The sequence below is a fragment of the Alosa pseudoharengus genome, unplaced genomic scaffold, assembly GCF_046254945.1.
Source record: "Alosa pseudoharengus isolate Yale_2024_CS ecotype anadromous, Long Island Sound unplaced genomic scaffold, YU_APseudo_1.1 YU_APseudo_1.1_scf_21, whole genome shotgun sequence".
In the NCBI taxonomy this organism is placed as follows: domain Eukaryota; kingdom Metazoa; phylum Chordata; class Actinopteri; order Clupeiformes; family Clupeidae; genus Alosa; species Alosa pseudoharengus.
Window position 1 is genome coordinate 26,477,624 of NW_027468674.1, and position 72,089 is coordinate 26,549,712.

Genomic DNA, 72,089 nt, shown 5'->3' on the forward strand with positions numbered 1-72,089 from the left:
TCAGGAAAAGAATATAAAGATATCCAACAATTTGAAAATGCTGGTCAGTAGTGTACAAAGTCTGATAAAGAAGCGGAGAATTAGTGGCTTGGTTACTGGTCAGACAGATTGACAAAGATTTCAGCCTCACATGCCAAGAGACTTGGCCATGATGCAAGGAAAACCCCTCAAGCTACTTCAGCTGAATCACAGGCTTTACTGCAAGAAAGTGATGTGACTGTTTAAAGATCCACAATAAGGAGAACACTTGAACAAAAATGGACTGGGTAACCAGAAAAAAAGACATTACTGCACCAATGTCAATGCCCCCCCCCCCTTACACTCCTGTCTGTCCTGTTCTTTCTTTGTCTGTCCTGTTCTTTCTATTGTCCTGTCTTATATGTTGTGTTATGTCTTATATGTCACTATGCCTGCAAAATTGCCCCTCGGGGATAAATAAAGTTTTTTTAATTGAATTGAATTGAATAGAAAAGCACGCTTAAAATACGCCAAACAGCCCCTAGACAAGTCTCAGAACTTGAACAAAGTCATTTGGAGTGATGAGACCAACATTGAACTTTATGGTCACACCCATAAACGCTTGGAGAGAAGTCAACAAGGCCTATCACGAAAAGTGCATCCTCCCTACTGCATTAAGGTGGATCTCTGGTGTTTTGGGTGTCTGTGACCTATAAAGGCACAGGGCACTTGGTCAAAATTGATGACAAAATGAATGCAGTGATACAATGCGTATATGCCTTACGACATATGCTATTGACATGATGCAAGCATCCTATGCTTGTGAAACTCTCACCGCAGGGTTTTCAACATTGATTGTTAAAGTGTCACCTTTTAATCTCATATAAGGCCTTTTCACACAGAGATCCCGCTAAATTTGCGTGAAGAGGAGACGTCTTTTTGCCGTCTTATTGTGTCTGAAAGCTAGGTGAAAATTTGCCGGCCTGCGGATCTGTTCACATGATGCGGCATTTTGGGGAGCCAGAAGGCAGGATCAGCTATAGTAAATTAAATAGTGACGTGCAACAGGGGGCGTGTAGAGTGAGAGTCGTAGGCCTTATTATGCGTGCGTGGGGCTTCATATAGGCTACAGCAGGTGTGTGATTTCAAAAACCATGGCGGGAGAACCGACTGCACTTTGGTTAGCTTGCATTTGCTTTGCTGTTGCTGTTAGAATGTTAGATTCTTGCGATAGATGTCTTCAGACAATAAAAAGTAATTTGGAAGGGAAATTTAAGAGAAGAGTTGCCCTTGCGTTCGCTGTGATTTCCCTTTGAAAATCAGAGGTTCACAGGCTACTGTGGCCTTGGTCAGTGGCGCCGCCAGCCGTAATCCTGTACGCACTGTGCGTACAATTTATTCATAAATCATATATTACAACAATAAAAAGTAGCTTGTGTATTGTCTTAATTGAAACATGCTTCGCCCACAAATGATAGCCTAGGGCAAAGAGAATGGACATCTCAACATAAGGATACATTAGAAGATGATGGTTGGTGTAAACTTTGTCACACTACGTGATAAGCAGTTCTGGCGCTTAAAAACGCAACGTTCCATTCAGTCATAAATCATTTAAGCGTAGGGCTAGTGCACGTCATGAAAAGAAAACAGCAGCTTAATATTTTTCAGGTGTTTAACAGTAGGCCTAGGCGCACTGTTAGCAGTTATGCCGAAGGCAGTGAGATTATTAGGCATTGCATCCTGTCACTCTGTTTGGAACATCGAACGATCTATACTCGCATTAACTGAATCTTATCAACCCGAACGGTTGATAAGATTCAGTTAATGCGAGTATAGATCGTCTCAAAGTTTGGGACAACCAAACAGCAGTGTAGGCAAAGCAAATCCTAATTCTTGGGTTACCATAGCTGTCTTTTCTCTAGGCCTGGGCCTATCGAAAATCGCGACGTAAGCACATTGGTTTCTTTTTTCTTTTCTTTCTTGTTCGCGTGTTGGGTAGTGAAGCGATAACGCATTTAAAGCATAGGCTACATCGTGTGAGCCAGAGCCGATATGGCCAGAGCTGCTGCTCTGTATAGGTATTCTGTCCCACCCAAATTTGCTGAACTACTTGCGAAGTAACCTATTATCACAGACATCACATGTATCACACGAAAGAGCTTTTTCTCAGCTTTTAAACGATGTTATGGTTAGTTGTTGTGGTAAACGGTTCGCGAGAAAAGTACTTTAATTTAATCATATTTTTTGCGCCCGTCTCCCTACCCATTCATCTTGGTGGAATACTTCGCGAACTTTACCTCAACACATGACAAACCAAATATCAGAATAAACAGCAGACCTTACCGAACACAAAGGTGTAAAGCATGTCCCTGTACAGTTAGCCATTCCAGAGTAATCCGGTTTTAAATTTGCAGCAATGTCTTTATGCATGTCTCCAACTTTGCGGTTCCTAATGTGTTTAAATTGTTCAATAGGTCTACATGATTTTATAACAGGCCAAATACAAAACAAATGTTACAAATATCGCCTAGATATCTGTAAGCATTACAATCAGAGGATATACATATAGGGCAGACAGACGCTCATGAGTTCATGCTTTGTTTTTTCGCTGGATTTTAGGATAGCCTATTATGGCAACTGATTGCATTCCAAGCTACAGTCAACTCTAGCAGGCATTGAATGACTGGAGATGTCGTGTGTACCATATGAATAGACTGTTTTTATGGAATTGTTATGAATTATGAAAACTGTAATATTTGCAAGGACTGGTGTATTTGACATGTGTGTTTGAGGCATTTACTTGAAACGAACAATGTGCATGCCTGTGGGACAATGGCTGGGGTGATTGTGTAATGGACAGAGATTGTGGACACCTGTGGGAAATGGGAAGCTGTCAGGCATTGGTTAATTAACCGATTGCTTCCACCTGAGCAATGGGGATATTAGGTGAACGTGTGTGAGGTGAGAAAAAAACCCACGGAAGGCGGACAACACAACGAGCCGGGAGAACGCGGGGATGACGACCTGACAGCGAATCCACCGGCAACGCACGCTAAGTATCCCACTAGGGAAGTTTATTCTTCTGTAGACTTGTGCAGGGGTCTAGCGATTGGGGAGACAGACGATCGAGGCTGCTCAGCTGATGAGCGTTGTTGGCTGTTTACAGTGCAGGAGCGGAGCAGCGCGGCTACGAGTCGGAGGGAGGAAGAGAGAGAACGAGTGAAGGAAGCTTTCCACCACAACGCACGCAAGTATTCCGTTGAGGGAAGTGTTATTTCTGTAGCCTAGTCTAGCCCTGATATGGTGTGTTGTAGGCCTATGAGCCCACAGATTGCTGACAGGAGTTTTTGCCTTAGCCTACAGCTTCCGTGTTGACCTGTCCGGGAGGCAACGAGCGTCTGAGACTCACAGCGGCTGGGAGCGACGCGATTGGTCAAGGGGAGGGGCTTATGACGCCTACACCAATCCGGAGCAGGATCCACTCCGGCATTGGCCTCGGCTGGATTTCTATGACCTCCCGATTGGATTATTAGTATTTGTTTTTTTCTTTCTTTTTTTCTGGTCGGCAGGGGAAGCCGACCAGTGGATATTTCTTCTGTGTTATTTGTTTGTCTGTCCGTCCGGATTCTGCTGCTACCCAATGCTGGACAGGAAGCACTGTGGGTGAGCTGGACAAGGAGTGTGCCGTAGTGTAACCTGAGTGGTGTGCGGTTTGTGCTTGCGTCACTTTTATTTGCTCATGAATGTGTTGGTTTATGTGTGATACATTTAGTGTGCAACTTGAACTATTTATTCACTTGACGGCTAACCTTTTAAAATATGTTCTTGCTATTTGTGTGACTTAGTTACCATTGTCTATGCCTGTCCTACCGCCCTATGTAGTATTCCTGGTTAGAGCATTTTTAGATCGGTGGCAGAGAACTCTGTTGTTGTCTATGAATTTAGTGCCTGCTAATAATAAAAGTATTGCCTGTTCAAATTTCTGTGGTTTGTGAGTCTGGGGGGAGTTCATTGGCCTAAAGTCCTGTTAAAGGGCCGCGACATCTTTTTGGCGTAGTCGGCAGCACCCCCCACACTCATAGACATGGAAAATGAGCCAGCAGCACCACCTGCAGGTGCCGGCAATACATTTATGTTACCTTGGTTTCTTGGTGGGTCCTGGGTGCCAAAATTTAGCGGTGTCCAAAATCAACAGCCTTTTAGTGAATGGCGCAATCAGGTTGAGACATTCCTACGTGCCCAACAGCTAAATGGGGAACAAAGGGTTGATTTTGTGCTTAATGCTTTACAAGGGGAGGCACGACGTGAAATTGTACTGTTAGCTTCAGCAGAACGGAACACAGCCGAGCTAATTTTGACTGCCTTAGAAAAATTATACAGGGAAAATACCTCTGTAGCCCAGCTACGTACACAGTTTTTTACATGTAAACAGCAAGCTGATGAGGGGGTGGGGCTTTTCATTCTCCGTCTCCGTGAGTGTCTCGCCAGGTGGAGAGCCAAGGAGCCCGGAGCAGCGGATTCGGATGCAGAGATGCTGAAGTCCCAGTTGGTGCTAGGATTACGACCCGGACCTGTCCAAATGGAAATACAGAGGCTACTGCGGAGGGAGTCAGGACGATCATTCGATGACATTTGCAAGGAAGCTAAGGCTTTGGAACGGGAACACTGTATTCCATCTGAAGAGCCAGGTGTATGCCGTGTGCTTGCATCGACAGGTGCACCAGTGCCGACGCGCCCACAGACCCAAGAGGAGCCCTTGGCAGACTGGAAGGGGGTGCGAGATTCTTTGCGAACGGAGATTTTGAAAGAGGTCGGCTCCCAATTGTCAGCAATGAAGAGCGCCCTGCTGAGTGAGCTGAGGACACAGAGGGACCCACCCCCACTGCAACACCAGGGTGCTGCCCCTCAGGTAACCACTCAGGAGGAGGGGACTCAGACTGAGGTTCCAAAGAAGCTGAGGAGGGGACTCAGACAGAGGTTCCAAAGAAGCCCGCATTAGTTGGGGACTGTCCTGTGGTCGAAGTAATGGTGCAGGGGCGCTCTATCCCATGCATCCTGGACACTGGGTCCCAGGTGACCTTGTTTAGTCAGACCTTTTTCCAGCACCATTTCCAGAATGAACCAGTAATGGGAACCAAAGAGATTGCCTGGCTGTCATTACGAGCAGCCAATGGCTTACAGTTGCCATACGTTGGTTATGCCCTTTTAGATTTTGAGTTTGGTGGAATCCAGATGCCCGCTAAGGGAGTACTTATTGTGGAAGATAGATTCCTGCCCAGATAGATAGATAGAAGATAGATTCCTTCACCAGATCCCCACGGGGAGTGCCCCCCCAATACGCGAGCGGTATCGGCCGGTGCCCCCCACCTTATATCCAGAGCTCCGGGCCCTCCTGCAAGGTATGCTGGATGGTGGAATTGTTACAGAAAGCTCCAGCCCCTGGGCAGCACCGGTGGTCCTTGTCCGGAAGAAAGATGGAGCATGGCGGTTTTGTGTGGATTACCGCAAACTGAACGCAGTGACACACAAAGACTCGTTCCCCCTCCCACGTATCGAGGAGTCGTTGACCAGTCTGCGTCAGGCGGCCTGGTATTCCACTCTGGATTTGGCCAGTGGGTATTGGCAGGTCGAAGTGGATCCGCGGGATAAGGAGAAGACTGCCTTTACGACACCAATGGGCCTCTTCGAGTTCGAGCGGATGCCATTTGGCCTGTGCAATGCCCCGGCCACCTTCCAGCGCCTGATGCAGCGGTGCCTGGGCGGTCAAGTCCATGACTACCTCCTCATCTACTTAGACGACGTGATCGTCTACTCTGCGGACTTTGACCTCCATATCAAACACTTGGAGCAAGTCTTCGAAAAATTACAAGGGCATGGGCTGAAACTCCATCCCCAGAAATGTCGGCTATTCCAGAAGTCGGTCCGGTACCTGGGGCATGTGGTTAGCCAGCAGGGGGTGGCGACTGATCCCGAGAAAGTTGCAGCAGTACGGAACTGGCCCACCCCTACTACTGTAAAAGAGGTACGCTCGTTCTTGGGGTTTGTCGGCTATTACCGACGGTTCATCCCAAAGTTTTCCAAAATTGCTGCCCCTCTGCATGGGCTGCTGCAGGGAACAGGGGGAGCGAAGACTGCACGGGTGGTATGGGCCCCGGAATGTGAGTCATCAATGCAGGTGCTGAAGCAGGAACTGCTGCAAGCGCCTATCTTGGCTTTTGCTGATTTTAATCTGCCCTTCCGCCTGTACACAGATGCCAGTTTGCATGGGCTTGGAGCGGTGCTGGCCCAAGTGCAAGGGGACAAGGAACGCGTAATCGCATATGCCAGCAGGAGCTTACACCCTGGAGAACGGAATGACCGGAACTATAGCTCCTTCAAGTTGGAACTTTTGGGCCTTAAATGGGCCATCACTGACAAATTTAAGGACTACTTGTGGGGAGTGAAGTTTCAGGTCTTCACGGACAACAGGCCCCTGGTACACCTCCAGACCGCTAAGCTTGGTGCTACGGAGCAAAGATGGGCGGCCCAGCTGGCTAACTATGACTTTACCATCTGTTATAGGCCAGGCACCACCAACCAGAATGCCGACGCCCTCTCTAGAATGCAAGAACAGGTGGCAGTGGCGGCGGTGGAGGCCACAACTGAGCCGGAAGCCCAAGGAAGCCCTGGCGACCTGAACAACCAAGCCTGGGTGAATTGGAGTGAGCGTCAAAGCCAGGACCGGGATCTCGAACTGCTGCGGGGCTGGAAGCTGCGAGGAGACCGGCCCTCTGCTGACGAGCAGCAAGCACTATCAGCCAAGGGGAGAGTCCTGTTAAAGGATTGGGAACGGCTGGTTGTGGAAGACGGGAAGCTCATGCGGCGTGGGTCTACAGAAGCTTCAGGGGCAGCCCCAGCACCTATTGTGATCCCCATCCCCTATCAGAAGGAGGTCTGGGCACAATACCATCGGGCCTTGGGTCATGCGCGGGGACCGAGACTCATGGATGCCATGAAAGAGCGTGTTTACTGGCCTGGAATGGGCCAAGATGCCCGAACCTGGTCCCTGGAATGCCAAGAGTGCATCCTGGGTCGCTCCGGTCCAAATGTGCGGGCACCCCTCCAGCCAATTGTTTGCCAGTACCCCTTTGAGGTGGTAGCCTTGGATTATCTGTCACTGGGTAGGGAGCATGATACTTATCCATGTGTACTTGTGATGACCGACTTGTTTTCCAGGTACGCAGTGGCAGTTCCTACTCGTGACCAGACGGCCAGAACCACTGTGAAAACCTTGTGGTCCCACTGGATCCAGCCCCTGGGCTGCCCTGAGCGCATCCTGACTGATCGGGGAGCGGCCTTCGAATCCGAAATGGTGAGACAATTGTGTTGTCTGTATGGCTGTACTAAAAGCAGGACAACCCCTTACCATCCGCAGGGAAATGGTGCCTGCGAGAGAGTCAATCAAACTCTCCTATCCCTGCTGAACACCTTGGGACACCGTGACCAGGATCGTTGGAGTGAATGGCTGCCAGCCCTAGTACAGGCCTATAATAATACCCCCCATAGCAGCACGGGCCTCGCCCCCTTCTATGTGGTATTCGGGAGGCACGCCCGTATGCCAGTGGATGTACGCCTGGACGTGGCTTTGCCCCAAGACCGAGGGACAGTAGACGACTGGGTCCAACGACATCACCGGCGGTTGACCGAAGCTTACAAGCAGGTGCGACAAAGAACACATCAAAGACAGGAGTGGGACCGAGGCCGCTACAACCGCCGTGCAAGGGCCCTCTTACTTTGAATCAGGGCCACTTACTTTGAATCAGGTTCCTGTGCACCCAGGTACACCCCGAGAGCGGGAACCACGGGGACTGGACCCAGGGGGAGCAGTGGGCATTGACCCTTGGCCTCAGGGCCAGGGGAATGGACGTGTGGCGTGCCCCCTGGATCCTGGCCCACGTCGGTCCCAGAGGAGCAACTTGGGCTGCCCTCCAGTAAGGTATAGGAATGAGGGGTGATGGTCGGGACGACCATAGTCAAAGGGGGGGGGAGAAATGTCGTGTGTACCATATGAATAGACTGTTTTTATGGAATTGTTATGAATTATGAAAACTGTAATATTTGCAAGGACTGGTGTATTTGACATGTGTGTTTGAGGCATTTACTTGAAACGAACAATGTGCATGCCTGTGGGACAATGGCTGGGGTGATTGTGTAATGGACAGAGATTGTGGACACCTGTGGGAAATGGGAAGCTGTCAGGCATTGGTTAATTAACCGATTGCTTCCACCTGAGCAATGGGGATATTAGGTGAACGTGTGTGAGGTGAGAAAAAAACCCACGGAAGGCGGACAACACAACGAGCCGGGAGAACGCGGGGATGACAACCTGACAGCGAATCCACCGGCAACGCACGCTAAGTATCCCACTAGGGAAGTTTATTCTTCTGTAGACTTGTGCAGGGGTCTAGCGATTGGGGAGACAGACGATCGAGGCTGCTCAGCTGATGAGCGTTGTTGGCTGTTTACAGTGCAGGAGCGGAGCAGCGCGGCTACGAGTCGGAGGGAGGAAGAGAGAGAACAAGTGAAAGAAGCTTTCCACCACAACGCACGCAAGTATTCCGTTGAGGGAAGTGTTATTTCTGTAGCCTAGTCTAGCCCTGATATGGTGTGTTGTAGGCCTATGAGCCCACAGATTGCTGACAGGAGTTTTTGCCTTAGCCTACAGCTTCCGTGTTGACCTGTCCGGGAGGCAACGAGCGTCTGAGACTCACAGCGGCTGGGAGCGACGCGATTGGTCAAGGGGAGGGGCTTATGACGCCTACACCAATCCGGAGCAGGATCCACTCCGGCATTGGCCTCGGCTGGATTTCTATGACCTCCCGATTGGATTATTAGTATTTGTTTTTTTCTTTCTTTTTTTCTGGTCGCCAGGGGAAGCCGACCAGTGGATATTTCTTCTGTGTTATTTGTTTGTCTGTCCGTCCGGATTCTGCTGCTACCCAATGCTGGACAGGAAGCACTGTGGGTGAGCTGGACAAGGAGTGTGCCGTAGTGTAACCTGAGTGGTGTGCGGTTTGTGCTTGCGTCACTTTTATTTGCTCATGAATGTGTTGGTTTATGTGTGATACATTTAGTGTGCAACTTGAACTATTTATTCACTTGACGGCTAACCTTTTAAAATATGTTCTTGCTATTTGTGTGACTTAGTTACCATTGTCTATGCCTGTCCTACCGCCCTATGTAGTATTCCTGGTTAGAGCATTTTTAGATCGGTGGCAGAGAACTCTGTTGTTGTCTATGAATTTAGTGCCTGCTAATAATAAAGGTATTGCCTGTTCAAATTTCTGTGGTTTGTGAGTCTGGGGGGAGTTCATTGGCCTAAAGTCCTATTAAAGGGCCGCGACAGAGACTTTGTGAATTTATAGATTGACATAATGTGCTGTCTCTGCTATTGCTGCTTTTGATCAGTTAGATTTTTTTGCAATCTCCGGTGGTGGGCTGGACATAGCATCGAAATGCCCGCCCAGATTCCCCTTTCCGCCTTGACCCATTCACACTTGTGCGGAACGAAAAAAGTCGGCAAAATGTCTAGGGGGCTTGGTAGTAAATTTGGCGAGACACTTTGTCCCGCCGTTCCGCCTCGCTCTATGTGAAAGGGACAGTCGTTCCGCGATTCTGGTACATAAAATCGCGGCGATATCGCCAGTGTGAAAGGGCCTTATACTGTAGGTCATGAGTGTTCACCAGCACAACTGAAAGATAATTTCGCAAACATTAGAACGCTTGTTTTCACTCAGCCATGACTCAGCCCAAAAGCTGCGCATGGGAAGCACTTGGACTTTCCAACATGCATAATGCCTTGTCTTTTGTGACCTTTCAGTGACAACAGCAGAAATAAGAGAAGGTTCTGGAGTGTAACCATCACAGTCTCTTGGCCGCCTGGCGTCAGTATCTTGAGCCACTTTGGGGAGATCTCAAACGTGCAGTTCATGCAAGACAACCCAAGAATTTATAGGACCTGGAGGATTTTTTGTCTAGAAGAATGGGCACCTCTACCATTATGAAAAAAATGAAGGCACTCATCCACAACTATCACAAGAGACTTCATTCATTGGTGCTAAAAGGGCCACACAGATTTAAAAACTGAGTGTATAACTCTTGAGCAGGAGCCATCTCATTATTTTCTTCATTTAAACTTTCAAACTGATTTTTTATGGGCATCATAAGCACAAAGTGCTCTAAGACAGTGGGAAGGCTTAGAAGGCGGATGGAGTTTCACTCTCCACACAAAGTTGTCCCTCCAGTCATTTGTCATGTTCTGGATTCTGTTTCAAGAACCTGCTATTTAAAAACCTTTTGGTTCCTACCTGGCTGGCATTTCAGCCCAGTGAAACTGAGACACTTACTTTAAGAGACTTATTGTGATTTAATTTCAATGTGCCTGAAACAAAAGTAATTAATGGACTGACTGTCACTGGTATGAATAAGCAGTTTTACAAACTTTGCTTTGTTTCAGCCTTTGAAAAAAAGCCCTTTATCTGTTCACAGAGAGTGAACATGTCCAGTTTCAGCTTACTTTCCTCTCCCCAAATCATATAGAGAAGACCAAACTACCTCCTTTTATCCAAATTTATGGGAAGCTAAAGTAGCACAATCTCACTGCATCCTATTGAGTAAAAAAACACTTGTTGGATCTTTGCAGTTCACCATGGTAGGCTATAGACTTATAATGGTATATTTTACAGGGTGAGGTTGAGGCATGAGACATTAAAACAAATACGTATAGACAGGCAAGTTAACGTACTCTGGAAGCTCGTGATGCTTTGATTTGAAATGCAACATTAGGCTGAAGAGGGTGACAATTCCCTACATAACGGATCAATGCACAGGGCACTACCCCCCTTGATCTTACTGTTAAAGTGACAGATTATCGATCGTAATGTATCATAACCCTACTAATGAATTTATCAACGGATTCTTTGAAATACAGAGGTAGGCTATAAGGTACACTGTCACGGTCAGAGCCAGGCGTCGTGACAGAGCGGCTCCTTTAACGCCCCTTTCACTGCCTTGTTTATCGTTCTTAGGTTGCCACCCTGGTGCGCGTGTCGTTGTCCTCCGCAAATTCCTATCTGTAGAGCGTCTGACCGCCGGTGGGCGAGTCGGGGTGTGTCTGCGAGCTAGGGAGCGTGCGTTTCAACCACCGAGGCGAAGGCGTCTCTCCACTGAATGATAAAATGCAGCAGAATCGGAAACTGACACTTTTTCGACAGTAGCCTGACACTTGTTTATCGTTTTGGTTAGACTGCGTTGGAAACATGAAGAAACACCAGAGCCCGGCCAAGCTACCAGTTGAAGTCAGTGTGCCAGACAGCGAAGCTACTGTGCAACAACTCAACGAGCTATTGTCAAACGGCAGCGGATTCTACAGCTTACCAGCACAACATTTCAACGAGGTGTTTCCCCGGATTTACATTGGCAACGCGTAAGTTACCATATTTATCTATGGTTCGGGGGTCGCTTTTGAGACATATACCTCCGAACACTAACAAGATTGGGTGGATGACAGACAGGTAGGCGATTACTTCATCGTCCTAGCAACGCATCACAGCCTACTGTTCAAAACGACAATACCCCTCAATATCTGTAGGCTACGGGTGATTCACGACATCCAGATTGTCTTCCAATTCATTCAGAAATTCCTGGTCTATCGTCCACACTGCGCTCTGTAGTAGGGAACACACATAGCCTACAATACATCACATATAGGCTAACCCAGATCACCTAGATTAACAGTGTAACCTTTTGCCTTACGACATAGGCTATTGACAAGGTGCAACTGCATCCTATGGTTGTAAAATTCTCACCGCAGGGTTTTCAACAGTGATTGTTAAAGTGTCACCTTTTAATCTCATAGACTACTGCAGATCATGAGTGTTACACAATGGAATGAAGCACAACTAAAAGATAATTTTGCAAACATTAGAACGCTTAGAATGCACTGATAGAGTCGATAGGAAGACGTGTTTTTCCTGAATGGAACGCTTATTATAGCCACCATCATGTTATCTCATGGAGATCATTCATCTCTCCATTTGGGCCGTCCTTTCACAATCACGTGTTCTTTTTGTTAAATAATTTCTCACGGAAAGTGGAGAAATGGGATGAGCCGTTCAGCTTCTTAGAAACAAGCATGACCAAAGCACAAGACATTGGTGACTGATTCGCGTGGAGATATGAGATCATCAGAAAAGACCAAATGAGCGCAACTTACTACAGCACGACAAAATTGGTTGCAGGCGATGGCGAAAGGTGTTATTTTTGTTCACCTGTCTGATTAACTGATGATTGGTTTGGTTTTTATAATATACACACATAGTGTTTCTAACCACCCCAATGCAATAAACATATTACACCACAAACAGAGAGATAGAGAGAGTGTGTGTGTGTGTGTGTGAGAGAGATAGATAGAGAGAGAGAGAGATGCAGGTAGGCTGTTGTTCTTGTTCTACACCAGTCAGATGTAGAGTTTTATTTATGTACAGTCCTTGTACTTATAAACTTTTGGGTTTGGAACTATAACATCCTTGCTTGGACAGTCGATTCAAACATGCTGTAGCCTATCAGTATGATCTGACCTGATCAAACTAGGCTCTCAGGTAGCGTATTCTCCCCAGTGTGTGCACAGGATGTTTGTCATGTCAGTGTGTGATATAGTCAGCAGCTTGACTGTCTATTGTCTATTGGATCTGACTTGTGGAGGTCACAGTGACAGAGTGGAGTGGAATATGTGCTTCTAGAAGTTTCTCTGTTGTGTCCCATACACCGCTTGGCTCTCTGTAAAGAGAGAGAGAGAGAGCAGGGAGAAGGGCAACAGGACAAACCCATTACCTCCGTTAGAACAGCTTAATCAATCTGCATACGGTACAGTGCCAAGTTTAGTGCAAGTTCTGTGGTTCTGTTCTGTCTCTAAACCTGCTCAGTGGGAGACAAAGTACAGACAACAACGTGTTAGATTCACAGGGGCTTTTTACTAAGAGCTAGAAGTCATCTCATGTCAGTATATGACATTTTGTTGGATGAACACAAGCAACAAAACAACATTGAAATTTGAGTGTTAATGTTGGATTATGTTTTACTTTTGGGAAATATTTTACAGTTATGCTGTAAAACGTGTAGCTTATAATGATTTATACTTTTTTCTGTCTCAAAGGAAGTAATCATGGTTTAGAACACTGAAGATTTCTCTTGTAGTTGTATGGCCATGAAGTGTTTCATTCATTTTATAAAGAAAATATTGGTAAATAATAGCTACTGGATAAAAGGTCAATAAAACCGAGATGAATAAGCAAGGCCATCTTATCTCTGTACATTACATAAAGCATCCAGTCAAGATACATTGTTATTCAATGGTTATTAAATGTATATTCTTATCCAGTGTAAATCACCTTACTGGACATACCTTTCCTGTGTGTATACCTTTCCAGTATAGTGAGTCACACAACACCAGTGGAAAATACGTCTCATTTCAAAAATACATTTCGAAATACATTTTCGAAATACACATTTTCGAAATACATTTCGAAATACATTTTCGAAATACATATTTTAGAAATACATTTTCGAAATACATTTTTGAAATACATATTTTAGAAATACATTTTGGCAAATATGTCTCATTCCAACCTATGATCTCGCATCCTCTGTCACTTTAACGATATCTTGGCTTGTGCTTGAGTGCTCTGTGGTGAGGTACAGTCTGTACTGTAAAAGTAAAGGATCTTAGTAATGGGAAATAAAAAGGACTGCACTTTCACTATAGAAATAGCTTCCATATATTAGCTGGCATTTTTAGCCCCTGATGGAGTGGCTGCACTTTAGGGCAATGGGCAGCCCTCTGTTCCCTGCACGCATCTGCTCTCTTTGTGGGGATTATATTAATAATGTATGGTCAGGGACTGCAGCTAGTGGAGCTCAGAGAGCAGCATAGTCCAGGTGAGCAGGGCTGCCACACACACACACACACACACACACACACACACACACACACACACACACACACACACACACACTGTACAGGCTCACTTGGCACTTATAGCTCTAGGCAAAGACACTTGGGGTGGCCCTTACATACAGAACACAGTCAGTGAGTATCCACAGAAATATACACGCACACAGTCAGTCACCTGTGTGTGTGTGTGTGTGTGTGTGTGTGTGTGTGTGTGTGTGTGCGTGCATGTGTACATTGGCTATAAGTCATAGGTTGTAGGAAGCAGATCTGAGTCCAAGCTCAGAGCACAGGAGCACTGCTCCGTACAGAGAAGCCTTGGGAGCGAGCAGACGTGGAGACAGATGGGCAGCCACATCTTACGGTCATAAAGCAAAATGGTGGCAGACTCGATCTTCATCTCAGCCAGCCGGTGTGGAGGAGGGGGAGGGGGAGTCTCCGGATCTCTATCCCCGGGGACCCAGGAGAGGTCACAGAGTCCTGCCTGTGGAGCTTGTTATTTATATAGAAGGCAAAGGAGCATGGGAGGTGTTTCTCTCTCTCTCATCTCTCTCTCTCCCTCCCTCTCTCTCTCTCTCATCTCTCTCTCTCTCTCTCTCTCTCGCATCTCTCTCTCTCTCTCTCTGCCTCTTTTGATCAGGAAGACTCAGATATTTGCCAGTTTGCTTAATGAGCCACGGCTACTGTTAGGAACTACGGTTGGCTTGTCTGCCCATTTAGGCATTGTTTGGCCTGGATTCAGCCAATTGTTTGTAATCTTGATGCGGTGTAAAACAGCTTCATCATTGATTGGGATTGGTAGAAAAGGGGAGGGAGGGGAAGAGAGAGAGAGAAGAGGAGAGAGGAGAGGAGAGAGGAGGGGAGAGGAGGGAGAGAGATGGGGATAGATATGAATAGATAAAGATGGAAGAGTGCATGTGCTGGAGAGCAGCAGGATGCTGGAACTTTCCAGTCCCCCTTCCATCTCTCTCTCTCTCTCTCTCTCTCTCTCTCTCTCTCTCTCTCTCTCTTTCTACGGGCATCAGCTCAATTCCAGGCACTGTGTAGGGTGCTTGTTGGCCTGTGTATGCCTTGGGGCCATGGCCAAGATCTCATTAGTGTAAGGCGAATGCAAGTGGGTTTGGAACAGGCCTCCATACCTGATATCCGGCAAAGACAGACAGACATTCCTGCTATCTGATTCTACACAGACCCTTCATACTATACACACCACAATCTGGACTTGGTTGGTTGGATTTGCTTCACTGTGTCCACAGGCTGCATCAACAAACACAACCACATACAACGCCGGACACATACTCATAAATTAGTTCCAATTTTCAGCTAGGCCTATTTAAATTGCTTGGCACTTTGCATGGGAACTCATAACTTCGGTCTGGAGTTTAACAATGTGGCAATCAGCAGGGAGGCCTGTCTGCCTTCCATCACTCTGACCTCAAGACTTACAACTTACATAAATCTGCCGTTGTGATTTCTTACTTGAGCTATTTTTGCTTAACCCAGAAATTCCCCCGACTGATGACACTGTGTCTTTGTTGGGTTGAACTTCACTGCATCATAACCCCCCCCCCCCTTTCTGTCTCGTCTCAGGTTTGTGGCCCAGAATGTGATGCGGCTGCAGAAGCTGGGGGTGACACACATCCTCAACACAGCGGAGGGTAACTCCTTCATGCATGTGAATACCAATGCAGAGTTCTATGCAGGGACCGGCATCACGTACCATGGCATCAAGGCCAACGACACAGAGCAATTTGTCCTCAGTGCCTTCTTTGAGGAGGGGGCAGAGTTTATCGACAAGGCCCTGTCTGGGAAAGGTATGTTTATATTGGTTGCTCCATCTTGGTCAAAATAATATTTTATTGAACTTTTGAATCACTGCCCCTACACTTGAAAACCCTAACTGAGCCCATTGCTATAGCAGGGAATAAAACATGCAGGAAAGCAATTCTTTATCATCTCTCCATTTTACGCGAACTATATAACACTGTATAATTAAATCAATGTGTATGCTGTTTTAGGTCTTGCTAGTGTGCAACAGTGCACTCAAAGACGTCTCTGTGGAATTTTATTGATGTTCCAGGCTCAGCTGCTTGAGGTTCCTGTTTATGGGCATTGATTTTGTTGATAAGGGCTACGGTGACACACCCGAAAATGTTTTGCAGATGTGCTTACTGTGGGTGGTGATTTAATCAACAATGACCAGTCGGCAAGGGTGTGGCCATTGTTCTTAGCTTAGCCCATTATTAAACATGAAGCCTTTGGATCTTAGGAATCAGATTTCACAGTACAAAGTCAGAAACATAAAATAGGAATAATACAATATTAGCCTGGGAACCAGACTAAGCCTACTGCATTTGATCCGGCAGACCCCATTGAGAATTGGTCTGGTGTTAGCCAGGCTAACAGAATATAATACTAAACAAAAATAATCTCACACAGTTAAAAAATACCTTTCTGAAATGTAGTATAGGATTCATATGTGGTTGAATGTGGAGCTTGTTTTAGTCTTGCCAAAATAGTTTCCTTATTTTTCTAACGATGACACATTTCTGGAACAGCATAAAACACAACACAATCATAGTCTGGTGGTTGAAAAATGTTAGATATAAACACAGGCAATGTTTTCATTCTTTTACAACAAACACATTCCCAACAAGGGAGATATTCATCTTGTAGAGGTGAGACTATGGTCATGAAGATAAAGTGTATGAGGAAGGTAACAATATAAGAATGAGAGGCTTTATTGAACAATATTCACATATTGCTTCATGAGCAAAATAGTGCCGACAATGTTCTGAATGTATACTAATATCTATGTTTAAACACCTTTTCCAGATGGAAAGGATTTTGTAAAGTGTAGCTTTTTGTCATGAACGAAGCACAAGTACATGCCGGGAATTCCCATGTGGTTGATTAGCAGTTGCCCCAACTGCCCCTGTGGTTGATTAGCAGTTCACAAATGTGCCAAGCTGGAGCGCCTCCCAAGACAGTAATCTTGGACTCGACTCCAGAACATACTCCCAAATCTCTCACCCCTAGTGCCATGTCTAATTGGTGCCCTCAGCCTGATGTTTTATGGGATGGATTTTATGCCATCGCTGACACACAAGTGCAATTATAAAGCATCTTAATTCCTTGCCAATTTGGCTGTGCCACTCGTTACACTATAAATCAGTTGGACTGTTTCTGGTCGAGGGGAGGGAGGACATTGATTCTCCATGGAGGCTGGAGAGTCCCCGAAAGCGGAAAAAAAAAAAAAAACTTTGGTGGAGAATACTCGTCATCACTTTGCAACCAGAGCGTCATCTCTGCCGTGACATTTGTGACAAGGCGTGCTCAGGAGGGGGGGGGGGGGGGGGTAAGGGGCGTCAGCCAGCCTCGCAACACGATGACAGAATGCAGACGAGCGAAAAAGGGAGTGTCAGCCGTCGAGGCCTCTCCGCCGCCAAGGCTGAGGATTCACTACGCATCCGACAGCGTCCCTCCGCTGCTAGCAAAGGATATCAAGTTACAGTAGAACACTGAGAGAAATAAAAACGAGAAGGGGATATTATTAAGGTAGCAGAAGAGAAAGAAAGGATAGAGATAGAGAGGTAGAAAGGGAAGCAGGGAGGGATCAGGTTTCAGATGCATTGCAGAATCTGCAGAAGCAGCACGATAGAAGTTGGCAAGGTGAATTCCTCCAGGGGTGTGGGCAGGTCGATAATGAATGTGTGTGTAGGGGGGAGGTGGAGAGAAGCTGGGAGTGTAGGTAGGGAGCTGCTAGTTGGGACCAGTGCTCAGGGGGGGGAGTGGGGGGGTGGGGGGGTAGGGGTGTGGTGAGAAGAGAGTGTGGGTTGACTTTGGCCGTCTGCTGCAGAGGTCAGCTCCATATTTGCGTTGTCCAAGGCTGTTTGCTAGGCAGGATTGAGCAGACATGGCATATGTTTCTCCCCCCCACCCCTCTCCCCCACCCCCTGCCTGTCTCTGACCTACTCTCACTACTGTCCTCATTGTTTTTAGAGCCATTCTGTGCTGTTCTATATCTCTACCCTACTAGTGCAAACATTCAATACCTTTTCCACAAAGGCATCTGTAGCTCTGGAATATAGGCATCTGGATTTCATTCATGTGCTAACTAACATCTGAGAATGAAACAAATTAACGAGACCAGTTAAATCTTAATTGGACTGTCTAGAATTGTGCTGAACTGGTATTGTATCTTATGAGATATTATATAACATTTGATTCAGTTACAGGCAGAGTAACTGGTGTAAACCCCACCTTGTGTCTCGTCACCAGCTCGACATTAATCTTGGTTTGAGAGGGCACAGTGGCTGCATTAAACCCTGGTTCACTTTGTCTGTCTCCCTCTCTCTCCTCTCTCTCTCTCTTTGTCTCTCTCTCACACACCTAGGGAAAGTATACGTTCACTGCCGAGAGGGCTATAGCCGCTCTCCCACCATTGTCATAGCATACCTCATGCTCCGCCACAAGATGGATGTGAGGGTTGCCGTGGCGACCGTGCGACACAAGCGCGAGATTGGACCCAACGACGGGTTCCTTCGCCAGCTGTGCCAACTCAACGAGAAGCTGGCCAAGGAGGGCAAACTCAAGACCAAATGAGAGGAGGACCCCTGGCACTCTCATCTGCCCCACCCCCCCCTCCTCTCCCCTCCTGGGGCTTCCCCAGTCCTGCCTGAGAACCACCACTGGGCTATGTGGGGACTCTAATCTGCACCAGGCCAGCTGCATACACACAAATACACACGCACACACACACACACACACACACATACACACACACACACACACACACACGCACACACACACACATTTTGTGTGTCTACACAAAAACACATGTATAATTTAAATACAGGTACTCAAACACCACACACACATACAGTTTACCAACTTTATATAATCCCATAATCATTTTATATCATTAGCATTCTAACTTATCACCGTGCCGGTGTGGTAGGGTGGGTGTATGTAAGCTTCAGTGAAGGATGGGGAAGCAGCCTTCTCATTTCTCCATCTCTCTCTGCTTTTGATCATGATTACTGCCCCCACCTTGTTGTAAATCACCTCACAAAAAGCCTCCACAGGTACAGCACAGTGATAGTCACTGTTCTACCTGTTACGCACTCCTATGATCACAGTTGAGTATGTGTCGCATTGTCCAATTTTGGAGCTTGAGGGCCCAGACACCTATAGAAACTTAGATTATAGCACAATCATTCCATGGATTTTCCACTGCCGTTCCTTACCCCATCCATGTATGGAGGGCCACAATGTTAAGGCACCTAACAAAACAGGAGCGCTTGTTGGCCTCCTTTGGAAAGAGCACCAAGATTTTTTTCCATCATGTAACACAGGGTCAGTGCTGTTTTGGGGTAGACGAAGACTCGAAACCTTGTGAGAAAAAGTAATTTCTCTCTGTCACGTATTTTTAACTCCCATTCTTCCAGAAACTAGGTTAGATAAGTTGGAATCCTCAGAGAGTTTTCTAGAAATCAGACTGTCTGCGACGATAGTCTTCAGTAATAATTAGGCCTGGCCCAGAACCTGCCCTTAGTGGGAAGACAAAAAACATTCCATGCTAGGTCATAAAGGAGCCCCTTGGCTCTGCCTGCACACATATGCATCACAACAAACCTGAATCCATAGGTACGTTCAAATTCCCTAAACAGCAGCAAACGTTCATGCCGAATATGTATTCTCTGAACAGTTACATTTGAACGATTTGGTGTAAACATTCCATTGTAACAGTAATACTTTGTCCAGCTCACTTCCAGCTCCACTGTATGTTAGCGGTGAACTACCTTCTCAAACGATTTGCGACTGTTTGCAAACGTTCGCCTATGTTCGCGAATTTGAACACACCTCTGGTAACAGGCCAGTTCTATGCAGATGTGACATTGCCAATGCTTCGACTACTCCCATACAACAATTGTCTACATAGTCTGGCACAATTGAGTAGAAAGCCACAGCCTTGCCATGCTAGTTAGTCACTGCCAAAATGCAACACTAAATGACAAGGTCCAGGGTTTTAAATTGAATTTCCATCTTCTGCTGGAGTAATAACAGACTCTCCATTACCGTTAAACTCCGACAATCATTTTGACACGTCCCAGTATACTCATATAGACCCTTTCAACTGTATAACACAGGTGTGTTCTTTTAAGGCATTTACAGTGGAACAAAAAACTGTTTTAGAGTCCAAATTTTGTAGATCATTACACCAAAAGTCCAATTCATTTTCATGTTCAAAGTATCTGCGTTGGTTTTGTATGTTTTAACTGGAAATCCTCCAGGAACAGATTGAAATGGTCTATATATACAAGGTTATACAATATATGTTTTACCTGACCATTACAAAAGTCTTACCAAAATCATTAAGTAAAGTTTCAGTAAAGTTTTATTACATCTTGAATCCAACTTAATTGAAACTAAAAGTAATATTTTACACTGAGGCTTTTTTGGTGATTCTGTGCAAGACTTTTGAACAGTATTTCGGCAAAGTTACAACCGGCCACAAATTCTTTGACTTGGAATAAGACTCACTGCTCTGAAACAATAAATTATGTAGGAGTACAACTTTTCTATCGTATGCATGTATTCTGTAGGATTTACTTTGAGAATTTAACATTTGAACATTTTTGTTGGAAAAGCAAGATGCCATTCACCACCATTGTGAGTTGTTTCCCATCAACATATTTTCTCGTCTGTTCAAAGTATACAGAAATGTGCCAAAATAATTGTCGGTGGCATTAGTCAGTATGCCATTAATGCAGCACCTAACAATTAGGTATAAAAACACTGAACTTGTCCTTTAAAAGAAACATCCATTGAGTTACTTTAAAACACTGTTCACACAAGATCTCACAAAACCTGCAAACCCATTTACCCGATGCTGCCTTGGTCCATATGCATAACTTATCGGATAATGGTCTGAAATCTTTGAATAGGGACAAACCAGATTTTCTGGTTGGAAGTGAATGGGGACTGGTTTGGTGATAACAGAAAGCAGTTTCATTTTACATCTGACTATAATATAACTGCTGTAGTTGTGGGAAACGTTAAATTCTCAATGGAAACGATATTACATAGCTCATCTCCGTATTGGCTCAATAAGTTTGATTAAGTGATTTTAGGTAAAGGGTTCTTTGTTAATGATATATGAGTTATGAGCTGACCTTGTAATTTTGAGCATTACTTGGATTGAAACTCATTAACTATACAAGCGGGATGTGAACAGGACGATACCAGAGAAATGCTTCCAGACCATAATGAACACAGTGAATGTGGGTTTGGTAGAGTGAGAGTAGATGATAGTCCCCACATTCCCACCTTATGTCTCATCTGGGTTTTTGTGTCTCATATAGGCATTTAGTACTTTTGAAGACAGGATGGATGGATGCACTGTACGCATGTGCAGTATAGTATGAGTGAATCAGAGTATCAAAATGGCCTCTTCCCTGAGGGGTGTTTTGTCCCAACTGTCTGGCCTCGTGAGGGCAAGATAGCACAGTGGCGATGACCCATAGCCTCAGTGAACATTCCGTCTTGATCAGAGAAGCACTAATGCGAGGCCCAGCCAGTCCCTTCCTACATGACAACCAGGATCACTTCCATTTGGATTGAGTGCACAAAAAAAGAGGGATCGGGCAATCAGTTCACCCACGTCAGATCGATTGGACTAGTGACCAAAGGCCCCCAAGGCTGATTTGTGTGTTCACAATGATCTAGGGTCCTTCATAAATCACACATCCCCACACCACTTGACACACACACACACACACATGCACAGCACACACACACCACTCAATTTAAGTTCTGCCACAAGGCACAGTATAGCCTAGTACTCTTCTTCATATACATGTACAGATATATACATATAGATATATACATGTATATACATATTTAAGTGTTGACATATATGAATGTATAATAAATGTATCTATAATGTATAGGTATTATCAGTACATGTGTTAGTTGGTTAAGGTAAATATTCAGCATAGTCTCTGTAGCTTAACCTCACATTATAGTGTTATAACTTTCACCACCAAATACTGCTTCCACTTAAACATCATCATAACGTGATTACTTTCCATACATCATATCGTATATATATATATATATATAGTGCCTGTTTTATATATGTGTCAAAACTATCAAGAAAACATCACAATTCCTGTTTTTTATTTGTTATTTTATATATGTGTATGTCAGCAAATGTTAATATTAATGGTGATGTTGAGATATAGCTTTGTGTTATAATTGTGATGTTTTAAAGGTATCATTTGTCTCATTTGTGGTGACCATGGTGATAAATGATCCTCAGTAGTGTCAGTAAGAGGGCCCACTGTAAGTCTTCTCTGAAGACTTAGGACAGCCATGGGCTATGTCTACATTTGATCTCACCTGTCATCGATGCTGCTTTTCATTGCTGCACAAAAATGTTTATTTTCTGAGAAACAAATAAATTCAACTATACAATACAAACGCATACAAATACACACGCTCTATAAACATTCCTGTTTAATCTGGAGACATAGGCTTTGTACAACCTATATGACTGTAGTTATATATACCATAACCCGTGTGCCCTTTCACTCAAATTGTATACAGTGAACGAATAAGGATTGTTTGTGCCAAGTGAAGCGCCAAAATTAATCAATAGACATAAATGTTTACAGACATGTTCTTTACAAATTTTAAAGCTGAACTCGGCCCTAACTTTTCATGTCATAGTGGATCTAAGGATGATTTCTGTTAGGTCATATAGAGGACACTCAGTCACTGGTCTAAGATGGCATCTTATCTTTGATTTATGTTGGCTTTACTATTGTCACAGAGATCTTTGAGTCATTGGATAACAGATGACCAATGTATTATTTAAAACATACAGTTTGGTTAGGGTGAATGTTCACCGGCTAGAACATGAATTCTTCGATTGGATTGTGTGGTTCAACATGATTGTACTTAGAGTGATATTGTTTACGGTGAACGCCCTTACCTAGATGATAGAACTGGTGGAAGATACAACACTGCCACCTACTGTTGACCAGCTCTAGTTTGCACAAAAATCCCTGAATAAGTTTATTGTCAATACTTAATTAATCTGATTATTCTTCATACTCCAGTTTGTGAACTCTTATTTTTATTTTAATGACATTATAAGAAAGGTCAGAATTTGTTCTAGTTGCTTACAGTTTGTATTCTCGTAATAGCTGTGTCAAATTCCCTATTTGAGAGTAACATGTTTCATTAATTAAGTTGTTCCTATAACAAAATTCCGTTTGGCTGAAAATAGGTCGTTTTTTTATGATTTGCTGTGAATTCCTGTCCAAAAGCTATTCTTATTTAAATGCATCCCATGTTTACACAATACTCTTGACTAGGCTGCACTCAGAACTTGGCTTAGGTCACAACCTGCACATGCACGTGCATGAGTTGCATAATTACTGAATTCATTCTTTCGCACGAAAGCTAAATCCCAAACTGCCCCCCCCCCTCCCCCCCACCCCCGATTTAAGTTTGACATTTGTATTGGGTACATAGCCTAGCTACAACATCTCTGTGTGTGTCCACTCGAACACACCACATGACGTCAGTCTAAACTGCTGTACATTTTGATATGACAGCACCACCGTGCAGCAGGTTACTCTGACCCCCCATCATGACGACAGCTTTCACATCTGCAGGGGATTGAGCCCAAGTAACCTCAGTGGCCCTCCTTCAATAATAAGGCACCTGTCATGCACTCCCAGCACCCCCAAACACACAACCACTAATCACAATATTACTTTGATGTTACACAAATGTTTGACGTTATGAACATTTGGACACTGTATGACTCAAGAATTTAGGCATACATAACTCCAGTGTTGCGAAGGTGATTTTGAAATGGTACAAAGCAAGACAGTGGTACGAACAGGGAATGCATTGACACAAAATGAGCTGTTCTCACCACATTCCACCTTAAAGCCTTATACGGAAGACTGATTTTTTATATTTATATTTTTGATTTATGTATCCACGGCTCACCAAGCGAACAGGACAGCTCCTCCACAGATATATAGACACTGTTTGTTGAAGTGCACTTGATTTCAAATGCCAATGTTATTTTTTTTACCCGGGAAAGTTCTTTTTTCTCCTTTCTTATGTTGAACAATAAATGGCTAAAATAACACATGAGATTGTCTTCGTGCATCTCTGGGTTCTGAAACCATAATTTTCTCTATAAACACTAATGATTGCAATTTTCTTGTCTTCCATTTTTCTGGGAGAAGGCAAAACTTCTTTCAAATATTTGCGCTGCAATTTCTCCTGTCACGGGAAACAATAAAACACAATGCAAAGATGGGAGATTTTATTAACGAGGCCGTTGCAATAATAAGTCATTACTCACGGGTTTCCTCGCCGTGAGACTGAAGCATGAGAAGGAGTCATTTTTTAAATGTAGCCTACACCAGCATGGCTTGCATGACAGTACCCCATTTCCAGAGCGCAGCCTTCATATGTTACAAGCCATCTTTTTTCCACAGTGCTTGATTACCAAAGACTTGAGGAATGTCTTTACTTGAGGGGGATGCGTGGGGTGAGGTGGGGTGGGCGAAGGCAGAGAGAATCACAATAGTCCCATGATTACATCAGGCCATTTGGGACTGCCGTCTCGGTCTTGGGAGGGACACCTGCATGTGTCCCTCCCAAGAATATGTCATTACAAATACCAAATAGCCTGGTGAGGAACACCCAGCCTCATTAGATCAAGAGCTTCAGCAAGCTAATGCTACTAAATATATATTATTGAATCTGGAAAAACGCACATTTGTCCTATGTAGCTCCACATCTAATGTAAAAGGTGACTAATTTGATTAAGGATGATACATTATTTCACAAATAGGCCACTAACGCATCACATCTTTATTACAGATGTTTTTTTTTTCTTCAGCCAACAGATGGAGACAAATTCCTTTCAAGTTTATATGTGGTCTCTTTTCCCGTGAAGTTTTTTTTAGTGCTCAGTGTCCCATGACCTCTGTCCCACTCTCTCTCTCTCTCTCTCTCTCTCCCACTCTCTCTCTTTCACACACACACACATACACACACACACACACACACACACTTCCACATACAGACACACACAGGCACGCACACTTCCACATACACACACACACACACTTCCACACACACACACACACACACACACGGTGGGTTCAGTGCACACGAAACACTCCTGAGCAGGACAATTTCCTGATGATTTGATGCAAATGGTCTTTGTGGTTTCGCAGCATTCAGCCGAGGCACACCTGGTGTTCAGGGACGTGGGGCTGTCCGCGAGGACCACTGAAAATGCTCAAGTCAATTGAGCCCTGATGCTACAGCCAATCTCCTTCCACGGCCCCATGCACACTGCAATTACCAGAGCCCAGCTGTGGGATCCTATCTAGGGGCCTCTTCCCTGACACACCAACGCTCACAGCTTAAACGGTAGGGCAGGACATAGACACACACATATACACACACACACACACACACACACACACACACACACAATAATAACCAATTCACACATATCCCACATATACACATAGGATATGCACAGAGATGCACACATACAAACACAAACATACACACAAAGGAAATGAGCTCTAGAACTACTCCCTCCACCTTGTCCCTATAATTACAGTGACTATATGATCTTAGCTATATATATATCTACAATAAAATAGATGTGCCATATCACACAATGTGGCTATCTATAGGAGGTGATATAACCATGGTCTCAGTGTTAGTGTGTTTGCTCCCGTGTTAGAGTGTGAGTTGTGAACAGTATACACATGGTGAGGGGGTGGAATCCTGCAGAGGCACAGTTGGCAAAGAGGACATGTGTTTGTGTTTGTGTCTGTGTGTGATTGCTTGTGTGTGCGTGTATGTGTGTTTGCTAGCTTCTGCAGGATGCAGTATGATAATGAAGTAGGTCTACCAGTAAGCCAGTGGGTAGCTCATGGTTGGTGTATCTCCCACCTCACCATCTAACGAGGGCAGGGTATGGGTACAGTGTCACAGTTACAGACCTCTTATTAAGTTTGTGTCATGAAAAAACTATACTGAAATAGCACATACTATACTACATACATAAACACACAAAAAATAACGAAATGTACAACATTATATAAATGCGAATAAATAATTCTGTTAGTCTGAGTCTGGCTCTAATTTTCCTGAAATTGCAGACATCTCTACTGTCTTGATCAGACAACATTTCCTTTTAATGGACTCTGATTATTTAGACGTATGCTCTTCTACACTTTGTTATTTTTTCACAGTCGCCCCATCCTTCCTTTAATGACTAACACATGATGATCCCCACTCCCCTTAATCCTTGCGTCCCGTTCCACGTAGCATTCCCATAATGAAAGGAGAGAGAGTGAAAGAGAGAGAGAGAAAGAGAGAGAAATGAAGTAGGAGAGAGAGACAGAGGGAGAGAGAGAAAGAGAGAAAGGGAGACGCACATCTGTGGAACAGCGCTAATTATTGGGAAATATCAGGGAAAACGGGGCTGGAATGGCTAAGTTTCAGATCCTCTTCCAAGCGCCTGTGCCTGCAGTGGTGTTGGTCGTTTCATCTCTGCGTGCTCTGTTGTTTTACTGTGCACTGCCGATGCTGCGGGGCTGATATTTATTAAGCAAACTGTCATGTTTGAAATGGAGCAATATGGCAGCCCCGCGTCTCACCATTAAGCTCTAGCCGTGAAGGTGGCGGGAGCTCTCAAGTTATTTACAAAGGAGGAGAGAAAGATGAGAAAGAAAAGAGCGACTGCTTTCCTTTGTTTTCCCTCTTTGAGAAGAAGAGCAGAGCATATCTTAGGCACAGTGGGACATCTTGTTTTCCTTTCAAAGGTTTCGTTTGATTTGCGCTGTGAAATATGAAAGGCCTTGCATGCTTGCAGTCATCTAGCGCACTAATAACGGTGTAGATACTTGCAAAGAACAACTTCAATGTTGGAGTTCAAACAGAGTGACCTCAAATTACCCACAGACATGAACTTCACATGAGAGAGAATTTGTGGCGTTGTGGTCTTGTGGCATTAAGCCTCCCAACAAGAGACAGACAATCATTTTGCTTCAGTCATGAAGACGACCCTGCATGAGGCTTCAATATGCTGCATCCAGGGTCAACCATAAATCTCCAGATTTGTGGAGTTAGGAGTAGGCAGCATGTCACTGAACAAGGGCCCAGCGCTCTTGGAAGAGGCCATACCACCCACTGGGTGAAACACGCTGCAATGAACACAAACACTCCCCCGTGCACAGGGAATGTTCTTTTAAGTTATTTTCTTTTTTCTTTTTTACACTTAAAAAAGACTTTAAAACATCTTTTAATTTACTGACCGACAGGTGAAACATGCTTTTGGTGTCAGCGCACTTGTTGGACAAGAGGTTCAACAACAGTTCTCTAGGTGAGAGGAGCATTTTATTGAACCTCTTGTCCAACTCGTGCACTGGCACCAAAAGCACGTTACATCAGTCATACTGTTCATGTGCGTACACTTTCATGTTTGTAAACATGAAAATCCTATTCATTAATATAATGACGTTGATGTTTAACTTACTACACACCATAGCAGAGAGAGTAGTAGTGGTTTAATCTAGTCAAACAAAGCTCATCCTGGTGTGATGCAGGATTGTGGCCTCGAGCATGTACTGTAATAGTGAAGAAAGCTGTGAAAATACCGACATTGTTACTGTATCACCTTCCTGCCAGACATGTTGGCAACTCCACTCACCCATGACAAATCTACAAATCTAGGTAAACATAATGGTAAAGGTGCATGAAAGCACAAACATACAGTACACACAGGGGTGCACATTCACTCTCTCTCTCTCTCTCTCTCACACACACACACACACACACATACACACACAAACTTAACCAATCCCATACCCACTCTCATTCATTTTAACCTCAACCTACCCACAATCTTATACACAATTTAAGTATGAAGTGTTTCTGATCGGTGTTTCCTCTTGGCAGGTTTGTTTTTCACCCCCTAGGCCAGTAAAAAACTAGAACCCACGGCATGGGTGGTCATGGGATTGATGCTCATCTGGCTCCATCAGCAGCAGCCTCTTCCTGATAGGCGACAGCCTGACCTTTTTTATTAGCCCTGTTTATAATTAGTCTTTGCTGGATTAGATATGAGAGACTAAGATTATTTTCATATGCTTGTTATCTGATTTTATGAATCCTTTAAAAAGGCAAAACTTGTGAAGTGTTTTTCAGGATAGTGCTCTTGAAAAAGATCTCGTCTACCGCTTTTCCATATAAATTCCTGCATGTTCAGCTGCTGAGTCTGTTTATACTTTCATGGTTAATTAACACACCTTCCTTTCGTTTTTCTGGGAAACTATGACATTCCGCTCCAATGTGCTGTTGCTTGTTGGGAAATGAGCCCGTACGATAGCTTCCTGTCAACAACACACAGAGAACACAAGCCAACGTCTTGGAGCTGGAAGCAAGTCAGCCCCACCTTACCGACCCTTTGATAAAACAGCTATGGCTGATTATTTGAATTTTATGAATCACATCCGCCACCACATGTGCAGGGATGCGATCAGTGACACAGAACATCCCTCACTTAATAAAAGTCCCACGTTTTGATTCTGAGAACATGAAACATATCCCTACTGCTATGTACTTCTGATGTTGAGGAATATATCATTCTGCGAAAACACTCAGCAAGCTGCAGAAAAACAGTTCTGTATTATACAGGGTACACACTGTAATTCAGCTTTATCTCTGCAAACTAACTCATCCAGGCATTTATCTGCATATGGGTGTACCAGAGCTCAATACCATTATCACCCTGTCTGGTGACGATCTCGGGCTACGGCCTGTCACCAGCCTCCCCATGGACCATAGCGACCCACACACACAAACACTTGACCCACTCTCGTAGACAGCGGCTTTAACGGTCAGCTAATAAACGTGGCCAGGCCCTTCTCCATTTCCAGTCTTCATTTCCAAACCATATGGCGTTAATCCCACATGCAGTCCTGCCCCAGCTGCCCAGCCGCTCCCCACATGCAGCAGCAAGCAGCAGCCGCAGCATCAGCGGTGAGCCCCACTGCGCCAGGGAAGGTTAAGCAAACATTGGGCGCATAATTTATGGTCTATGCATAATGCAGCCTTGTAAACCAACGGCATTCTCGTTTAATGAATAACACTGACAGCGCACATCAAATGCCTGCATGCAGGTCATGGGGAGAACTGACAATGCCAAACTTAGGGCAGAATCTGGGGGCATGGGAAAGAGCGAGTCCGTTATTGCTCTGCTGAATCTCACTTGAAAATACCCCTTGGATCCGAGTTCGATAAAAAAAAGCTTTTATAGAGCTAGCAGTCTGGATTGTACAAAACGTAAACCAGGAATCAAGGACAACGACAAAGTAATGTTGAAATACTCATTGAATTTTTTTACAATAATGTCACAATAAAGTCAGATTTTTCCGACCACTGGAGTTGCGTGCTGAGCTCTTGTTACTATCCAATATCCCAGCGGAACGTTTCAACTCTTACCCAATTTGATGACGGACCATTTGTACTCCCTTCATGCCTTTATTTTTACTCATTCCTTTATTTGGGTCGTGTTTTTTTCAGTGGTAAAGCTCGACCTACCTAACCTACCACCGTGTGAGAATGCCTTGTTAAAAATAAGGAGGTCGCTGGAAAAGCTGCGCAGTTTGCAGCGAATAATTTGCTTGGTAATTACGGGACGTGCTAAAAATAGCACCTGTGGCAAGGCTGGATTGACAGTGCCGATGCTGGATTAGGGAGAGCGGGTGGTTAGCATATGGGCCTTGTGGTTGGGTGAGGTCTGTCCAGACTCCCGAGAGAAACCACAGTTGAAGTTCCCGTCGGCACCCATAAGCAAAATGACTACTTTGGAATATGAGGCAGCTTTTGGAAGAGCAGCCATTCTGTTCGGCTTAAACTGAGGTGCCTGGTGTCGCTGGTGTTCTTCACAAAGAGAAGAAACCGCATGTGTCTTGTTACCATGATCTCAAAAACAGGTGATTCAAAAGTTGCAGATACGTGCAAACACTTCAGACGCCAGTGTGGTCAACACTTTATCTTTTTTCTGACCTTAATTTGATTTTGTCTCCCATTCTAAAACCAAACAATTGCTCTGAGAGAGGGCCATAAATCAGGACACAGTGGTCTCATTCATCACCTCCCACTCCCACACTCTTATATCTTCCTTAAGCCACAAATAGCAAACCCAGAGCATGCAATCAGTTAGGGCCCTAAAACTAGATGTTAATCAGTAAAGTTATCATAGGCGTGTAGGTATGAAACATCAAATGATGACCTTTCAATACTATAGTATATTGTTATATATGTTATATATACTTTTCCTCTCTTTTATTGTACATCAACCTGGTTTGGATTCAATTAGGAAGCTTTTTTTGTGACAGGACTATGTGCCAGCCACATGGCTCGTCTGGATGAGATCTCTCCAGGTCCTGGTTGTGTCTTGTAACTACGATCTTGCAACATTGTTAAATCCTCTGCTTTAAATGAAAAGGTGCAGATGCTGCGTTTTCAATGGGAAAAAAGTGTGCGTATGCACAATGTTAATAAATCAGATCTGAGCTGCTGGATTGAAGGGCGTGCAAGAGAGAAGGCATCCAGGGGAATGTGCTGTTAAAAAAACGTACACTGGAATATGCATGAACAATGTCCAGGTAGTTCAATGCAAGGTTATTACTGCTTACCTCATATGTGCCTCAGGCTCCTGTGAGGTTTGTTTGTTTCTTTTTCTCATAAACACGAAGCACCAGCTAATGTCTACACTTTATCACCAGTGCTTTCCCGTCTGTATTCTGGGAAAAGGAAAGATCAAAGACGGTTAAACCCTATATAAATCACAGTTAGATTGCTATTTTCAGCCATTGGCAGACGATTCTGAAATGTTACATTGTCACAAAGAGGGCTGAGCTCTCTGAGATTACATGTTTGTCCACAGTGCATGCAGAGTGGAAGAAGGCCTGGTTTTATTCATGACACTAATTAGCTGCTGTGTCATTCTATTATGCTCTTTGAAAAAGAATACCACACAAAGTAATTTACAGGAAGTCTTTTTGTGTACGACTGAATGGGACAAAGCCATGTATCTGTGACAGAGCACGGCATTGTTTTGTTTGGCACCACAGTGCCAAGTCAAGACTTGAGATTGTTCAGAGAAAGTATAGGACTCCCCTGAAGTAGGGGAGACTCGGAATACAAACAAAAAGGCGGATTTAAAATGTGGGTTCCATCAAGTCAAGTGAGGTACACTATGTGAACCTGTGCGACCAGCCAGATTACTGTTGGTCTGGATTTATCATAAATACACTCCCCGTCAGTCTTGAGAGGCGGACTGCTTTGTTTATGTGGCATGAACGCTGTTCAAGTTCTCTTTTGCTAGAAAAATAGTCTCTCCCTCACCGAGAGCCTCTCTCGTGGAGTCTGGATCACATTTAAGCGGTGTTATTTATGCTCAAGCTGTTATCATGATAAAACATGCCTGGAGCCGGTGTTTTCTCTGCCGAAAGCCAAGGTACCTAAATACGGCTGCGAATGACAGGGAAAGAGCGCGAGGGTACAATCAGGCCGGCCCTGTGGCCGACAGCGCGAGCGTTACTATCCCGCGTGATGACAGGAGCTCACAAGCAGCATTTTTGTTTTGGTAAGAATGCGCTGTTGTCTATCTCCTCGTGTGCCAGTGTGAATAATTGTGTTGTGAATTGTAGCTGTGCCGAATGGTGAAATACTCAATAAGCTTCAATGACATATTTAATCAATAAAAATATTTCAGAGCTAGTCTAACATGTGGTAAAAGTTGTTACACCTGCTAATGTTTCCAGTAAGACTGAAGCCAGGATGACAGTCAGTGTGTTTGTAAATTGCCTGTGCAAGCTGTCTGTGTCTGTCTGTTTTCCTGCAGCACCAAGGATACGCATTGTCAGATTAATAACCCCTGCGTTAAGAACAGCAAAACAATTTTGTTGTCAAATTAGACAAGAATACAAATGAGCTCGGAAATGCTCAGTAATATTTGCAGGTGTGTGTTGTGTTTTTAATGTTTCATGTGACCTCATCAAATGCAAGACTGTCCATTTCAGCACTTGGTTGTTTTCTTTCCCTCAAGAGGGCAGCATTTGTACAAACAGAGTGTCCTCTTGTGAGTGGTACAGAGAAATGACAACCACAATCCTCCAAAATGTTACCCTACTAGACAACCAAAATCTCACCTAGTGAATCAAGTCTGCTCATTCAAGTACCAGTAAATGAAATGGTGATTGATTTCACAAAACTAAAAAAAACAGCAAAAGAGAAAAAGTTGGAGGGAAAACAGTACCACTGAATACTTGTAAGTATTTTAAAAAAACATCTGGAATATGTCACAATTGTATAAAGTCATCAAGTATTATTAAATGCAATGTAGGTCTAAATCTGATTTAAAAAAAAAAAAAAAAACTCAAATCAATAGAGCCACGGGACTGCTGTCAGAGAGGGCTCTCTAAAATTACTCACACCTCTATATGGGAGCGCCCCCCACCCGCCTCCACCTTACCCCAAACCCTCTCCCTGTCAGTTTCTGAATGAATTGGTCAGAGCGGATCCCTCCCACTCTGTGTAAGTTAATTGTCAGGTTTTTTTTCGAAACCTGAAGTATTTAAATGGCGTGAACGCCTCACACATGGGCGGAATTGTTGAAGTTGTCCTACAAAACATCCGATAGTCTCTCCGTTCCGGCGTCGACCGATAAAGCATGCAGGTGTCTCTGGCTATGGGCTACTCCGGTGCGGTGCTGCTGCTGCTACTGCAGGGATGTTGTACCGCTGCACGGGAATGGGGGGCTTTAAAAAACGATGCTACAGAAAGAATACCTGAATACACTGATGAAACGCCGCCGGTGGAGCGTCAAACACAGACAGTCAACAATAATACTATGAATCGTCCAAAAAACTCCGGGCGGATATCGTCTGCTAACCCACCTACTTTTGGTAAGGACTGATATAACCTTTGCCATATACTCTAAAGTTAATGATTTCGTCGCATAACTCATCTTTGAATATTTTGACTAAACTGAGTATTAATTGTTTTCATCACTCTATGAAGCTTTCCTGTCTTAAACATTCTTACTCTTACGGTTCCACGAAATTATTTGATTGTGAGTTGTGTAGCCTACAGTTCTTATTTGTTCAATTGGTAATTTCAGAATGTCCGCCAGTGTTATCTGCAACGTGAATTCTCTTAGATCATGACCTTTAGCTGAGCTCTTGAACGTTTATAACATTAACATGTTTATTTTACCCAAAAGATGATAGATAAATGAAGTCAGTACAGAGCGTGGTGGATGAGCGTTTTTATCACCTAACCACAAAAAATAGACTCCATTTTGAGGTTGTGTAAATATAGTTTAGAGAATGCTTGATCAACGGTCAATGAAAACTATCAAATGTAGTCGAAATCTATTTTGTACAATTTGTACAAATCTTAGCAAACAAAGAGAAAAAAAGAAAAGAGAAATAAAAGTAAACCTGCTTGTGGGTGGCCAGATACCCATCTGTGCTTAGGAAAACCTTTTCCTCTTTTTCTAAGATCACTGGAAATCTGATGGCTGAAGGCAGAGAACTCATCCGCCTTCTACCTCATCCTGAGCATTCGCCTTGCCAATAATAAGCTATTTTCTAAATGAGCCACTTTCTTGCATGATGCCAACACAGTTAAGTCTGCCAGGGCTTCTCAGCACTGGATGTTGATATTATGATGACCATGTTGAAAGCCACAAGTAGTTGTTTTCAAGTGCACTGGACTCAACAGACATGCAAACTGTAAACCTTTCCATCCCCTCGTTTTGCCCTTGCACAAGTAAGACAGCGAAGTTAAGCAAACTGAGGTGGGAACAGTGCCTGTAGAGTAATGTCTGATTTGAATTTGGGAGAGGGCTTGTGTGCCTGTGGTTTTCATCTTCACGCAAGCTCAAGTGATGCACTTAACGGATATCATGTTTTTTAGCTCTTCTTTTGTGGCATTTCCCCTCTTTTATACAATTAGTCAAGGTCTGCCTCTTCCACAACCATTTAATTGCAACAGTCTGTTTGAGAATGGGCTGAAATCTTTTTCTGAGGGGGAATTTCTTCAGGGTATTTCAGAATTGCTGTTTAAATACCGTGCGGCTTTGGAGAATGACTCCCACCTGTGGCCAGTAAAGGTTGTGCTGAATCCGAGCCTGCTTATTTTTGTTTGCTGGCAAATAATTTGGCTTGTTATTTTTCACAGCACCTCTCGCATACACATCCACATGCTAGAGCACGAACAAGTACACAGATTTACATGGCCACACACACACACACACACACACACACACACACACACACACACACATACACACACACACATACACACATTCAGTTTAATCAAGCCAGGCATCTTTAAGTCGCCACCTAGACAAAGTCCACCAAATGTTTTTTTGAGTACTTGTTCTCCAAATGATGATGACAGTGATAACAACCTTTCCAAACAGCTTAGCATGTACAAGCAAACAACTGAACCAGGCTTTCCGCTGAAACTGAATTTGTTTTAAATATCAGCAACATTCCAAGCACTTGAGCTGTGCCCTTCATGTAAATGAAATTACAGCAAACTCATATGGGATTGCTTTCTCTTCTCTGTGTTTGTGCACATCATGTAAATGTTGTGTAAGACCAACCATGCAACAACAACAACATACACTTACACACACTCTCTCACACACACACACACACACACACACACTTTGGTCCATGGCTCAATGGTGACGTTTGAGCTCGGTGGAGCTTGGAGGGGGGTCATGGTAGATACGCTGACCTCTCTCTGGCTCTCCTCCAGATCCTCCCTGCTCTCGCCCTTCTGCTGAGCCTTCATAAAACACAATATCAAATTCTCTGCGAGCGATGGTGGTAGGGGGGAGGGGCAGGGAAAAAAGTAAGTCATCATACACATAAATCCTTTGTTCGGGCGTGCAAAGAAAGCCGCAGAAAGAAAATGGATCCTGGGAGAAGCGTATCGTTTCTTCATCTCACACTTCCCCTGGCCATGTGAAAGAGTGAGGTTAGACACCGTCAGCAGAATAAATTGTATCTAGCACTGGGTGAATTAAAGAAACATTTGGGAAGAGATACGTCTTCATTTACTAGTTGTACTCCCTTTGGCAAATGACACATTTTGGAATCATATCTTTTGTTTGAAAGAAGAGATTTAGAAGGAGCTGAACAATCCAGACTGATTAATCAAACAAACGTGCGGTCAGGTTCTGGAGCAGGATGATTAAGTTGTATTCCTACCTCTCAGACAAAGATGTAAACCATCGGTTGAAGCATTTCCAAAAGACCTCTGGATTATGTCCTATCTACATCCAATCAACTCTTAAATCTTTTAAATCACACATTTTGTTAAATTAAAACCTACTCTTACCGTTAATCACTTAGGATCACTTAGGATTAATTACCCTGTACTACACAGACAAACTTCCCAAGTCAAATATGGAGTTGCTACGGCTGGGCAGAGCGCCACATGATTAAAATCTAATCTGATACACATTTTCTTGTGGTGGATGATTAGAATTCAACATTAACATTTGTTAAACGGAAATTCACTGAGAACATTGTCTTTGATAATCACAGCGCTCTTTCAAGTCGGCCTTTAAAAATATGGAAAACAAATGTTCACAATACAATATGGAACGCTCTTGAAGACGCAGATTGTATGTCTTGGTAATGACATAATCATGATACATCATCCGGCTGTGAGAGTTGTCATCAAGTCCCTTGCCAGTCCTAATCCTCCTTCTCTGTCTGAAATCTTCCCCTTTCTTCCTCTCTGTCTCTCCCTCTTAAACCAGACTGAATCCACGTTTACGAAGTACATGAAAACAACAACATTCTTATGGTAACATTTTGTAACAACATTAATCAAATATGTTCTTGTGTCTTTTTTGTCTTTCCATGTGTCCTTCGCTTTTTCTTTCCCCCATCTGTATCTCTCTACCTCCTCTCTCTTCCCCCTCTCTCTTTCTCTCTCTCCCCTGCTTCGTCCCTGTTCTCTGTCCTCCTTTTTTCCCTCTTCCTTTCCCTGTGCAGCGGCGTCCGAGATGACCTGCAATGAACTGCGATCTACCCGCTTCATCACCGACGGCCTTTGCCGCAGTGCCAAGGCCGTCCGCGAGCTGGTGTGCTCGGGCCAGTGCCGGCCGCCCAACTCCATCGGGGGCAAGTGGTGGCGGAGCAGCGCGTCCGACTACCGCTGCGTGCCCGCCCATGCCCGCACCCAGCGCGTCCAGCTCCACTGCCCCAACGGTCAGACGCGGACCTACAAGATCCGCGCGGTGACCTCCTGCAAGTGCAAGCGCTACACCCGCAACCACAACCAGACGGACGCCAAGGAGCCGGCCTCCGCGGTCCCCAAAACCAGGCGCAACAAGAAGCAGCACACGCGGCAGAATCAGGGGCGAAGCAGGAGCAAAGCGCCCACACCCGCGCTGAGTAGCAACTCGTACTGAGGAGGAGGAGGAGGAGGACGAGGAAGCAGAGGTGTTATGCGAACTGCTACAAGAGAGACATAGTTTGACTAGACCTGAAAGAGAGAGAGACATACATATTCACACCCACACTCATGCATGCTCAAACACTTGCACACACACACACACACACACTCATGCATGCTCAAACACTTGCACATGAGCACAGATATCCACAAACAGACATTTTACATTTTCACTCACCCACTCACTGACAAACACATGCACACACACACACACACACACACACACACACACACACACACACACACACACACACACACAGAACAGAAATGTAACTATTCAAACGCCACTCCTTGTTTTCAAGGAAAGCAGAGATAAGAAGATTTTGTAAGCTGCCTTTTTAAAATGATTATCTTTGGACTGGTATACAAAGCCCCATTCTCATCTGTTTTTTTTTCTTTACTGTACCTGTCACTTTCCAGACACTTCCCTTTGCCCTGCCTGCTACACCTATTGTCTTTGAATAATAAGGGTGACCAAAGAGAAATACTTTGGAACATTATTGGAATGCTCACAAAAGGAGCAATCTACAAATTAGGGACTTTCATGTTTGGAATATAACTGTTCAAGTGAGCTATCCCATTGTTTTTGAGCTACGAGGGGAAATGGGCAAACTTGTATTTAGGCTTTTGCTGTGCATATTTTGTTATACCCAAACCCACAGTAACTTTTGAAAAAGCCTGCAAGTGTAGACATCGGAAAACAACAAATGAGCCGTGACAGACAAAATCTTTTCAACTCAACCCAATCGCTGCCAAAGGTAGTGTCTTAACAAAGGCACAAAAAACAGCCTAGCCAAAGCAAACCAGTGGGGCGCACTCCACCAACCAGAATGCTCCACTACCAGACTGCAGCTCCACTACCACAGGTGAAGCGTGTGTTTATGTAGCTGAACTGAAGTCATCACCACCAGGGAATGGTCCCAGTGGTCGTCTTGGCTGCCTGAGGGTGTTGGACCCTAATGGGCTGCTTCTGCTGACAGATCCGTGAGGCATAGCATTCTTAACCCTGGTCACCGTGGCCGAGCCGTGCGTCCCTCAAGACTCGGCCCGTGGAGAGCTATCCGCTAACGCTAATCCACAACGCTGGAAGGGAGGACTGCGCAATTCCCACCGCCTCCATAACAACCTTACTGGACCTGTCAGGAGGAACCAAAACCGATTACCAGTGAGACAGAGTGGTAACAGTTGTGTCAGCACTCCACCATAGAGGACCTGCAGGGCCTCTAGAGCTGCATTGGGCATTCTAGTGACCTGTCCTAATTACTAAATGGTCCCATTCCTGTGTTTAGCATTTGAGTCATAAAAAGCCATTTCCTCTAGACGTGGCCAGTTCCTGTTTGCGAGAATAGGGGCAAAATTAGGGTCCACATGTGCGCGTGTGGAGGAGTCTGCAGCAATTGCGCTAGTGGTTACCTTGAGGGCAGAGCACTGGAGAAGCTACGCCCCCTGCCCTGACTCAGTGGAACTCATTTGAACTGGCCGGCCCCATCACAATAGCTATCGGATTCTGATAGCCCACATTCAACCCTGTGTGAACTCTCAGCGTGAGGACAGAAATCAGTCTCTTTCCCCTTCACTCTCACTCTCTCTCTCTCTTCCCCACTCTCGCTCATCCACAAAATAGACCACATAGAAATGTAGCCCACAGCCAAAGCTAAATATGAACATCGTGTTGATACAACAGGGTGACACAGGATGCAGACACAAGGGAAGGCATAGAAATGCCAGACAGTGCCAGACAAACTCAGACAGTGTTGTCCTTAACATTACACAACACTCACACACTCACACACACACAACACACAAACACACACACACACACAAACACACACACACACACACATTAAATCACACACATACACATGCATACACAGTCTCATCGTTGACCTGCCCTGAGTATATTTTATGAAGAATACTTTGGACGTTTCCGCACATTGTTTGAGCCCTAATGTTTTCACTCGATTGCTTCCATATCGCTGCTCTCTAAACAGTGCTGACAATGTTTGCTTCTCTCCCGATTGTGTGTTTGAAATAGCAACTGGAAGGGATCTTTATCTGAACAGAGTTGTCGTGTATAGTCTGATTGTACATAATGTACCTATGTGTTCTGCTGGAGAGGGTCCCTTGAAAGCTCCAAAGGAAGGATCCACCTCCACAGTGACCCAAGAAGGACTGTTACAAAGAATGAACTGCGTATTTATTTTTCATTTCTACATTTAAATTATTTATGCAACTTTTTTTTGTAGTAAATAATAGCCATTATTGTACAATATAAAAGAAATAGTGAAATTCCTAACATAAAAAGAGTACATGAATAAACTAAAGCAAAGTATATTTGAAAGAAAAAAAAGATGAGTCTGTTATCATTCTTTTCGCTGCCATTGCTTTGACAGTGTCTTTCTCCTGTCTGTCTTCTTCCGGCACGCTAGCCATGTCTCTCAATAGGGTTGGCATAAACAATGCTTAGCAATTAGGAAGTTGGGGTTTTGCTGTTCTTTGGGATGTCTAGCCAGGCCTCACAAAAGGCGAGAAAAGAGGCCTTTCACACAAAAGGAATTCACGTCCGACAGAAACGGCTCAGTCACAACAGCAACAGTGCCTCGTCTGGCGCAGTGAACTAGAGCCATACACTGGCATTCAACCGTTTGTTGATGTAAGCCTTTTAAGCCCTCTGCATTTCCTCAAGACCTAAGTCTCACTTTGTGGAAGAGATTCAGGCACACAAACTGGTCTTATTCTACTTAATCTTGATGCCCCCTCTGTTTGTCGTGTCTGTTACACACTTGAGTGCTACACGTATTCACTCATGGTGGAACTCCCACAACACAGCTAACTCAGACCAGACGCCAGAGTACACAAAACTCAATGAGGTGTTTATGTTGTAATTTATACAGTTAAACATTCCCAAAACTTGTATATAACGCATGGCAGGTCTTTGGGTAAAGAGTCAAAATAAATTGGTAAAAAAAATAGAAAGAAGAAACACTACGGAAACTATCTTCTGGGTTAAATTCTTTCACGTTTTTTTTTTAAAGTCCTGCCAATAGCTAAAGGTTGACATTTAATCTCATACGGGATCATCCATTACAGCCATTCCCAATATCATAATCAAGCCACAGCCAAAGCCACTTGACATGCCATGCTTTCGCTCAAACGCTGCTGGCAGGCACAAACTTTCCCAGTAACTCAAGAACAAGTGCTCGGGCGCGATGCATGAGTAGTACCTAAATAAATTGATGATGACAAAGCATCTGCCCTTAGTTACAGCACCCGGACAAAGTCATTATGCACCAGTGCCCTGGCACGGTCCCGTACCGCCGTGAGGAACATAGGGGTGCCTGGGAGGTCAGACAGACAGGCCCTGGGTCCTTCAGATGCCGCTTAATGTGACCGCGGTGATTCCTTTACGACGTATACTATGCCTCACCAAAGGCCTGCGTGGCACGCAAGCCCCTGACACATGAAAGGGAACAGAGGGTGCAGGTGAGGAGCAGACAGACAGTTTCATGGGCACAAAAGCCTTATGGCTCATATCTCCTGGTTATCATGGTAACCTCTGTGGGACCCTTGAGTGGCCTGCCAACAGTCTCTGTTCATCACAGCTCTCAGCCCAGAACTCAACTGTGTTGAATAAAGAGAAACTATGGAACATTACCACAACATTCTGAAGACATTATGTCGTACTGTATAGTAATAGGTAAATACGCAAAGCACAGGATGGCAGACTAAAGCAGTTATTAAGGATAACAAATCAATGTAGCATAGGGCCTTGCTGTATGGTGCCACATCCATTTGTTATGACACTGCAGTGGTATCCACTGTGGTGACTTTAATGATAAATGGATATTGCATAACAGGGCCATACTGAAGACAGTGTGAGTGATTTTTTAAAACCGTCTTTCAACGTTCCTAAGTCCACTTATAGTTACCGAACAGACAAACATACACACATACGAACACAGAAATACGTCTCCACACACACACACACACACACACAACACATGCAATCCCGTCTCACCAAAATGAAGCTCTGGGCGAATACCTCTGATCAGCTCAAACCTCAAATCTCCTCTGCATTGCCTCGGCACGTCGTATTTCTTCCCCGGGTGACACAGGATTTGTGTAAAACTTAAGACGCAAATGCACGTTACAGGGCCCCTCTTAGTCCTTTGATCTCGCTCTAACAGCACGGTCAAATGTCTCATTTCAACAGGACACACACCATTACTGTGCAGTCTCTGCCAAGATGCTCTTCAAATGAAATAAAATAAGAAAAAAAAACACACAGAACAAATAACAGAAGAGTAATGCAGCCACTTGTGTGGCTTGCCTGACTGTCAACACAAAAGTGCACTTATGTTTTGCCAAGCGCAAATGAAAAAAGGTTTATTGCAATAGATCGAGTATCACCTTTTGAAGATGATCAGCTGATCTAAATGTCAGCGGCGAGTACCATGTGTTTTTGCACAAACAAGTCGGGTCCCCTTTGGTGGCGATTACCATTCAAACAGACACAAACCGAAAGAGACAGTCGTATCATGCAATACACTCTTGGCTCATTCAAATCAGCGATGGGCTTTACTTGCAAACAAATCTTTTAAATATTATGTTTCCTGGTGGGCCGCCTGCACAATTACTTAACTGCTTTTGAAGACATCCAAGGGCTTTTATTTTCTTTTTACTCCCCCTGTGTCAAGGGTGGATACGTTTACCGAACACAGAGTATTTTCATTGCAATAAATGCTTTTTGGAGGCATTATCGGGGATTACGTAAAGGCTCGAGACGCTGCCTTGCCCCGGTCCATGCACCTCCGAGCTCGAGCCAAACTGCTCCGGCTCCGCCATCGGATCTCGTTTCCCCGGCGCTCTGCACACATGTGCGCAGCGACAGCGGAGCTCGGCGAAGGATGTTTGTGTTCCGCCGGGCCCCTCCCTTCTCAGGTCATCCACGCCGAGTGCCGAGTGAAATCCAAAACAGAGCAGCGCCTTGGCACGGGCCGAGGGGCACGTGGAGATGCACAAGTTGAACTCATTTGGTGTCCTCTGTGGCCGGCCTGGGCTGTAGTGCGGGGGTGGGTGGGGGTGGGGGGGGGGGTAGTTGGGGGTTGCAAGCCGGAAGAGAGGGGTGTGAGGCCCAAAGCAAGCCTGGAAGAACTGACCGTGCACTTCTACACGAGCCTCCAGAGAAACACTTGCTTGCTGTTTGAACTCACCTCATGTTGTGACTGGTCCACATGCGCACCTTGGGCCAGAGGCAGGGCGTGCGAAGCCTGGTTGTAAATTGCCCCCAGCAGGATGGCTGAGTCTGGGGGTGGAGGAGGGGCGGTGTGGGGGGGGGGGGGGGGGGGGAATGGGGGGTGGGCACCTGAGGTAATTTTGCACGGATGTCTCATGGAGGGCAGGAGTGGAGAGGTGGACAGTAGCATCGTGGGTCACCAATATTCAATGAGGCGTGTCTGTCCAGGGAAAGTAGGGGGCCAAGCGGGATGTGAGCCAAGCACATGTGGAGAGGAAACAGGGGGAGAGGACAGGAGAGGAAAGGAGAGGAGAGGAGGAGGAGGAGGAGGAGGAGGAGGAGAGGAAACTGGTCGGTCAATAAACATACGCAAACAACAAATAACCACAAACAAGAATGAGCCGGCGGCGTCGTGGAGAGCACTTGCCTTCCAATCCATTGTCACCATTTGGAGTTAATATCACAGGATTGCTGGGGAGGGAAAACATATTAATTCACCCGCATGCAAGCAAATAAACGAACTCAGCCCACAATCATCTTGTTGTTGTATATCGTGTATGCGTGAGTGTGTGTGTGATAGTGTGTGATAGTGTGAGTGTGTGTGTGTGTGTGTGATAGTGTGTGTGTGTGTGTGTGTGTGTGATAGTGTGTGTGTGCGTGTGTGTATGTGTTGGCGCACACACTTTACGTGGCACTTGACAGCTGGTTGCTGGCCCTGGCCTTGCTCTGTGGTTTGTTTGTTTAAAAGATTACAATATGTCCGAGTCAAACAGACACCTTTCACACTCGCCCTCCACCACATAAACACGAGCCAAACGAAGTGTGAGCATGTGGTATGCATTCCTCTCTCAATTACAAAGGTGGGGGTTACTGGAGTGTGTGTGTGTGCTGTGAATGTGAGTGCGCGCGTGTGAATGTGTGTGTATGTGTGTGTGTGTGTGTGTGTGTGTGTGAGTGTGTGTGTGTGTATGTGTGTGTGTGTGTGTGGGGGGGGGGTATATGTGTGTATGTGTGAGGGGGTAACAGTAGGCCATTGAAAGCGTGCATGATGTCACCGCATATGAGACAACCACAATATATGATGTCATGGGGAGGCCAAAAGAGCAGTATGGAGGATGAGAGGGTGGGGCGAGTGGAAAAACAACAGATAACAGAGCTGGCATGCAGGCTACACCCTAATCATCAGAATAGCAAGCCACTTAAAACAATACTCCGCTGTTGCACAATATTGAAACTGCCTTCAGATGTTCCTGGATAATGTCAGCCTCCCTCTCCTGATCTGTGGCTTTGAGCATTACTGCAATCAGTCTGTCTCTCCCCCTCTTTGCCTCTCCCAACACACATACACACTCACTCACACACACACACACACACACACACACACACACACACACACACACACACACACACACACACACACTCACACACACACACACACACATACACGCATACATGCACACACACACACACACACACACACACACACACACACACACACACACACACACACACACACACACACACACACTCACACTCACATGACCTCTGGTAAAGTAGGACTTTGTGAAGATTACAGCATTGCTTTGTACATCTCCAGCCTAGCCTTGCCCATTCCAGGCAAAAAGAGAAGGGTGGCTTAGGAAAGGCGGCCTATTCTCATGCCTGAAAAATGTCGGCCTCTTTCAGTGACATTTATTGGTTCACATCAGCAGCAGTGTCAAGTCCAGATGGTTGCTTAAAATGGACTGTTTTCACTTACAGAGTAATGGCCGAGGATCTCATACAATCAGGCTGCTCCCTTGTCTGCTGTATAAGTAAGGTGCACACGGGTCAGAAGAGCGCACTTCAAAGGCAATGAGTGAGATGTTTGGTGAGACACAAATGGTGAGTAATCGCTGCTTGTGCAAGTGGAAAACTACAAAGAAATTTGGAGATATCTGACAAATTAGGAACAAAACAGCAGACAAAAAGTGTCATCAAAAGAGGGGAAATGACTGGTCATGCTTGCCTTGTTTAGAAGACACACAAAGACGCATTAGCCATTTTTCAAGACATTCCTGAAACGGGAGCGATGCTGTCTGCACTGGCTGCGCTGACAGAACACTAAAGCCCCTGAGAACGCGATGCTGGCCGCAGTGCTCAAGAGCATGCAAAAGGAGAACCATCCCTCTCTCTGATTAGACTCGAATACGACACCAGACTCCGCTGACAGGTTCAAATCACTCCCTGTCACTCCTGCGGGCGGGACGGTGGAGACGAGCCCTCGTGTCGGGCCGGATGGCACGTCTTGCCACAGCGGGCAGTGAGGGATCACAGGGCCCATCCTCTCCCAAAACCCCCCGCCCGCCTCGCATCTCATCACCCGGACGGGCACCGCAGCTGACTCTGATCATGACAGAATGTTCTGGAGTCGAGCGCACGCATGACGACAGGCAGCCCCCCACCCCCCCCCCACCTCCTCCTCCTCCCCTCCAGACTTGTCCCCTTTTTTTAATAAGTCTCTGTGGCATTACCTCACCTCTCAGCACGTACTGTACGCCACTGACGGCTAAGCCTGCCACACTAATGCTGCTTCTCCAGAGTGTCAGAGTGAAGTGCCAACCTACCAATTCCAGAGTGAGCAGCAACTAAGCTCCAGGAAGTGGGAAAAGCACAGATCTGGGGCTCGCAAACGCCGGCAAAGTGCCCTGTCACAGTCATCTAATGGGTTAAAAGTGCCATAGCCACAGCATCAAGAGATCAGGCCTCTGCTTTCTGTTACAGAAATACAGCAGCCATGTCAGAAAATCACTGCTCCCTTTGATTCCACACGGAGATAAGTGCTTTTAAAAATTCCAGACTGTTTTAGAGGATTTAGTCCCCTGCTTTAGAGCCGAAATTAAAATATTATTCTTTGAGTCTCGCGCTGCTCCGTCCGATTGTGTACCAGATGGAAGCTGTTTTGATTGAGGTATTTTAGTTACTTTGACTAATCAGACAGCCTGTAGTTCAACCCCCACCTCCCCCAAAAAAACCCATTCTAGCTTTCAGCTACAAAACGCAATCAGCGAGAATGCGGTGAAAATTGCTTCCTCACGTGTGGCCCGGTGCGAGGCCCTGCGAGAGGGTTTAGGGAGATATCTCTGGGATCTCTCGGCTTACAGAGGAGTTTGAGCTCCAGATCAATTCAGCGCTCCGGCCTTATCAGATAACACGTGTCCGCCGGGACTATGTGCGTAATTCACCCGCGTATAATACCGGACAATGCCGAAGAGACGGCGCTTCAGAAACCTATTGTGCCCCTACAAACACAGCCTGCATTCTGAGGACACAATTGAGAGGAAATGAGCTTTGAAGGCATCTTTGTGGAGCGTTTCAAAGGTGAGGTCCGGCCATAAAGTTCACCTGCACAATGGACGGTACATGTGAGTGAGTAAACAGGCAGGGTGTAAGAATACAGACGTGGGGAGTGAAGGCCTTGCTGGCTGGCACACAAGCCATGGTGGCACTGTCGAAAAGAGGCTTTATTCCGTCTGTCTGAGGGAAAGAAGACATTGCGCCATGGAAACAGTATGCCAGTCAATTTCCATAATAGGGAGTCTTCTGCCTTTCTCCTTTCTTTTGGGCTCCCTTACCTCCCTCTCTCTCTGTCTCTCTCTCTCTCCCTCCTTTCCAACTGTCAGCCCACACAGCACTTCTCTCATTTAATAGGCCCACTGAAAAAGTCTCAGTTCATTTCGTGCTTTTTCCACGTTGTCGTGAACTTGCTCCCCAAGTTCACATATATATCTATGTCTTTTTTTTTTAAGGTTGACTGAATAGGGAGGGAAGGAGAGGCCAAGGCAGTCAGTTTATACCCCCTCAGTGAGGACACACAGGGAGCTGATCACTGGAACAGATGGGGTTCAGTCCTGGCCAAAAGAGATAGGGAGAATTAGGGAATTGATCTATGGATCAATGAATGGAATGGTTCAGTACCGCTGGTCTTCCATCAAGGTCAGTGATAGACAATGTTGATGGAGACGCTGACGCTTTTCACTCCCTCTGTGTTGAAATGTGTAAAAAAAAGAGGTTTGTTGTGATTAACTTAAAAAATCAAGGCACAATTGTTTTGGTTGTTTTCCCTTTTAATTGGGAAACCACAACTGACACAGAGTAACCCTCTCAAGACAAATAACTGCGTATCGAACATAAAAGAGCGCCTTTCATTTTTACATCAAACCACAGGCTTGCATTTTAGCTCTCTGGCACCGCAAAAAAGGGCCAAGGCATATTTCCTCTCATGCAACCTGATTTTGTTTTGTCAACATTTGCACTTCCAATATACACAAACGCCTGCCCTCGGTGATTATGGGCAATATAACATTCGGGCATTTGGAGGAGCTATTCCGTTCTCCTTCGGAGCAAATGGGCGTTCTTCAGAGTGTGGAAACACTCTACGTGGTGCAGCGACTGAATCTAAGATCTTCCCCGAGGTCCATGGCCAACCACTGAGGAGATCCGGAACCTTAATCAAGCTTCCCGTAACTTCATTAACAGGCCTGTGAGTGTCGTATGACAGCTCGGAAAGCCCTTTTCAACTAACACAGGGAAGATTCATTAGGAGCATGTGCCCAGATCCCGAACACAAAATAGCACCGACACGACAGTAAACGAGAAAAAGATGGATTGGCCACTCATACCTGTTGGGACTGAAACCTCAGGATGAGCGTATTCAAGAGAATGGAAAAGATCTGGGCCTCTACTTTGCTTTCACCTACTATGCTGCATCTGGAACAGAAATTAATAAAAGAATCTTGGGAAATATTTAATTCATTAGGTCCAATTGCCAGAGAATTTGTAGACTTTAGCAGTGCGGATGTTTCACAAGCTTTCTGCAAGCTTTCATTTCCATATTCCAAAAATAATTTAAATCATTAATTTAATTAAAACAATATTTCGGAATACTCTGTGGACAACATCAACACTAATGACTTTAAAACGAATTAGCATATTTTCTAGTGGCACTTGAAATCACCTTTTTCATAGTAATGAAAAATATCTAGAAACCAAAAACTGACCAAAAGCAGATGGTGATTGTAAACTAATTTGCCAAATGAAACATTAGAACACCATATTGTGAAATATCACTTTGTTGAAAAGTGTTCAAAATGGTTAAGTGAAGATTAATGTCATTTTCAGACATGTAAACACAATAGACATACTTGGAGTATTCATCCAGACCGCCGGGATGAAATGCAAAACCATAGTTGACACCCATACAATGTAGCCTGGGCCCTCTCTAGTTAAACTGATTTGACATGTGGATGCATCGGTAGCATTTAGCATTTTAGCATTGAGTTTATGGCATGAATTAAAGAGGAATTCGAGAGAGAGAGAGAGAGAGAGAGAGAGAGAGAGAGAGAGAGGCACACTGATTATTGCCAGTCTGATTTCTCAAGAATTTAATCCCTTTGGGAAGGCGTACCTATGAACCTATTTTAATGTGTTCAGAATATCTATTGTAAGACTGATGCTCATTCTAATACAGCTACTCATACATTAGGAGATTGTGTGTACAGTATATATTAGGTTTGCTGAGCAGAGTTGTGCTTACTCTCAAGTGAATCTGAAGACTATTTAGGGATACTGCATGCTTCCTAAAAGCTGAGCCGAGCAGAAATCTTGCCATGAGCCAGTAAAGATTTATGATGTTTGATTCATGGGTCAAAAATTGTACATTGTCACATAAAAAATAAAAAGGGTCTTTTGTCGCGATATTCACATGATTCATGTCTTCTTGCAGCAGGACAAAATTAAAGTAGGCCACATTACGTTTGACTGTGAGTGCCAAAGTTATATCAGAGTAACTTCAAACATGATATGAAGTGAAGCTCTCACACCTCATGCACACTAGTAAAAAAAGAACCGCTGACAGTCCTGAGGCCCCCCAATCCTTGGGAAAAAACCATGGCGACCGCAATCTCTGTCCAACAGTTCTCACTGCATATTAAATAATCAGAGGTCGGTGCAACCTGGAGCTAAGGTCACTGGAGTCTCATAGCGCCTGGGGTCATCTCTACCCTAACGAACTGCTGGTGCACTTTTTCTGAGGGTGAAAGTGAAGTGTTGAAATCTGTAGCAGACGTTGTCGTCTCTGCAGCCTGTAGAGCCTACAGTACATCTGGACCCTAAATCCATTCCGAGCGCCCGCTTCAACTCTGAGAGAAAAGCTAACAAACACGCAGGGGTGGGGGACCCAGTCTCCGAGAAGCATGTCAATGCACTTTATCACTTCCCACTTTATTAAAATGGAATTGTAAACAGCACTAATGCCTTTTTGCTTACGAACACATTGCCCCGTGTGTCGTCCGAGCCGGAAAAAAACAGCCTTTCCATTTCTCCTCCCTCACAGGAACAGACTTCATTTTTGTACAATGAGTCGTCACTCACTCTCTCTCTCTCTCTCTCTCTCGCCTGGTTTTTTCTCTTTTTGCTTGTATCAATGCGCATACTGGTTTTCTCCACGCTTTCAACCAGATCAGAGATTCAAAGTGTTTGATCTTGCTTTCTCTCTCTCTCTTTGCCACTGCTTTAGGTAATTAAAAAAGAATGCGACTAGCCCTTATGTCGCCACGGCATTTAAGCGGTAATCCTCTCCTGGCCGCCGAAGGGCCACTCCGGTGACGAAGTCCGCTGGCCTCGTTAGGTGGCTGCTCCCAGAAACCCAGAGGCTCGACCACAGCTACACATACCGGGCATTCTCCCTGACCACATGGCTAAAGGGGCAGCGTCTGGCAGGGGAACACAAGCTTGGAGATTGCCCCATTTGTGTCATGACATTGCATAACTCCAGAGAGCCAACAGCTATAGGAACTTTGGGAAGAAATGTCTCTGATCGTGTATCCTGCCATGGCGTTAAGCCACACGCTGAGAATGAATATAGATTCCCAGGTGGCTGATGGGAGCAGTGGAAAAGTAGTTTGGTACTTGAAAAATTATAAATTATATATTACGTGTCAGTAGATTCCTCTATTTTTTGGTGAAGTAGTTGACACCTAAAAACTATTTGTGATGTATTTTGGGACGTGTTTTCATCTGTCTGAAATGTGTTTATTAGTGTGAGCATGTGTATTTGAAAGGAGCAGATAGAGAAGAAGAAAGAGACAGAAAGAGGGGGGCGAGAGAGAGAGAGAGAGAGAGATTGTATGTGAGGGAGTGTGCCTATGTATTGAGTGTGATACAAAAGTGGGGATCAAAGACAAAATAAAATATGGCTGATATTCACCGATGTGAAACACATGCTAATAACAGGAACCTGGAGAGACTCAGCAAGACCAGTGACCCGTAAGACGGATGGCCTCGTTTGGAGCACTCGTCCTGGGATCCGTCAGGCCGTGTCACAGGCAGGATGTGGTCCTGGTGCTCTGACAGCCACCATAAGTCTCAGGCTGCAGAGCCCCAGTCCGGACCAGCCCGGCAGAGAGCACTTCATTACCCCACTGCAGGTGCCTCCTGTTCAGGCCACGCTCGCAGCCCTGGGCCCGTGTCTGTCAGAAGGAACTTGGGTTTTTGCACTTGCAATATGCAACACAAGCATACATAGAGACACAGACTCACAGAAACAGACACACACACACACACACTCACTCACACAGACACATACACACACACAGACACAGACACACACACGAACACAGCTGGGCGGCCACAGCGGGACACACTCATGTAGTCTCTCACACTCAACCTCACCACCAAGCACACATATTTTTGTGTAACCCCCCACCACACGCTCACACTCTAACCCACACATGTGCCCACCAAAGCTGGGTGTTATTACTGCACTACTCCACTGCGCAGGGGGACCCCTCAAACAATGATGTCATGTGGTATATGTGTCACTGTACGCAGAATGATTAAGTGGGATAACTGTTCCACTGGATCATATTTCACAATATTAAACTTAAGTCACAGAGCAGAGATACAGGAAAAAAGGGCTCGAGTGGCCAGGAATATATCAGTTATGTTTAATCCGATAGTTGATCCCTTGGACAGGGGCCAGCCAGATGTGTTTTTCTACCATACATTGCGATAAGCCACAGAAGTGTTTTGTTCTTAATATACTCCTGAAATCCTGGGGAACATCCAGTCAGATTTACGGCTTGATGGATCCATGCTGAAATGGACTTTCAGGAGAAAAAAACTAAAAAAAAACGCTTTTGACATTTAGACAGGTAATCACCCAATCTATTTTCAGCGTCCGTGACTGCCAAATGTTGTCAACCTGGCACAGGAGAAAGTATCTCCACCAGAATTCCGGTCCTCCACGCAACATCAGGAAATGGTTTCAGGAACTCCATCGCTTTCACCCCTTGGCCCACACAATGTCAGGAGAAGCCTGGATGACTGGAACTTCACTTTGTTTCCTGCTAAGCGCCCCCTTTCTCCGGGAGAGAGGACCTGATCAGACTTACATAACTCAAAAGACTCAACAGCAAGTGCAGTATCTCATACCGGCCTGACGTTGTGCGCTCATTTCTTTTATGAAAGCGTTGGCGGGACACTGGGCCCTGCAGACCCAAAGGCTTTGGGGCTGTAAAATGAATTACACTCCAACGTCATCTGTCAGAGGGAAAACAGTCCCCCGGTCAAAATCGTCAAAATAGTTTCGGCAAGCCATGTAACAGATAGAGATGGTTAAATGAAGGAGAGGGGGGGAAAAAAAAAACTATTATCGCATTGTATCACAGCAGAGTTCGGACCTGTTCAAGATCACAGGCGTTTGGGGGATTTGGTGTGTCATGTAGTACATGTCACTTTGAGTATGACATCACACTGGAGAAGATAAAGAAAGCAAAAACACAAGCGTAGTTTGCCCTCAAAGAGCCCTGAGGACATGAGTTGGATACTGAACCCCAGATGAGGAAAGACTTGCAATTGGCCTAACCGTTATTGGCTTTGTGGGACTGTCTATAGTGTGTAGTAGTAACACATGGCATGTCTGCATTTTAAGATCTCTGGTGTGTATGTGTGTGTGTGTATGTTAATGTGTATGACTGTGTGTGCGTGTGTGTGTGTCTACATGTGTGTGTGTGTGTGTGTGTAGGTGTCTGTGAAAGAGGGCCACCACCTGTTTGGATCTGAAGCACAAGGGTCAGCCGACGGTCCACTGTCAGAGGCCGTTCCCTTTCCTCGTACTGCATCACTCTTCTGAAGTCAAGTCCGATCAGTTGCTGGCCTGTCTGGATAAGGAGCGAACCGCTGCTTTGTGTTTCCCTCCCTCCCTCCCTCCCCAAGCCCTGTGCTCTGCTTCCAAAATGCGTCCAACAGAGACCCATAAGTGGATATTGCTTGAGGAAATGTCTCTGATGACCAGAGCCGCTTGTTCTTAAGGAAGGAATGCTTTACAGACTCCTAGCACGACACAAGACTGTAGCATATTTAGAAAGAATGCCAGCAAAGCCACCAGGTCGCTTTACTGAAACAAGAGGACTTCGTTCTCTTGTGCGTCGGGGAGTGCACCACCTGATGTGTCAGACGGAGGTCTTCCCACATCCAAGTACTAGGTTTTTAATTATTGACCAGACGAAAACAAAAAAACGAAACGAGAGGTAACAAGACGTTCATTGATGTGAGTGCCATGGAAAACAGCTCACTCGGAGAGTGCATCAACAGGACAGCACTGATAAAATGCCGGAGGGCTGAAACTGTATCGCACCAACGGGCCGCGCTGAGCACTCCTCATTTTTAAAGTCTCCCTCGCGGACGCTCCCGCTGGAGTGGAACGCGCGTCGCACATGCTGGTCGACGGCCGGGACTCTCGTCGTAAAAAAAAACTCCAACAGAACATGAGGTCCGAGTGTCACTCGGACTTGCGGGGGTCGGACGTAGGTCTCGAGTGCGGCAGGACGTCATTGCCTGAAGTGCTGCAATAGCCATTAAGGCCGACGGCGCTTCCCCAAAAACCTCCAGCGCTGGGCCCCACGGGCGCTGACTGAGGAGACAGATGGTACATAAATTACCGCTAAAAGACAAGAGCAGGTCGAGCCTCTCCGACAGATGCTTAATCTGCAGCCAAGAAATTTTATTCTTCCTTGGAAGACAAAAAAAATACAAAAAAGAAAGAGAAGAGAAGGAGAGAGTGGGAAGGAAGGAGAGAGGGAGGGAGGCACAAGAGTAAAAAAAAATCAAGGGAGTCATTTCATTAAACCTGAGGTTGGCAAGGGTACATTTTGGAGGGCTTCTGCATCTGTTGCTGTATTTTCCAATGGCCCTCTCCATTTTTCCGTGGTACTTACACCAAACACATTAAATCATTTAACCTCTGATGTTGCTTACAGAGGATCAAGTGCTCCTGATGCTCGGTTCAATTGTACTCTTGCAAAAACAACTTAAACTTTACAAACTGCATCTCCTCTTCCTTGAAGAGCGCAGCCAAAGTAAGCACTGAGAATTGCTGGCAGATACACGCCAGAAGACTTGACCTTTGGCTCTCAAAATTAGCACAGTTACGCTAGGCCTGCTCTTTCTTCCTCCACTTTACTTTTCACTCTTTGATAGGAAATACAAAATCCCTCCTTCTCTCTCTCTCTCTCTCTCTAAATGTCACCTCTGGGAATGAACAGTTTTATTTGTGCTCATTGTCTTTATTTCTCTTGCTCATCCTCACGGCGAATGCCAGTCACACACAGGACACACAGGGCCTTTAAATCAGACTCCTTTTGCAGCCTCCTCCACATGAGGCCCCCTGTGGGTGGGGAGTAAGTATTTGCCCCCTAGCAACTGCACCTGCAGCCCCAAAAGGATCAGAGGCACCCCCTCCTCTCCCAACCACCACCACCACCACCACCACACACTCGCACACCAGACCACTCTACCCGTCTCCCTGCCACCCAACCCCCCCCCCCCCCCCCCCCGTCTCAAGCCGTGTAGGTGTCTCAGGGTCTCTCTCCGAGGTGTGGATCCCTCTCCAGGGGCCCGATTAGGACAGACTGCACTCTCAGCTGTGTTTGCTGCTTGTCAGAGCAAGGGCGGTTTTATAGGGTTCATTACAGAGATGGAGGAGGGGGGGGGGGGAGTGGTGGCGTGGGGTGACATATGGAGAGTGTGTTTTACTGCCACTGGCTGTCCGCTAAGTCCAGGGATCACGACTCCTCCAACAGTCACTAAATCATCAAGGGTTTTGCCGTTTTTATTCGCTGATGAATTTCAGTAATGTGAAGTTGACCGCCAAATGTGGACGCGGCATCTAATGTCCACGGGCAGGAGGGTGGGAGTACCTTCCTCGATTGCTTCCTTCCAGCACACAAATCAACACTGGACCCCAGAGAGATCTAAGAAACACAAACATAAAAATAAAGAATATGGAATGAATATTCCCTTAAACCCCTCTGACTTTGGATCGCTAGAGTCCAAGTAAGTAAGTCCTCTTGGGTTCTATGTCCCGACTATTTTTGTTACTTTCGTTTAAAAAGCAAGCCAGCTACAGAGGTCAACTGTTCAGGATTTTCCAAAGCTCATTTGCTTTTACTTTGTGTTTATGTGTAGTGCTGTGGTAATGTTGTTTGTTTTTATTGGTCAGTGTGGTCCTCTTGGCCAAACTGCCAAGCATTATACTGTGGGTTGTTATGTGGTAGCGGTCTGGGAGCAAACGCCTGGTGTCAAAATCCACTTCTCGGGTTAATGCGAGTTAATTATATTTGGGCACTCAGCGCTGCCAACTCCCTCTCTCTCTCTTTCTCTCTCTCTCTCTCTTTCCGAGACTGCTGCCTCAGTTGGTGTGGCTCCTGTACCCAGACCAAGATTGTCTCCTAATCCAGCCCTACGTAAGAATCATCCCTGCCAATGTGTGACTGCATGTGAGCACATAAACTTTCCTTTTTATTGGGGATTTGCTAAAAGGTAACCCAATCCTTTCTCTGCTCTGCGCGAATGTGCCTAATGGATGGGGATGGAAAAGAGAGGCTAGGTAATGGAAGTACAGGCCTGCGAATGCCCCACCAGATCCAAATGTTGGCTGTGAAAGACAACCTACTTTGCCAGACTAAAATATTTTTCAGTCTAATGGCCCAGGTCTATTATTTCGGTGCCCATAATGGAACTGTTATCCAGTTACTCCTGTGTACTTTTGATGTCAGTAAAAAAAAGACCCTCCTCTGTGGCTCTGCATATTGCCATTGATGACTTGAGGTGAGAGAGAGAGAGCTGCGTATTTTAATTGAGACGTTACAATCCCTGTGAGAGCAGCAATGATACTGAGCTCATGTTTGACTGTTAGACTGCACATTTACCTGGCATCTAGTCTCACCACCACACTTTGGTGGTCCTTTCCCACAAAGCCAAACCCACAGGAGGGGGCCTCATGTCCTTGAGGGAGGCTGGCAGGCCCGAACAGAGAGAGGGAAAGAGAGAGAGAGCGGGAGAGAGAGAGAGAGAGAGAGAAAGAGAGAGGGAGAAAGAGAGAGAGCTCTTAAGATGGGGCACCAACACAGACGAGCCGCCACTGTCATGAATTTAAAGAGGCCACAGTTGAGACACTGGCATAGGCACATACATCTGAGTCAATGTGCCACATAAAGAACGGCAGACCATTTTATCTCCTTTGAAACCTCTCTCTTTGCCCCCCCCCATCCCCCCAATCTCCCCATGTGAACCTAACACGTCTCTCAACTCGCTTCTCTTGACGCTTGAAATAAAAAAAAGAAGTGAAAGAAATGGGTGGTGTGTTTCCTTCCAGACTGCAGATGTGCTGAAGTGAAGAGTTGAATTATGCATCACAGCAAAAAGACACGTTCCCAGTCATAAAAACACATCCAATAACATCATCACACTTGTACCAAGTCACTTGGGAGACAGAGATAGCTCTTAAAGGTTTCAACTCACAGTGTTATTCATGAGTTTTTTTTAGTCAGATTCACTTAGACATAGGGAGTCGAGATGTTTTTTTTCAGAAGCATTTTCTTTTCTAAAAGAGATTTGCTCCTTTGTTCAATAAGAGAAAAAAAATGCATTCTTTTATTTATGAGGTGTGGAGTAGAATGCAGTCACATTTGCTTCGCATCTGCTCTGGTTGATGTAAAGCCCGTTCATCTGAAAAACAGGGACGTGTGAATATGATGAAGTGAGTTTCAAAAAGGAGTCAGTGAGAATGACGAGCACACTGGTCTGCACACCAGGGGATCAATCAGTATTTTCAAAAACGAAGTAAGGCCACATTGGAATATTTCACTCAAGAAATCATGAGAAAATGTGAAAAAGACAAAATATGTCATCTTCACCCCACTCTTCGTGATATTCCGGCATATTTTTCAATGTACTGTATCCTTCTTCATGCTGGTAAACAAATGTGGTTGCAATTAATCTGCTTTTGATAGATATTGATTAGAGCTCAACCTGGCACAGCTCTCTGTAGCAAATGATTAACAGCATGGCAGATGCAATCTTGCTGAAGTGCAGAAATGCAACACCACAACGAGGTTCAGCCAAAATGCTGAAAAACAGGGGGGGGGGGGAATTAAATTAGGGACTGGACGAGAATGCAGCACTCTCAAGGCAACACCATAACGGCAACACTCAACTTCAGATGCTCGCGCATGAACTATGTCTTTCTTGAGACTTGTGCGGTTTTGGGTCGACATCCAGGGAAGTTGCTGCCTACTCCGGGGCCTTGGCCTTTTTTTTTACTGTTTTTTTTTTTTTTCGCTGCCTTTGTCCGTCTTGGCAGACCGCGAGAGTTCACGGCTTCCACCCTGGCCCTTTCATGTGCGTCCAAAGTCAAGTTGAACAAATTCATTAGAGCAAGGCTGGCTCTCCCAGGAGACAGATAGGGTGACAGCTGAGCGCGGTGAGAAAGAGCTCTCCGAGGAGACGCTGATAAAGGATGTGAGGGCCGTTCCACACGGGGCCAAGCCTGGACAGATAACTCATCTGACGTGACAACATAATTGGGCTGTGTGTACAGCCAGAGAGATACTCTACGCCTCAACTTCACGCCTTCACCTCTTTGGGGGGTGGGGGTGTGTGTGTGTGTGTGGGGGGGGGGGGGTTGGGTGTTCTGTGTTGGCTGGTGGAGGATTCTTAGGAGTGTTTAAGGCAGGGATGACCCCAGGCAACATAAAGTTCATACTGTTTATGAATCAAAAGATTAGTCACCAGCGGCGTGGTCACTCCCTGGTATGACAGGAAATCTGCATCTGTTATCAATGTCCACTCCTTGACCTCAGACGCCTAATTCACTGTTCCCAAGAGGGGCAATTACTTGTGGAATACACTCAACAAAATAAAAAACAAGATTATACAATATAATAAAAAAAGATACAACGCAAAATGATTTTGACATATATGTAAAATATAATTGATAAAAGTAACATTTACAACAAAATGCCTAAATTCTAGCTGTTCAACTGGATTGTCCCGAGGCCAAGTTGGAGTTTATACACATTGCTTTTCACCGTTGGGTTTCTGTTGAGGACAGGGTCAGAAATGTTGCATGAAGGGAATGGTCAGTAATTGATCTGGCAATTCTCTTAGCCTGTCTGCATGTTTTATAAATCAGACTGACAGCAATGCTGGTCTAATCTAGACTTGTCTTCATAATCTCCCAAAAGCTAATGATATGTTACAAAAACAGACAGTTTACATTGGGATTTACTGAAAATCAAACATATTGTTCTGCTGTCCTTATGGTAACTTTACACAGAAACACGGGCCAATTGTTTGGGGAATGTAACGAGAGCTCGAAAGTTTCCTCAGCTCTCTCTAGAATTCAAGTTGACACATTTCCTGCTGTTCTCATCTTCATGCTTTGGTGGTAATTGTATTTTTGAGCCAGCTATCTTCCCCCAAATTACACCCCACGAGCTGGATCCAACCCATTGTTTTTTGGACATCCATGCTCTTATATATGACATGCATTTAACCTTGAACTTCTTACAGTAAATAACAAAGACCCCACTCGACTCCCTCCCACACACGCGAACACACACACACACACACACACACACACATGACAGCACATACACATGCTCACACAAAAGGCAGCTGCTGAGAAAAAGCAGGGTCCATGGATATATCCACCCCAAAACCCAATATTATGGTAATGCAGGTCATGGTGGCCCTTGGTTCGTACCACCATAATTCTACAACTGTCTTCGCTGAATGGAGACAGATGTCTGATTTACTATAAACGAATGCTTCCATTTACAGCTGCGGTGCCCGACGCAGAGTAGCCTACGAAGGAGCGCATGGGTGTGAAACGAGGGTTTTACGGGTGCGTAAAACCGTGGAAGAGTATTGTTACATGGTGTTCACAACGGTCAAGTTGCGACTGCTTTTTTTAGAGCTCCATCACAACCGCTTCTCAGAGAGGGAGCCCGAAGCGAAAAACCACAGCGTTCAACGCTTAGGCTCAGTTACACAAAGGAAAGCACACCACCACCACAGCCAACCAAGATGCCTCCTCTAATGAACTTAGCTAAATGTGATACCTTTAGGGCTCTTCTTTAACTGTTTGGGTGGGTAATGCATAATGCGTATATATGTAATAGGTGATGCAACAGAAACAAAACAAAAAGAAAAGAAAAAGAAAAAAAAAAAACGGCAGAAAAATCAAAACCAGGCGGATAAACAGCCATTCGGGACAGATGTCCAGAAACAGTCTGCTTTGTGCAGAACTTCAAATGAATGCTCAAAGCAGTAACGACCATATTAATGTTAGTCATTCACACAGTGGGGAGGCCATCACAGTTCTCTTAGACCAAGTGATGTTTATTCTGTTACAGACACCCTCTGTGTTTTTGTGCATGTGTCTGTTTGCCTATGAGTGCACTCTAGCATATGTGTGTGTCAGCATTTTTTCAGATCTATGCTCATGATGAGCCCCCCCCCCCCCCCCCCCATACACACACACACACACACTACCACCACTGTTCCAGCTGAGTTCTGATTAGAAACATCAAGCCCATGCAGCCTTTAATTGTGCTCGCCTCTAACCACTTTCATCTGCGCCCAGTGGAAGGAGAGCAGGTACGGGGCCCTAATCTAATAACGGCCCAGCCGAGGAGAGAGTCCTGTGGAGAGGCAGGCAGGCCAGGGATGTGCCAAGGCTGCGTCCCGTCTCCATATGTGGGGGATGAATCCACTTAAAGCCCATCTGCGTCCACCTTGTCTGTATAGGTGTCTGCACGGCACACTGCATATCTGCCTTCCTCTGCGCCGTTTCCACAGGAAGGACCTGCAGTATTAGCAGGTTCATGCAAGAGCGAACGCTCCACCGCGTCAACACATCCACATGCGTCAACATATGCTGCGTGCACAAGTCGATGATAAGTGCTGCATTGTTGCATTCGACTTCAGCTTTAGCAAGCGGTTTTGGATGAAAGCGCGTCAATAGATGGTGAAGAGGGAAACAAGATCTTTACCAGAGTGTTTAGCCTTCATAGAGGGAAATTTGTTTAAAAACCTCAAACTTCTGTTTGAGTTAGTGTTTCTCAAGATGCAATTCTACACTGCCTAGATAAACTAACAAGTGTATGGGCAAGTTGTTTTTTTAATGCACAGCTGAATGATAGGGTTGATGGCCTTGATTAGAGGTTGATTGAACGACCTGAAGGGCAAACAAACTCTCAATCAGTTCTAAGATCCGAGCCACAAAATCCTATAGGATTAAACGTCGGAATTCCTTTGAAATCCTATAGGATCTTATCCAATTTTGGAACCTATCCCTTGGGATTTTTACAAAAGTATATAGGAAAATGGCACAATCCTATTGGAATTTTTCTAGCAAGGCGAGACTCAAAAAGCCTATTTAAGGTGGTCGTCCAGAGAAAATGGGTTCAATCGGGTGATATTGCGTCATAGCACTTGAGTTGAGGTCCCCAACCTTTTGCATCTTGTTCTTCCCAGCCTTGTAGTTTCCTTCATATATTGATAATCAGCAATGAGGAGCTTCTTGGGATAGCTTAGCTGACAGGTTCCCAGGACAGAGGACATGGCATCCAGGTCAGAGTGACAGGCGGAAGACAATCGACCACATCCTCGGGGTCCAGCTGGAATTCGATTAACCAGGCCGGGGGCGAGCAGTGAGAGGTTGGGAGGTCAAGAACCCGGAGTATGCAGCATTCCCCTGCTGGTCCACACCCCTCTGTGCTGTGTGGGCACCAGGGCGGAGTTGGTGGGGCACAGAGTCACGGCTGGGCCCCGTTATCGGGGCTCCATCTCTGGACTATGGTAGGAGCCGTCTCCCCAGAGGCAGTCACAGGACCTGGGAAACCAGAGGGGTCAAGGCCAAATCAATAAACCCCAGACTGCCGGTCATTCTGAAGACCTCTTCTCCCCTCCTTCCTTCTCTCGCAATGAGTTTGTCTGAACCCCCCACCGCCACCCTCCACTCCACCCCACCTCCTCTGTCACACACACATGCACAAGTTTCCTAAATAAGGGCATGTTGAGTCTATTCCAATGCAGGATCACTCTTAACTTCTCTAATCGAGGAGTGGACAGAGGGAGGCAGTATTCTTGGCAGCAGTGTCCTTATCTGATAAAAGGGAGTGTAAGCCCCAAAATTACTCAATGGGCTGCGTTCCAGCGCGACTCGGCTGGGCAGACTATGTACTCTGCTGCCAACAACACAGAACGGAGGCCGCGGGAAACCCCATAAGTCACTGCCTGCAGCTCCGCCGGCCCGCTGCTGAGAAGACCTCCAGCACTATCTCCAATCCCGCTCTCTTCCTGTATTTGTCAGGCACTGTTTTGAAATACAGCCTCTTCCCCCCACTGTTTCCTGCCAGTCCCCTTGGCTGTGTCGACCTGGCAAAGGGGGGTAATTAATAAGGAAGGGGAATGTGTGCCTGTGTGTGAGTGTGTGTGTGTGTGTGTGTGTGGGTGTCTGCCCTCGAGCGCTTATCAATATCGGCGGAGGAACAATGCTGCCCATCAATCACCTTGCATTCCAGCCAGAGTGCCGTCGCTCAAGCATGCCCTCTCAGCAGTGATGGATAGGGGGAGGCTGCAGGGACGGACGCCTCTCCGCTGGGATTCCTTGGCCCCCATTCCAGACTGGCATAGCAACACTTGGACACTCCCATGCCCACTCTGGGCAGCCGTCTCTCGCTGGCCACCTCTACGCTCCTCTTCAACCATAGAAACACAGGATAAACTAGATGTACTGTATAGTGGTACATAACATGACTGCCATGCCACATGGTGTTGCATGTACTATACGAAGAAAATAAATCATACTTTTTAACTTCTCTGCCTCCCATACTTCTGCCACTGCAAGTCTTACATTCTCTGCCCTTGCTCAATGTTCAAATTTTGTAAAAAAATGTATGTGTTCGAATGCCACACTTATATTCTCTACAAGGCCTGTGTGTATGATTGCACCTGTGTGCATGTGTGTATGCATGTGTATGCATGTGAGTAAGTTTGTGTCCATACGGACTTGTGTGCTGAACTTCACTAGTGCTAGCAGCGGTCATATATTGAGCAACCTATTTGGGTCCACATACAGTAACTGTCTGTGAGAATGGCATAAGGCTGAAAGACTACATAGTGGTGTCAAAAGACTTGTTTTGTTGATTGTTCCAATGAGGAAATATGACCTAATGCATGTTCGGGGTTTTATGACCTCAGGCTTGTAGGTGTAACACTAATTTATCTAGGGTGCTTGCAGCTGCAAGTCCAACCACCCAATCACTAAATGCCAGCAGACTTAGTGCATCACCTGGCTCCAGAAGCAAGCTGCCCACATCCCCACGCCACCACTGCTTTCTGCATCTGAATAATTACCACATCACTTCCCCTTCAACGGGTTAGGGTGAGGGGGTGGGGTGGGAGTTTTGATTCTCAGTTGTTCTATGGCCTAATGAGAAAATTTTTTAAAATGTTGACCTAAATGAGAAACAGCACCTATTGTCAGAGAGCATTATGTGTCATGGCATGGTTTCACCTCTCACACGGCCAGGGCCAAGCAGCCCAGAGACTCCATTTCCTTGAAACGCTGTTGAACCATCACAATTCCTAAAGTGTTTGCATTCAGAGGCATTACTGGTCAGCACATCAATCACACTCTTGGCAATCGTCAAAAGAAGAGGAGGGGGGGGTATTTCATTTAAGTATTTGGTGCCCAGTGGCCAGAGTGCGTCAGAGAGAAAACAACCCAGTGTACGAACAGCATTGTGGGACTTGTGAGTGGGAGTTTTTGAGATCTCCAAGTGGGAGGAAAGTTATGAGCCTTTTCCCGTATTTTTACGGCATGCCTTAACAGATAAATCTACTCGGGAGGAAATGCTTTTGATGTACTGAAGTGTTCAGCCATCTAAAAAGCAGAGACTGTAGTCCATTTTATACTGACTTGTTTTTTTGTTCACACAAAATATCAATTTAAAACGACTTTTCCACTGGCAGAGCCATTCATATCTGGCACCGCCACCTAATTCCTTATGCTTCAGATTAATCTGAGCAATCAGGGCGACGGAAGCCAGTCGTTTACTGACATCTGATGTCAGCGCATGCATCACTTCTTGTAAACAATGTCACTTCACACCCTCTCGAACACAGAGAATCAAAGCAGGAAAAAAAAAAAAAAACCTTTACTGCTCTGTTGGCACCAGTGAAAATGACACAGGGACATGTTTTATTAATTAAAGTATAAAATCACTGGTGCCGATGAGAGAAGCGGTTCAGCATGAGGGAAAAAGCCTTGAAGTGCAGGCTCGAGGAGCTTCAAAGCCGATGACCTGAAGCCTTTCCCTCTGAACCTTTTCACTGCACTCTCTCTGCCATTCCCCATCATCCTCACAGAGGTTCACCACACACCATTTCGCGTGAAAAGAGGATGACCTTTCTGGGGCTCCCCATGCTGTTTATATGAAAATTTGTTTCCATCTCTGCCTGGTCATTTGAATGACTGGTTGATTATGTCTTATTGTTCTCCTTCATACAGCTGTGTTTGCATCTTTCCAGAGAATGTTGGACTGTGAACCCTGATGTCATACATAAAGAAATCCACCAACAGAAAAGGCCCCCTCACACTGCTGTCGGAAAATAGTGCCTGCTTGAAGTCATCTTTGTCGCACGCCTATGCTACATGCGTGTGTCCAAACTCTTTACCTGGTACCAAAAGAACACTGTGCCAGACCCCAAAGACAAAAGGTTTAGCTAAGCTTAGAAAATCTCATTTGAAATTAAGGAAAATAATCCACAAGACATCCAACCAAAGGCACAATCAGACTCTATGTTCTCATGATTGCACGCAAAAATATCTGGGAGGAAAGTTGTTGTGTGACCTAATCCCATCCTTTAAGGCTGAGCCCTAATTCTCATAAAGTCATTTCTCCTGCTGATGGATCCCAACCACCTGTGTAGCCATGGACCGCGGCCACGGACATGCCTCTGCGCCTGTGTCTGTGACAGCACCACGGATCCAAGATGGAAACCACAAGAGGGTCTGGAGGACGAACTGACGCCGGAGATCAGCGAACACGCCATGTGGCCGACGGAAACTGCGCAGCCATTAGGGGGAGAGATGGCGTTCGTGTACAGGGATCGACACAGATGGGTGCTCTCATAGACAACTGCCCGTGAGGGCGCAAGCCAAAATAAGCCCACATGCTTCGTGCGCACTGGAACCTTATTTAGTCAAGCAACAGTGATCGCTTTTTCATCAAGCCAATATTTGCTTTGGGGAGCCTCCAGCTTCCTCTAATTGCGCACCGTGAGATGTTTTGTAGCTATTACTTCTTTGGCGGCCATTAATCCAGAGGTCCCCCCCCGGTGGCAGCCCATTTGATTGAGGTGGATTGGATCTGTGCACCATTACAATTTCCATCTATGGAAGTGACTGTTCGGGCTTCGATTGACACTTCCCTATATTACCAGACCAGGGAGAACACTGTTCTTTAAATACTGTATGTGTTAAGCAATAACACAAGAAGTATCGGCCAGGTATTTGTTCGACAGGTTTTCTTCATCTGTGTCAATGAATCCTTTCAATGCTGGTGAGCTGGTTAAGACATTTGGGTGTATCGTGAAAACTCCTGCATACTCTTCTAAAGATGATCTTCAATGAAAACCTTCTGTGTCAGCTTTCATGAGGTAATTACCACGAAAGATTGTACAAATTGTTACCAGAAATTCCACTCAGTGTTTGGCAGACTGTAAAGGCGAAATGAAACACTTTTGTTTTAAGAAACACTGGATATTATAAGACATCCATGCGAAGGCTGATACAGATCTGAAATTTGAACTTTTGAAGTAATTGAAAAGAAGTGTTGGCAAGAACAAGACTTTCTTTTATATTATTAGCTTTTATATAATAGGAATTCAAATAAAAGCCATTGGCAATAGCTGAGTCAAAATGCAATTCACAAGAATTAAACAAGCATTAAATCTCGTTTTAACTCTTTTTTTAGCACGTTTGTTGCCAACTTGGTGCCAAGGGCAAGAGTGCACTTAATAAATCAACAATGGACTTGGTCACAACAGAAACCCAAGAACTGTCATGCGACTATGCCACTGTTAAAACAAGATTAAGGGATGACTCCTCCTATTGTGCTGCTTCTATAAACAACGTGACTTGACAAAGAGGAATGACTTTTTCCAATTAAATGTTTGGCAATGACAAAATAGAAAAAAAAACTACGAAACCCTTAACAATGCCTTGACGTGAAAACCCAACTGCACTTTGGTATGGCCTTTGATGACTCTGTTAGGCCTTGCACAACGGCACATACTGATGTGATGAGATGGAGTTCCCTCGGTCAGCCATGCTGCCATCAAAGCCACGGGAACACAATGTCATGATACTCTAATGAGCTGGGCCCTCTTTTGGGGGCAGAGGGTGGAATACCCCTAAAGTTTGATATTCATCCCCCCCCCCGGGCAGGAATGTTAGATGTTTAATTAGGTCGCAGTCAGAGGCCCTGATGAAAAGGCTGCTTTAATTTCTGGAAGCCAGTCTCCTGTTGCTGGCTGGTCTCTGGTCAGCACTGGCAGGATAACAGAGAGGTGCTGGCAAAGCTTTACTGGGTGGTTCTCATGGTCCAAAAGAATGCCATGCATACCCAGAGAGACACAGGGGCACCACCAGTAGGCGAGCCTCTCTGTCAGCTCTATCGTAAGTGTTCCTCCTTCTCAGTTTCTTATGCGACTAATGGAGCAGCTATCTAGAAACCAGTATGACGCGACAAATCTCCTGCAAAAATGTTTACTAATAAAAAATATATCAACACACAGACATCGAACGACACATCAATTAATTAAGTCTTATCTTCTATGACTGTTTCCATAAACGAGTTAACTCTCAGTTAGAGCCACAGCATATCCAGGCATAGCTATTCATCTAGTTTTTTATCGGTCATAAAAACTGTGCTGCTCCTACACTTAACTGACGTCATACTGGCTCTTAGTACATCAATTGAAGTTTTCAGACCACTCCAGGTAAGTTTAGATCATTGTTTTACTTATGAGAGTAAATTATATGATGCCTCAGCAGCACAATTACTTCGATTTATCGTAAATGTTAGGACATAAGTTTGTTTTGCCTGCATTTAAAGAACCAATGCCAAAACACAGAAGATTGAATCAGGTATTAAATAGTCATTATGCACAATGAATTCTATGTTTGTTGTAAGACCAGTTAAAACAATTGATCTTACCTCTGCAATTAGTTGAAATTTAAAATTTAATCAAAGGAGGTAAAACTGTCCAAAAATCATAATGTTGATATGACATAGTCATTACAAGGGAAGTTCTTGTTTAAAAAACTAGATGTACTTTGGAGGCTTAGTGATTTTTTAGTCACTAAAAGGGAAGTCACTGTAATGTGTTATTTGATATAAACCTTATGCTGCTATCAGCTGCAGGCCAGTTCCATAGCAGAGGTGGTAATCAGGGTGAGAAGAAATTTGATACAAGCCTTATGATTGGGTCATTATTATGACATAACACCTGCAAAGTGTCATGTCTGCAGTTGTAGTACATACATATGGAGTTTGACAGTTGTACTGCTTGGCACATTCAGTATTTATAACGTCATCTATGTGAAGTATCAAGAAAATATACTCTGACACAAATTAATTAATACAATGTTGTGATTTCAGTATGATCTATAATCAACTTTCATGTCTAATTTTGTTCTACCAAAATCACTAATAGGCTGGAATATTGCCTCTCTCTCTCTCTCTCTCTGTCTCTCTCTCTCTCTCACACACACAGAAACACATAGAGACACAGACATAGACACACACACACACACACACACACACGCACAAACACGCTGTCTGTCTTCTGGTTTTCCCATACCTGCCCCAGTCCCAGGAGAAGCCCTGTGGTGCACCCTGAGAGGTGGAGTCCTCTGTTTGTTTGCGGAGCGGAGGCAGCCAGGAAGACTGATCCCTGACACCAGCTGATGGATGGCCCCAGACAAAGGTGTTCCCTTCTGTGGGGACGACATGAAACAAAGTCAGTGTAACCACACACACGGCAGTGAATACTAAAACCCAAACACACACATATTTACTTATAACCAAATGTATAAATAAAAGCACATGTTCACAAGCACTAATACAGATAAACCAAAACACACAAATATGCACATACAAAAAAACACGTGTACAAAGAATCTCTCTATGCAATCTCTCTGACATGAACTCATTCAACTCACACAAACATAAAATTCACTTACGCATACAAACACACACACACGCACAAACACACATACACAAATGCAGGCACGTACACAAACACACACGCAGGCACACACACACACACACACACACACAGACAGCATAAAAGACTGTCTGTACTGTACCGAAAAGAGCCATTGACCTTGCACAAATAAAAAGCCACCACAAAACAAGACATCAATAACGTGAAAAGTGATCCATGGAAAGAGGAAGTGCTTGTGTCGCATGGACGAGGCGGCCTGAATGGTCTACATGACCGGCATGGGCAAGAACGAGGCAGAGGAAGGGGCTGTGCACCACTTTTTTTTGTGAGGCCAACAATGGGAGACTGTAAACTCCGGGTGACAGAAGAGAAAAGGAGCAGCCAGCTATGGGTATGATTTTTCGGCGAAACAAGCCCATTGTTCCTCCACCTCTTCCCTAAAAGCGCAGCTTTGGCTAGAGGCCCAGGCGTGTCAGGTGACAGGTTGTTTGCGGGGAGCTCCTGAGGTAATGCACCTTGGCGTTGGAAATAGAAATAGACGCACAGGGAACGCGAGCCATTGACGGGGACAAGTTCTTCTTCTTCTTCTTTTCCACCTCTCTCTTTCTCTGTGTTGCTTTTTTTGTTTCATTTTGATCGTTCCGCTGGGCGGAGAGGGCTTAATCTATTCCGTTGCCTGACAATGCAGCTGTCAGCTAGAGATGATGCTTCAATAGGTCTGGTTGCAATGGAGCATACAAGCGACTGGAAAGCCTCCCACAACACCCAGAAACCAAACTAGCAAGGGCTTGGCACAAGGTTCTCTTTCTCTCTCTAAATATATATATACTCTCTCTCTTTCTATATATATATATATATATATGTTCTTACTCTCTCTCTCTCAAATCCTCCCTCCTTCTTGAGCACTTGTGTTTTCTTTCCGATATTGAACTCACCACAACAAACAAATCCATTGCCATAGATACACACATACAGATGTAGGCCTATTTCATTCTCTCTACCGAACACATCCCCAACTGAAGCCACCTGACAGCAGAGTTATGGTGCAGCTCCAACGTCCAGCCCGAGACATGAACCGTGGCTGGACCTGGAGAGGTTTGTGAAACACGCATGGCGGCCAGCCCCGGCACAGCGGCAATGCGTGCGGCACCAGGATACCGGGATGCACCGTGGCACCTTATCAGTCAGCCGGACTCATTCCCAGTCTGAGAGCACGTCCTGTTGTAAACGACACACCTGAGAGAAGAGAGGAGGCTTCAGTGGATGTTTCCCATCTAGTGCACTTGGACAGGGGCAATGCCTCAACCTCCCCTGACATGGCCAATCCAAACAGCAAAAACCTGCCATGATTCGACTCTCTGGAGAGCAGAACAACCCCATTCCTCTGCATTTTATTTATTTTCTTGTCTCGACATTCCTGGTGGTCACAACCAGGTACCACACCAGAAAACTGATGAATTCCATCCGCTGTCCTTGGGTGGGAGACAAAACTGCAGGCAAGACTTCAAACCATACTCCCCCTACGCCCACAAAATGATGAATTCTCGTATGATAGAGCAAAGATCCAACACGGATCAGGACTGAGGGTGGGGAATGGGGGGGGGGGGGGGGGCTTCACATCTGTTTCATAAGGGCCAAAGATCGGCGATGAGCGGGATCAAGGTCTGCCCCGGATCTACGCAGCAGGTCGAGAGGGATGAGGCCAGATAGATGAAAGGGAACATGTTGTTCCTGTCTCGTCCCAGTAACGTCTCCATGACGTCTGTCTCAAACCAGTCCAGGAGCCGCTTAGATGCACATGGCACGATACTGGAGGGATACTGATCATGGCCGAGCGAGCTCTCCAGATGCGATAAGATTTCACTTTAATTCCTATCAAGCACAGAGATTTACACAAGCATCCAAAAGGCTGCAAGGATGCCGCATAACGTATGAGATACAAGAGGGGGAAAACACATGATGTATATTTATCCTGTTGTGGGAAAAGGACTTTTATTTGTGCAATTACTGAATGTACCCTCTTAAATCATCAAACTTTGGGGAGGGCCTGTCTTGTAAAGCCTTGTAATGTTTGTTTGCCAATATTATTTCAAGAATGGCATGCTTTATGAATACCAAATATTGCATGTGGGGCAAACAGTGCAGGTCAAGGAAGATTTATTTACCACAAATCTCTCTAAATGTCTGTCGCCTACCCCCTGATGAAACCTTAAGGGACTGTTACATAAATATTTTTTCCTGTGAGACAACATAACATGTATTCTATGTATTTCACTATGAGTCTACAGAGAAAAACACATTGTAAACTGTAAAGTTTACACAAAATTCACAATTCCATGTCCTAAACACAAAACACTGACACATAATTGCACTATTCCAAGTTTTTTTTAATATAAATAACACTATTTGTGATGTTCAACCAACTCAATCTGGGTCGCAGCATAGGAATTTTAAAAGCTAGTATCAGATACCTTATGTCCTCCATATCTCCTCCTCTTCCCAACCAAGACCCACAAACTATCTTGTAAAGAGGACAGGTAGCTTAGGCTAATCCACCCTCACATGGCACAGTTTGACCACTGGAACAGTTTAACCCTCACACCTCCTATGTGAGGCTGTTGTCTTGTCTTGTCAAGGAGGGCAAATACCATCAACAACAACCTCCAACAACTTAAACCTAGGCCTATATCTTTTATAGCCTTTGGGCAAACAATCCAGAAAAGAATAAGGGCATTCAGTTTTAGGGTAACAGAAGAAGTGATGTTGTTGAATGTGATATTTGGAATGGATTTGGGCCAGGATCAGATGTTGTCTTTGGCCCTCAGGGTTAAAAAAACAAAACAAAACAAAAAAAACAGAAAAACAACACCTCCAGACAATCAAAGCAGATGCACAAAAGTAAGAACTAGATCCTCCTGCAACAGAGTTGTAAACTGACGTATATCTGACGCACCAGACCACAGCCGTGCTTGAGGTTATCAGACAGAAGACTCCAGAGGCCTCTGTGCCAAAGAGGAAGAGGAGCAACGAAGCGATGTCTGCCTTTTTTACTACTAAGGAAAATGTTAACCCTCTGGGGACATTGGCATTAACAAGTCTGCTTTGAATAGGTTCTATAAAGCAAGGCCTTAATTAGTAGAGTTTGATAAAAACACAAGACTATTTATACACACGACCCCCAAGCCAGATCAAAGCAAATGTGGTGATTGTAACACATCCGTATAATTGCGAGGATATATTTTTCTGTTTACCATGATGAAAAGACTAATGATCTGGGACTGTGATGAGGAAACTGATGTTGAGGCTTTTTTTATTTTTGTTTTGTTTTGCTTTTAATGCAACCCAGAGTCGAGCGGGAGTCAAATATCCATGCCTGTGTTGCTGCAACAGCACGGAGAAAGCGTGACTTGACAATGATCGCATGGCCACTTCAAAACCAATCTCCCGTAGATCAAGTTTCTCCGAAGAGGGGGCCTGACACAGTGTCTACAGGAAGTGCATGAAAGGCTATCCTTCACCTCCTTTATGCCAGCTCTCACAAAGCACAGCCTATACTTTAAAAATATGTCATAAGGCGGAAGGGACCCACCCAGCTTTTTCATACCTGGGTTCCATTCAGTGAAGGGAGAGTGGGAGAGTGCAAAGAAAGATTTCATTACAATAAAATAGGAAACGGGGCTTAACAAATCTTAATAACTGGCTTTTAAATATCTGAATACTTTATTGTGTAGGTGGTCTGCCGTTTAAGACCTTTTAAAATAACACATTCCACATGCACACCAGTTACCCCCGGGCTGCACTCACTGTTCCATAACATTAAAAGGATTTTTTTTAAAAGCGTTTGACACCCTTTAAAAAAGGGAGAGAAAAGAGAATAGAGACTAGGAAAGACTACGGGAAAGAAATAGACGTGGAAAAGCCAACAGCCAAATAAAATCAAATAATGTGACCACTCCTTGCCCTTAAATTAGTCTGCGATGACTCAGACAAAAGTTGGTGCAAGCTTAATTATCTCTGACACGCGGCTCTTCCTTTCCAAGAGTGGGCCCATTTGATTGCAAGGGTGCTGAGGACAATGTGGTGTGCAGGCCAGCCCTTAAAGCTGCGGCCGCTGGAAAGGATCTGGTGTTAAATACGGCAGCGGCACAATTATGAGAACATCCCCGCCAGATCCACTCCGGATCAGGCAGCGAGTTGTGGAATCGCGCATGGCCTTGGTAGCATGATTCATTGGCTCTGGCCCTCTTAAAACGTCCTCACCTAAGCCCTGCGTAGTGACTCTCTCTAATGGGATTTTAAAACACACACTTAATGGTATTTATCACCCCCATCTTTAACCCGAGTCTGACGTCTGAAACAGACTTCATCCAATATCGGCCAAGAAAAGTAAAAACAAGTGAGAACAACCTTGCAGATGGACTGGACAACAAAATCTCAGATTGCTCTCTCTTTTTTCACTATGTCCTGAGTGTAATGTGGTAGAGCAGACTGCAATACTACCTCCATGAATATCTGCAGCCAGTCCCATGGAGAATGTCATGTGAAAGACAATTCTGCAGTAACCTTGAATAAAACTTGGGTCGGTATTCCTGGCTATTCCAGGTGGATTCTGGTTGGTGTAAGAACATTGGGGAATACTGGTGGGAAAGTTTGGAGAGAAGATGCAGGCTGAGGATGCTGAACAATACAGATTCTTTGTCCAAACAATTATCTTTTTGACTTAATAAGTAAACCGTTTTCAGTTGTGCATAAATGTGATCAATATTAGAGGTCAGAACTGCAAGTTCTTGAGAAAGCTAAATACTGTCCTTAGGCTTTCCCAGAATTTAATGCTTCAGGAACATGTATTTCTCAAACCATTGATTGGAGAAGTTGAGGGCTCATTTTTTCAGAGAAAATTATTCTTGATGAGCAATCCTCATGCCATGTGTGTGTGTGTGTGTGTGTGTGTGTGTGTTTAAATACACACTTTGATCATTTCAAATATGAATTGTGTATCTCTGCAGTTTTAGTCTCTGCTTTCCAGATGAAGAATGATTTATGGTGTTGAAAGTTTGAAAGCTGGGCTATGATGTGTTGAACAGAGAAACATAGTACTGCAGCTACTGTAGTGAAAATGCTTACTCTTTAAACCTGACTGAGCTTTTATGAACGTCCATGTATGAGTATATGTATGAGTATCTCCTATGAGGTGAATAAGCCCTAATTCACAGGTATGTAGGCCTAACGTATTGGCTACAATATGTTGTTATCTTTACCTGTATTTCTTCACTTCCTTGATGTCTCTGTGCTGTCATCTTTCTGTGCTGTCTACTTTTCGCCTCCAAGAGTGAAAAAGATGTAAAGTAGAATGTTAGTGATATTATAGCTTGCCCTCTCTTTGTGTCTTTCTCTCTCGCGCGTCGACTACACGTGATAGATTGGATCATTGTGACAAACCTCTAGATGGACCTTTCCTTTTGTGTCGTAAATCCTCGTACGCCCACCCGTAGGACATGTACGAATGAGTTGCTAGCGCGAACGCTGGTGTTTGTAGTCTTTTTGGGAAGAACATGGATGCCATCAGGGCAGCAGCTGTCTCGTTAGTGCTGGATATTGGTCTAGAACACGAGAACACGTCCCTCATTCTCCCTTACTGGGTATGGTCAATGTGAATTAATAATAAAAACTTTTTTTAGTAACTCAATTTTGCCTATTTCAATTTCAACAAGTGCTGTCGAGTTTCTCTCGAGCCACGAGGGGTATTAGCAGGCTAGTCATTGCTATTGTTTTGTGCTACCTGTACATGTAGCCTCTTTAGCTAACCGGCTGGAAAACAAATCCTTACATTGTTCTGCACGCACAGCAAGAACATGCTATATGCATGAATTGGTGACCGGATTGAAGCAGCAATGTAATCTAGTGTGTAAGAGCATTGCATCGACATTAAAATGACCAACACAGTACAAATGCAAAGAAAATACATGTCATCTCATCTCAACTATGGGCGCAGCCATGTTTGTCTTAAGGTCATACGGCCACCTCGGGGTACCTTCAAGAACTCCGAGGTAAAGGGGGCGTGCCTGCGTGAACTGCCGCAAGAAAGCTGGGTAATTTACACTTTCTAACTCGGGTGGGGGATTTACGAGACAAATGGAAACGCAAAGACACGCAAAGTGCCTGTAGACTGAACTTAGCCCCGCCCTCAACATTTGAGGTTGGGAAGTTCCGTCTGGACTTTCGTTCCGTTGTGGAGCAACTATGCCCGAACCAGAGCTGTTCGGGGTCACGGTTCGGACCAGAACTCCTGAACGGTTTTGTTCAGAGATGAAAAAGCAACTGTGTTTGACAGAGGACAGATGTAGGTTGCTAGTGACGAAACACAATTAATCTTCCCGGTTCTTCCTAACAAAAACTTTTGACAGCGAGATAACCAGAAAACAATGTTAAGGCATTTGTGGAGAAGAAGAACCCCTTTATCGGTTGATACGTGCACCAAAATCACATCCCAATGGAGCAGTATCAGACTCAAATTCTGACTAAAATTGAGTATGACGACGTCAGGCTAGATGTTTGGCATTACATTTGTGAAGTTTTCAACTCCTGATGTCACCTTTCAAAGTAGCCGACTCGACAGGTTTGTCTTTGACAGGGGTGCTTTGTTATGTGGCATTTTCTCTC

At 45.0% G+C, this 72,089-nt stretch overlaps 2 protein-coding genes across 2 annotated transcripts; both read left to right on the top strand.

Moving 5' to 3' along the window:
* The first annotated feature begins 11,070 nt into the window (after positions 1-11,070).
* Positions 11,071-24,122, top strand: dusp3a (dual specificity phosphatase 3a). Its single transcript, XM_076298391.1, has 3 exons — positions 11,071-11,422; positions 15,536-15,759; positions 18,342-24,122. Exons 1-3 carry the CDS (start codon positions 11,256-11,258, stop codon positions 18,548-18,550), a joined length of 600 nt encoding a protein of 199 aa, XP_076154506.1. The 5' UTR covers positions 11,071-11,255; the 3' UTR covers positions 18,551-24,122.
* Positions 24,123-32,674: 8,552 nt separating this feature from the next.
* On the top strand, positions 32,675-36,825 carry sost (sclerostin). Its single transcript, XM_076298382.1, has 2 exons — positions 32,675-32,988; positions 36,106-36,825. The coding sequence occupies exons 1-2, from the start codon at positions 32,754-32,756 to the stop codon at positions 36,522-36,524; spliced, it is 654 nt and encodes a 217-aa protein (XP_076154497.1). The 5' UTR covers positions 32,675-32,753; the 3' UTR covers positions 36,525-36,825.
* Positions 36,826-72,089: the final 35,264 nt, after the last annotated feature.

What these genes read in the sequence shown, in the direction of transcription:
- dusp3a (XM_076298391.1), top strand. Translation starts at nt 11,256, where the DNA reads ATGAAGAAACACCAGAGCCCGGCCAAGCTACCAGTTGAAGTCAGTGTG. An exon ending in CGGATTTACATTGGCAACGC is followed by an intron (nt 11,423 to 15,535) that starts GTAAGTTACCAT and finishes GTCTCGTCTCAG; the next exon opens with GTTTGTGGCCCAGAATGTGA. An exon ending in CAAGGCCCTGTCTGGGAAAG is followed by an intron (nt 15,760 to 18,341) that starts GTATGTTTATAT and finishes TCACACACCTAG; the next exon opens with GGAAAGTATACGTTCACTGC.
- sost (XM_076298382.1), top strand. Translation starts at nt 32,754, where the DNA reads ATGCAGGTGTCTCTGGCTATGGGCTACTCCGGTGCGGTGCTGCTGCTG. An exon ending in TGCTAACCCACCTACTTTTG is followed by an intron (nt 32,989 to 36,105) that starts GTAAGGACTGAT and finishes TTCCCTGTGCAG; the next exon opens with CGGCGTCCGAGATGACCTGC.